Source organism: Megalopta genalis, unplaced genomic scaffold (genome assembly GCF_051020955.1).
Source record: "Megalopta genalis isolate 19385.01 unplaced genomic scaffold, iyMegGena1_principal scaffold0048, whole genome shotgun sequence".
NCBI lineage: Eukaryota > Metazoa > Arthropoda > Insecta > Hymenoptera > Halictidae > Megalopta > Megalopta genalis.
The window spans coordinates 933,667-1,005,444 of record NW_027476117.1 but is presented as its reverse complement, the minus strand read 5'-3'; the positions used below and the strand labels follow the sequence as shown (position 1 = coordinate 1,005,444).

The 71,778-nt window shown below is 47.1% G+C and overlaps 1 protein-coding gene across 1 annotated transcript; it reads left to right on the top strand.

Annotated features, from left to right (window-relative positions):
• Positions 1 to 20,368: 20,368 nt before the first annotated feature.
• On the top strand, positions 20,369 to 22,026 carry LOC143261351 (uncharacterized). Its single transcript, XM_076527854.1, has 2 exons — positions 20,369 to 21,146; positions 21,257 to 22,026. The coding sequence occupies exons 1-2, from the start codon at positions 20,369 to 20,371 to the stop codon at positions 22,024 to 22,026; spliced, it is 1,548 nt and encodes a 515-aa protein (XP_076383969.1).
• The last annotated feature ends 49,752 nt before the right edge of the window (positions 22,027 to 71,778 follow it).

Genomic DNA, 71,778 nt, shown 5'->3' with positions numbered 1-71,778 from the left:
TGGAAAATTTTCCGTTCGTAATAACTCGTCGGTTGAACAATATTCTTCTATTGATACTTTTCTTACTCTTGACATTAACATCGACAGAGCAAAAAATCGATACATTTCGGTAACTGTTGTATTTTTCCATGCCAACAATCGTGAGTGCCTACTGCGTACAGTTTTCGTAGTATAATAAGCATTGCTTTCTTTTACAATATGTTCAACCATATTTTCGGAAAGCCAAATTTTGTGCGCTCCAAACAAATTGCCGCGGATCGATGTCTGGTAATTCCTCAATGTTCTCAGAATCAGATTCCGAACTACTTGGCAGTAGGCGCTTTTTATTATATGCATTTGGAATTCTACCTTTGTATCCAATTTCTCCAAACATTTCAGACAGGTCAGAATCCGATGAAAATTCCATATCATCGTAGCTCATATTCGTCGTCCATTTGTCCATGATTAGGGCAAAATTTGTGGATAATTATATTTGATTATGTAAAAAAAACCTTTGCACAAGAAGGGTATGCTGCTAGCACGTCAAAAACAAACGACTTAATGGACATTATTGGGCAGTTATTGATAACAAACGAACGGTGCCTTCGTTCGAAGAGAGCGGCTCCGGATGGGCACCATCTGGCGCTGTTCGTTCGCAGCGGGTAAATTTGCCTGAGCACCATCAGGCGCTGTTCGCTGAGAGTGAGCATCTATAGATGAGCGCCTAAAGGCGCTGTTCGCCGCGAAAGGGTTAAATCTGGGGCCGAAGTTGACGCCTAGGTATCTGACGGTCTTCTTCATTGCTATTGATCCATTCCCGATCTTGATCGTGGGAGGGCGTCTGATGTCAAGGAGTCCCTTGAGAAGGATCATTTCCGTTTTAGAGTCCGACAGATGCAGCTTGTGTTGCTTGCACCAGTCGGCTATGGTCTTCGTGGTAGCATTGCCTCTGACCTCGAGTTCCCTCCTGGAGTCGCCAGGGATCAGGACCAGGAGGCCGTCGGCATATGCTATGGTAATTATGTTGCAGCGAGCCAGAGTGTTTAGAAGACCGTCAAACACCAGGTTCCAAAACCTCGGACCCAGGACTGAGCCCTGCGGGCAACCCTTTGTCGTCCTTTTTTCTGCAATGTTATTATTGTTCTTGATCTGCACAGACCTCCCCGAGAGATAACTCTGGATAAGCCTGTACAGATTCGCCGGACAGTTGCGCTTCTTCAGGTTGTCCAGGGTTGAGGGCCACCAGACATTGTCGAATGCGCCAGCTATGTCGAGTAGTATTCCAATCACGTATCTCTCTCGGCTTTATGAAGTGATCCGCCTGACTCTCACAATTGCTTCCTCCGTGGATCTGGCTGGACGGAAGCCGAATTGCTGGTCAGAGGTATGTGGGTGATTCTCAAAGATGCCTTTTAGTCTTCCTGCTATTAGCCTCTCCAGAACCTTGCTAAGGACCGGGAGGAGGCATACAGACCTGTAGGATTTGGGGTTGGCGGGGTCCTTTTCTTCGTTCTTCAGAAGAACTTTGACGCCCCCCCCCCCGCTTCCACCTTACCGGAAATGTCGCCGATGAGAGACACGTGTTGTACATATCTGTGATTTTCGCGTGTAGTATGGGCAAGACACTTTGTACTACTTCCGGTTCCATTGCGTCAATGCCTGGGGCCTTCCCCCTTTTCAGTTTCCGGATGGCCGTGTCGATCTCTGAAATGGTGAATGGAGTGGTGTCAGTAGTGTTGGGCGATTCTAAAACGGTGGACCGAAGTCGCCTGTGCTGTTGCGACTCAGTGCTCGTTTCATCATCAGGTACGAGGCTGCTCAGAAGCAGTGCAGCAGTGTCCTGCCATGTCATTGTGTGTGTGCTGTTGTCTGTGAGGTTGTTGCAAGCTTTAGCGGCGTGGACTTTCCTGGTTTGTAGTCTATAGACTACTCCCCAGGGGTCTTTATTCCCCTCAGTTGTCACAACGGAGAGGAGACAGATCGGTCGGTAGGACTTCGGGGCCTTCACGTCTTTGCCCTCTCCCTTCAGGAGCACTCTTAGCACTCCTTCCTGGTGGGGGGAAAGACGCCCCAACGAAGGCACCCGTTGAATAGACGAACTAGCTGTCCTAACATTACTTTCGCGGCGGCCTTCAGCGCTCGGACCTCGATGAGGTCCGGTCCTGGTGCCTTGTCATTTCCGAATGTGCGGATCGCATCCACGACCTCGTCCGGTGAAAACGGAGAGGCGTCCGTGGTGTTTGGCGCGATTCGCACGTTCTCCCTAATCTCTCGCTGCGCGGGCGTGTCGTCTTCCGGCCGGTCGCCCGGGACGTGTGCTTCCAGAAGTTTGTTGGCTGTCTGTATCGCGCTCGTGGTATTGTCGTTGACTCGCCGGAGGGTGCTGAGCACCCTCTCGACACGGAGCTTGTTCGCTTGCAGCTTGTACACGAAGCCCCAAGGCTCCGTGTTCCCGTACGACGATACAAAGTTTCGCCCTCTTCACCTCTCTGCTGTAGTTCCGCAACGAAGTGCGGTACTCCAGCAGTTTTTGGAGGCGTGAGGACTCATCTCTTTCCTTCTGGAAGGCACGTCTCTGTCGGTAGACAGCCTTCTTCATGATCGTAAGCCCTTTCGTCCACCACGGATTGGACTTCCTGAACCTACGCTTTCTCGGCATTGACGCGGTGCAAGCATCTTTAATGATGTCTGTGAGCGTTATTGCCATTCCTATTGTTTCCTCCGCTGACTCCAGGCTCAGGACTTCGAGCCTCGATCGTGAAAGATCGGACAGGGTCTCGGAGAATCGTTCCCAGTCGGCCCGACGAGTGTCGGACCGAGAGTTCGCGACACCGCGAACGCTACGAATCTATTCTCAACTGAGGTTTCGAGTAACCTCAGGAGACCGTCGAACATAAGGTTCCAGCACGCGGAACCGAGGACGGAACCTTGCGGGCATCCTCTTGTCGCGCGCTTGGAGATCCTTTCTGTTCCTACCGTGAGACTGACCTTGCGGCCCTCGAAGTAATTGGAGATTACCTCGAAGACATTGCGCGGACAGTCTCGATCCCTAAGACTACCTAACACTAGGGGCCACCACACATTGTCGAAGGCTCCGGAAATGTCGAAGAGTAGTGCGATCACATGCCGATGTTCGGTGTCATCGACCATGCGGCGCAACTCGACAATTGCATCTCCAGTCGACTTTCCGCGCGTAAACCCGTACTGTCTGCTGGAGATGCGTCCCGTCGCCATCGCCGTCTGCTCTAGTCTGCTCTTAAGGAGCTTTTCAAATGTTTTCCCGATCACGGAGAGGAGGCATATCGGTCGGTAGGACTTTGGGTCCTTCTCGTCCTTTCCTTCGCCTTTCAGGAGGATTCTCAGAGAGCCCACCTTCCAGGCGGAGGGGAAGACGCCCCATCGAAGGCACCCGTTGAATAATCGCGTGAGTTCCCCGAGGATTGTTTTCGCGGAGGCCTTCAGGGCCTGTACCTCAATGAGGTCCGGTCCTGGCGCCTTTTTATTTCCGAAGGAACGAATCGCTCCGGCCACCTCCACCAAGGAAAAGGGCGAGACGTCGGCGGTATTCGGGGGGATTCGCGCCTCTTCCCGGAGAACCCTTTGTGTCGGCGAGTCGAGTTCAGGTCGGTCGTCAGGGACGTGGGCTTCCAGAAGCTCGCTGGCGGTTTCCAAAGCACCGGTTGTACTTTTATTGTTGCGCCGGAGTGTGCTTATTACTTTCTCTACACGGAGTTTATTTGCCTGGAGCTTGTATACGATGCCCCAGGGCTCCGTGTTCCCGTTCGACGTCACGAAGTTTTGCCAGCTTTCCCGTTTCGCCCTCTTCACCTCCCTGCTGTAGTTCCGCAACGAAGTACGGTACTACTGCAGTTTTTGGAGGCGGGAGGGTTCGTTTGTCGTCTTCTGGAAGGCACGCCTCTGCCTGTACACGGCCTTTTTGAGCTTCGTTAGCTCTTTTGTCCACCACGGGTTGAACTTTCTAAATTTTCTCTTTCTAGGCATTGACGCGGTGCAGGCGTCAGTGATGACGGCTGTGAGCGTCTCTTTTTTTTTTTTTTTTATCGTGGGGGAAATTGCTGGCCAGACAACCCCGCCCCGCCCGGGGGGGGGGGATCTGCTGGCCAGACACCCCCGCCCCGCCCGTAATGCTTGAAACTGATTTGTAATGCTACATAACCGTCGTGAACTTTACTATTTTTTTCCATTTCACTTTTGATAATGCTGTTCACTTCTTCTCTATTAAGTTGATTAACCCATTAACGCCCAAAATGAAACTGCAGTATATTTTTCTATTGTTTTTCTATTTATTAGTCCATAAGGGATAAACTATGCTATATAAGAAGATAAAATGAAAAAAATATATTTACATATCAAGTTTTAGGGGTGTACTCAGCCGTGTACAATGGGCGCTTTAGGAGTGAAATTGTTTGAAACAAGGTCGTTCAACACATAGCGTTTTCAAACATATTTCGCAACGCCAGCGAATTCTTTGGTGACAGATAACACATCGCAATGGGTTTTCCATCCGTTCAGGATTATGACCATTATTGTTCCGACCCCCTAGTGCCGCTGAGGATGACGGACGGCTCTTAGTTTTCGTTGGACGTAAATAAGTCCGTGCAATAATTCGTCTGAAAGATAACTGGTCCATGTAAGTTATCTCTTGTTTAGTTTTACTGAGCAAAACATGTAGTCGCCAAGCATTTGATATCGCCATATCTAACAAATAGGTAAATATAACCCACCACCACTTTTTTCCTTTTATTGAAATCCGATAAAGGCTGATAGACTGATCCATTTGGTCAACTCCACCCATTCCTTTATTATAGTTGACAAACATTTTAGGTATATTTACGTCAACCTTTTGCTTTCTGATGTTACACCATCGTTTGACTTTGCCCAGAGGCTCTATGTCATCAAAATTAGTTCCCATTGTAACGACATTATTGTCCTTCCAACGTACCATAGTTATCTCATTCTTTGTATCAAAACTATAATCATATTCCGCCCTAGGCTTCTTCTTCATATTTTTTACTGTGATCAGGGGACATTTCTTCGTCCGATTCTCTCGAACGGTTCCAGTACTTCTAAAACCTAGTCTACCCAAATCGAGCAACAATTGATGATTGGTAAAAAAATTATCGAAATATACGATATGCTCTTTAGGAACTACAGGCATTTTAGCCAATAAAGATTTCACGACTCTCGCACCAAGGGTATCATTAGAAGGTTCTGTGGATTTTCCACAATAAACATCAAACGCGTAGCAATAACCATCTGAACCTGTCGCAGCCCAATTGCGATAACCAAATCTTACAGGCTTTCCTTGTATAAATTGTTTTGATGGATGACGCCCAAAATATTTGATCATGGACTCGTCCACAGACAAGCTTTCATGAAATACACCCCACTGACTAGAGTTTCGCTGAATCAAATCGCATAATGATCTGAGTTTGATCATTTTATCTTTCGAACCATCTATTAGACCGTTATCCACAAAATGAAGATTTCTTTTTATGTCTACATTTTCAATTTCTAGATGATGAAGGATATTTATGTTTATATATGGACTTCCTTAGTAAGCAAAGAATCGACAAGTCTAATTGATACATAAGTCCAATCAATTGATGAGGTATACGTTGATAAGCATTACTCAATCCATCCCGTCTAGATCCATCTTGTAAATCATTAAGAAATTCCGAATCCTCATTGCTAGTATCATTTATATCAATGTGCCCACTTTTTGGTACCTTGGCGGACGCGGCGGCAGAGGAGCCCTCCTGGGGGCAGCCGGTGCCACCCGTTTGGCCGCCCTCCCGTTCGGAGCGGCCTTGGCAGCGTTGGGAGCTGACCTGATCGCCAGCTCCGCAACGCCCACCCGGCTGCTCAGTGCCGCCGCCCGCAGGGATCGGGCCGCGCTGGCCTTTAGCCCCATCGTCGCGGCAGAAATCCTCGCGACGTCGCCCAGGCTCTCCATCACCGCCGCCGCTACGTCTCGCGTCGGGCGGTTGCGGAAATCCGCAGCGACCTCCACTTCGTCTGGAAGCAGGTCGCCCGATCTCGCGGGCTTCGGCCCCGGAGCAACCGGGTCAAAGATGCCCGCGATGAGGCTTTTGTCGGCCTCAGCCTGCTTGAGTCGTTGCCCTGGTCGTTGGTGGCCGGTCTCGTTTCCTCGTAGAGGTGCCCGGGACGCTCTGCGTCGAGTGGTGGGAGAAGACAGAGAAGTCCGACTCCCCCACCCCCCCCCCCCCCATCGCAATCGCCAAGTCCCGCCGCAGACCTCTTTGTGCCGCGTGTTGTCGAATGCCTCCGCGACATCGGCACTATACATCTTTTGAGGCGCACGATAGGCCCGCGCACCCCCCCCCTCACGCTCGTTTCCCCCCTCCCCGGTTGTTTTTGTAAATGAATCCATAACTGATCCCACGAGTGTGGTCGGAAAGGAGGTCACCCCGAGTAGAGCCGCCATACCCGGGGAAGGCTAATACGCCCGGGGGGTCGCCAGGTACCCCGGGGTTGTCCGCTAACGATTGGTGCACCCACCAACCATAGCTGGCGCTTACTCCAGCTACGCCCTCTTCACCGCGCAACACTGCTTGGGGCTAGGGATTTTTTAGAAAGGTTGTCATCCTCGCGGTCCGGCCGGTTAAGGCAAGACCCCCGTTCCTGTAAAACATGACCACAGGTTTACGGTATGTGTCCGACTTTAGTTGGCCCCTCACCTCAAGCCACTCCGGCTAGGTAGAACCTGCCAGGGAATAAAATCCCCGCCGGCACAGCCTTGAGGATCATTAGGGCACGAAGCCCCCCCACCACGACAAGGTAGCGGTCAGGGGGGGGGGTGAGCATCTCTGCCATCCTACTTACATCTTCCATCGACCCCAAACTCAGGACTTCGAGCCGCGACCGTGAGTGGTCGGACAGGGCCTCCGAGAACCGCTCCCAATCCGCTCGACGAGTGTCGAACCGAGAGTTCGCTGCTCCCTGATTTCCCGTCGCGGCCCTAGGTGCCCGCAGCCGGATGTCGATGGCGTTATGATCGCTAGTCGCCCATTCGCTTCTTATTCTTCATTCTCTGATATATGGAGCCATGGAGAGGGATGCCAAGGTAACGTCGATGTATGACGATCCTTTTGGCGTCCAGAAGGTGGGTGGTTGACTAGCGTCGCTAGCTACAGTTAATCTAAACGCGGAGACTAATCTTTCTAACTGCGCTCCCCTCTCGTCTGTGCTGTGCGGGCTCCAGAGCGAGGATTGCGCGTTCGCGTCGACTGAAATTATTATTCTCTTCCCCCTCAATGCCAGGAGTACCGACTCCAAATGCTTGAGGTGCTTCTATATCTCATCTTGTTGTTGGAAATAATAAGACACCGCGTAGAAGGAGAAGCCGGGGGCCAGCACTTCCGCACATGCGCAGTGCGGATTACTGAGCTGCGAGATAAAAGTGACCTCAAAGTGAGGGTTGGGGATGGCGACAGCGGCCCATGGGGAGTTGGTTTTCACCGTCGCCACCCTCACTCCGGTCCCTAATCCGTTTACCCTATATTCTGCGCCTTGTTTGCTGACGTGTAGTTCCTGCAGGAGCAGGACGTCCAGCCGCTTTTGCGCTATAAGTTCCCTAACTTCGCCCGTTACTGCAGCTGAACGTCGCATGTTCAGCTGTAGGATCCTAACTCCTGTGGTTACATTCGCGAACGCGGAGCCGCGGTTTCGCGTTGGGGTTGGGGGGACGCGGGGGTTGGTTTTCCTAATATTCCCTATATTCGCAGCGTCGCACCTTACGAGGTGGACGCGGACGGCGCGAAGACCGATCCCGTCCAATTGTTTATCCGAATCTACTCCTGTTGCATTGCCTAGGTCGTTACCGATGTCCCTCCTAATCCTAGCGGTTAATTCCGCCACAGGGACCCCAGGGACGAGAGTCCCTGTGTCCGAGGCCCTAGCTTTGTATTTTGTGTCTGGCATTAATGGTTTTTTGAAAAATAACTTCCCGCCTTCGTCCTTTCTCGTTCGTTTTCCATTCTCATGTCCGTCTGAATAGCATTGGTCGTATGCGAATGTACGGCTTTCGGCTGGCGATTTTTTCTCGTTGTTTTGGGCTCCTTGTCAGACCCTTCCCGTTACTTTGCTCTTCCTCTTTTGTCTTTTGTCTTTCGCTCCTTGGGCTCTTCCGACCTCTCGAACCCTATGTTTTCTTCTGGGTGTTATTACCCAGTCGGGGCACTACTCCCCTTTTGTTTGGGCGTTACTTCCCTTTTTTTTCTTTTATGGGCTCCACCCTGCCTATGGGCTCCCTCAGGCCCGATATCACCTGGCCTAGGCCCTACAAACACTCTTGGCTCTGGAAGGTGAGGTTGCCGACCCTCAAGCGTAGACACACAGTCAGGCCCCAGTCCTTTCGCAGCGGCAGCATTGGTTTCCCCCGAAGTAGTAGCTAGAAGGTGGAATATTCCTTTTTTTTTGTTTGCTACGTCCTTCGGGGTACTCATAGCAGGAACCACGGGGAGGTCGCTGCTTGCTAGCCATGCACCTCTTTGTCTGGCTTCAACGTACTGGCCGTATGGGCGGTCCGCTTCCACGAGAAAAGGGATACATTAGCAACTCCCGCCAGTAGATAGGGACATCTAGTGTGAATCCGGTCACCGCGAGGGTGACGCAGATATGTTACCTCGCCCTTACGGGCATACACAGCTAAGTAGATAGGGACATCTAATGTCTACAATAATTGAGCAACAGGGCCGAGGCCGGCTCTGGCCGGGCGAAGCAGTGCTTGCTTATGCCGGTCGATGTTAAAGCAGCTGAAACCACTGCGAAGAGAGAGGTCCGCATCCGGAAACTGCGGACGTTGTGCTTGGAGAAACCCCCTCCTCACCGTTTACCGGTTCATCGGAAGGGAAGATCGTCCCGCGAGGGAAGTGACTCACTTAGCCACTCTCCCGGCGAGTCGGCCCCTGGGGGGGGGGGGCGAGCCACCGGGAGAATGTTTCCAGCGGGGGCTACGGGGAGGCGGAGTCACCAGCGTAGCGCTCGATCTCTTACAGGTTCTCCATTTGAGAGATTTGCGGCGGCCGTCGTCGCGACTCACTGGGGAGCGGCTCGCGAGGACATTCTCCGCGGGTTACCCCGGAACACCGTTGTCTAGGACAGTTGGTGCCTGCGATTCCGGCGGTAGCCTGGTGGGTGTTTGGGGGGGGGGCTAGTCTTGGGTGGGTGGCTGGGGCGGTCTAGCCCTTTTACCCGTGAGGTTTTTGCTCTGGTCCTCCACACATAACTCCTTCTGGCTCTTGAGGTTGTCTGCGCGGGGTCCGGGGGCGAGCAGCTTGATGGCTGCCTACCACTGCGGGTGCTGGGACCTGGGGGGGGGGTCGGGGGGGAGACGGGGGTTTGGCGTCGATAATGAGGTCATCTCGGAGCTTCATCACTTTGACCGCGAAACTGGCAAAGTGTGGAAAGTTACTTTTGCTGGCCAGCTCATAGAGATGACATGGCCAGGGGGTGTTGTTTGCTCGCAATTGGAGTGCGAGCTCCACCCTGTGGTCGTGGACGGAGGAGCATTCGAAGATAATGTGCCTGACAGTGTCGGTGGCACCGCAGGCACACGCGTCGTCTGACGATATCCTGAGGGAGTGTAGCTTCTTTTAAATGCGTCCATGCCCCGTGAGGAGCTGGATCACATAAAAGTTGAGCGGGATGGCTTTAAGGTGCACTCTTTCGTGCGTGCTGCTGAAGAAGTGCTGCCAAGTAGCCAGGGTTTGTTCTTTGATAGAACTGGCTATTTCTGAGATTATTGTGGGGGATGTATTCGGTTGGTGGGGGGTATGGTGTAGCTCGCCAATGGTGAAGGGTTGGTTATTCCTGAGATGGAAGAGGGCTTTGCGCTCCCTGAGAATTAGGTCTAGGGGGGGGGGGGCTCCGGCAACGATGGACAGGGCGTCGAGTGAGGTGGTGCGATAGGCGCGGGTGGTACGGATAAGGACGAATCTCTGTGATTGTCACAGCTTCCTGACATGCCATTTGTTGAGCTTATCGGCCCAACTGGCGGCTGCGTAAGATACGATGGGGACGTAGAGGCCTTTGTAGAGGGTCCTCATGCTATTCTGGTTAAGACCCCAGTGGGTCTTGGCTATGCGAGAGAGCTGGTTAAATATGGTCTTGCTTCTGTCCGCCACGTAGTTAACGTGCGGGGCGATGTTGAAGCGGGGGCCGAAATGTACACCCAGATACCGGATTGAAGCCGGCATCTTGAGTGAGCAGTAATCTATTCGAATGGTAGGGGGTCTCTCACTTGGCGGTAGGGGGCCGCTCACACTCCTTGGCGGGTGTCAAGGAAGCCTTTCGCGAGGAAGATTACGGACTTGGCTTTTGACAGCTCAAGTTTGTTCCGTCGATACCATGCGGATATGATGTCTGTGATAACGGCGGATCTGGACTCTATTTCTTTTCTACTGTTGCCGGAGACGGTGACTGCAAGGTCGTCGGCGTAGGCCGTTGCGTCGTAGCTGCAACGGTGGATGGCGGTGAGGAGGGCGTCGAAAACGACATTCCATAGATAGGGACCGAGGACTAAGCCTTGCGGGCAGCCCTTGGCGACCCTCTTGGAGACTACGGAGCTGTTTGAGGAGATAATGGCTGATCTGTTAGACAGGTAGTCTTGTATTAACCTGTAGAGGTTGCTAGGGCAGCTTCTCGCTTTGAGCTGCGGGAGGATGGCGGGCCACCAGACGTTGTCAAAAGCGCCGCTGATGTCGAATAGGAGGGCGACCGCGTATTTTTCGTTGCTGTTCTGGGTGGACTCGCGTAGTTGGAGGATGGCGTGCTCGGTGGAGAGCCCAGTTTTGAACCCGAACTGAGAGGTGGAAGCTAGGGGATGACTGTTGAAGAGGTTCGACAGTCTGTCGGCGATGAGCCTTTCAAGGGTTTTGCTAATGATAGGTAGGAGGCAGTTAGGCCCGTACGATTTTGGGTCAGTTCTGGGCTTCTCGGTGCTCTTTAGAAGGTCCTTTACGACTCCTGTCTTCCAGATGCTGGGGAATTTGCCATGGGCGAGACAGCTGTTGAACAAGAGAGTGATTTCCCGATGGAGGTGGCGCTAGGCACGCTTGAGGGTGACTGCCTCCATCGGGTCCTGGCCGGGGGCTTTATTATTTTTGATGCGTTTGATAGCGCTTGAGACCTCCTCCATCTCGAAGAAGGGGGCGTTGGGGGTGTCGGGGGTGGTGTTCGCGAGTTGGCGGACTTCCGCGTGGAAGGCGGAGTCCGTCTGAGGGGTGTCATCGGGCATCAGAGCGTGGAGGAGAGCCCTACTCGATTCCTCCCAGGAGGTGGTTTGGCCGTTTTCGGTGGAGATGGAGACCGGGAAGTCGTCGGCGCGGACTTTGCCCGTGACCGTTTTATACGGGATGCCCCAAGGGTTGGCATTGCCCTGTTCCGTTACGAAATCTCTCCAGCTTTGGAGTTTGGATTTGCGGATGGTGGTGGTGTACCTGTTCCTGAGTTGCCTGTACTGGGCCTTCAGGATTTCTTTACGAGCGGAGTTGGGATCTGTTTGGTAGATTCTTTTCGTGTGGCGGACCTCGGATCTGAGGGTTGTGAACTGGGGAGTCCACCACGGGACTGATCTCGGGAATCTGGTCTTCTTTGGGATCGCGGAATTGGAGGCTGAAGAGATTATTTGATGGACGTCCGCGCTAAGGATATCGGGGTCAACTGCATAGTGGTCGTCTGGGAGGGGTGGGGGGGGATATTCCGCTGTGAGAGCTGGGATAATTCTAGCGAATTCCTCCCAGTTGGCTCTCTTGGTGTTGTAGCGGGATTGGGAGGGGGGGTGGCAGTGGGCATGGGGGCACAGATCAGGAAAGTGATCAGATTGTGATCGCTTGTTGACCTGTCTGGGTGGACAGTCCACGAAGAGACGTGGCTGAAGAGGCTGTGTGTGGCGAGCGTGAGGTCGATATTGGATCGACTGTGGGCGTTATCGAAAGTGGGCGTGTTGGCGGGTTCGTTGACTATCCCTAGTCGGGATTGGGCAATGAAGTTCTCCATGATTTCGCCTCTCTCGTCAGAGGATGGGTTATGCCAGAGTGGCGATTTGGCGTTGCAGTCAGCGAGGATCAGGACGTTACGGTTTTGGATGGTATGTAGGATGGTTTCGAGGTGGTGAAGGAAGGGCTGGATGTCGTCACTGTACTGGAAGTACATGTTGACGACGATGAGTTTCAGATCGTGAAATGTGATTTCTGCGCATATGCAATGTGTGTTGCACAGCGCTTCTATTTTGAGAACGGTTAGGAAGGGGTTTCTGACTACAAGCGCCGCCTTGGGAAGGTCGGGAACCGAGAGGCTGGAGAACCTTTTGCGGTCGGTGATTATCCGGGAGTTCGGTCCGAAGCTACTGAGGGCGTTATTGAAGGAGTAGGGCTCCTGGATCGCGAGAATGTCGATTCCTTCCTCGAAGGCGCAGACTTTTAACTCCTCGAGAGCCAATCTGGAGTTCTGCGCGTTGACCTGGCCTATCCTAATTACGGGCTTAGATTGGGGGGGGGGGGGTGAGGTTTACAAACCATAATCCGTACGTGAGAGTACCTGATTTATGGCCGCAACGTAGGCTGGGCATTGCCTGTCGGTGACCGAGTGGGTGGAGGGTTTGCCGGTTTTGTGGCAATTGTGACAGCGGGCTGGTTTGGGCTTGTTGGGGCAGGTCTTAAATGAGTGGCCCTGCTCGGCGCAGTGGCCACAGATGTCTTTCTCGGCGCGACAGAATTTGGTGGTGTGACCGAAACTGTGGCACTTATAACACCGGGTAGCCGCGATGTAGTCGTTGACCCGGCAACAACTCCATCCGACATATACGCGTTCTTGTTTGATAAGGAAGTCGCGGGCCTGCTTGGATACCTCGAGTATCCAGTTGCTCTTATCTTTAGTCCTGTCTCCGGACTTGAACGCGAGCTTGATCTGCTGGGAGAGAGCTTTTTCCAGGACGTCTAAATTCTGGCTGACTATGGCTCGAAGGGTGGCCTCGTCACTTTCCAGCTTAGGGACGTCAAAAAGGATGATCCTGGGGTTACGTTTGAGGGGGGCGCCGACTATGAGGCCTGCAGCTTTGAGCTGGGCGTTGTTGCGGAGGGTGTTGAGGTCAGAGTCTTTGGGGGACTCGACCAGGATGCCGTTCCCCTGGATTTTTCTGATGCTCTTAATCTGGAGCTTACAATCCGCGGGGGAGACCAGCTTGAGGACCGTTTCTTTTGTCTTGTCGCTAGACTCAAAGGACTTAGGGTCCTGCGGGAGGATGGTGATGGCGCTGGGGGGGTTCTGCCTCAGGTTCGAGAGAGCGGCCGTCTTTGATCGGACCCCGACTCTCTCGGCGTAAGTAGTGGGCCGAGAGGGTTCTTTCGGGGCTTGACAGTTCTCTGTGACAGACTCGAGGGTTTTTCTCTGCTGTGTGTTCTCGGACCTGATGGCTTTTATTTGGCCTTCCAGGTTGCTGCAGCGGAGCAGGGACTCGCCGAGTATGCTCTGCAACTTAGCAACCTTGGAGGCAATGAACTGGGACGCGTCTGGGTATAGGCCGTTATCCTGGTCTATAAGTAACCGCATAAGGGCCATAGTGACCTTTTCGGACTTAAGCCGTGGATCGTTAGCGGTGGGGTCGGGTACGGGGGCGGCTTTGGTCGGGTTGTCGCTGCACGGGGCAGGATTTGGGGCGGGAAGACCGGGGGTGGGGAGGGAGCAACGGATCTTTTCGCGGCCTTGTTGGGTTTGCGGGGGAGGACTGCTGCGAGGGGGGTATCAGAGTCATTGTCCGACTGTATGCGGCGCTTACTTTTCCGGTTCCGGCTGATCACCTTCCGGTATCCCTCGGAGTCCGACGCCTCTGTGTCCATCATGCTGATGGACGATGGGGGGCGGGGGTGGGGCGGGGTGGCGGTTCCTGAGCTGGCCTCCGGCCTGGGGAGGCTAGTAGATAGGGACAGCTAGTGTCTATTAATGAGAGCATTCATGAGGCCGTAGCCTGCTCTGACGGTACGAAGTGTGATATCACTTATGACCGTCGATGGAAAATCAGCGGTGAACAGCTGCGAAGGAACCGGGACTTAGATCCATCGCGCCCTCGCTGATTAAGTTCATTGGACCGGGGAGTCAGAAGACCCGGTCTTAACTCTCTGTCGGCTGCAAGGAGTTGTATGTCTGCTTTAAGTATTTCGCCGGCGATAATAATATGAAAGTAGTGAATGGTCGATCTGCTAGGCGACCGCGGTGGCGGGTGCTCGGCACCACACGCCAACCGCTACAACGGCTTTCTTGCCGTGTTGCCACCCCCAAAGTGCCACACGACAGTAATAGTACAGCGTGCTAGGCCAGCGGGTGGCTATTTACGTATTTGCTTCTGTATAATTTATAGAGCTGACTGCTGAACCCAACACAGCCAGCTCGTGTCATAAAAGTAATTTGGCACCGCTCGACAAACCAAAGGGCTGCGGATGCATTCTACCCAGACAAATCTAACTAATATTTCCAGTATTTTGAATGTAGCAGGAGCTAATGCTGCAAAAGCTTTTAAAGGCTTATATGATCTTTGGTTTAATGAAGAAGGAGGTAAAACACAATATTTAAAAACGATAGAAAAGGAAGGGATACGTCTATCTAATATTTCCAGTATTTTACATGGAGCAAGAACTAAAGCTCCTGAAACTTTTACAAATTTATATGATCTTTGGTTTGATAAGGAAGGAAACAAAAGACTACATACAAAAACTTTAGAAAACGAGAAGATAAATCTGTCTAATATGTCCAGTATTTTGAATGGTGCAGGAGCTAACGCTGCAGAAGCTTTTAAAGATTTATATGACTCTTGGTTTGATGCAAGAGGAAATCAAACACAGCGTTTAAAACATTTTATTGAAGGCGAAGTTGAGGGAAGTAACTTTACGTTGCATAACTTGTCTAGCATATTAAGTAGAGCAGGAGGCAAGGCTAAAGGTGCTTTTCATGAGTTGCACAGCGTTTGTTTTAATAGCAAAGGACAAAGAACAGAGCTTTTAGAGGACTTCTACAACGCAGATTTTAGACCAAGTAACTTATCCTCTATACTATGTGGAACAGGAGCTCATGCTTCTTTTACTTTGAAACAACTGCATAATATTTCTTTTAATAAGAAAAGAAAGAAAACACAGCTTTTAAAGGATTTTTACAATGTGGGTTTTAGGCCGTGCGATTTATGTGGTATATTGAGTGCAGCAGCGAATAGTTTAAAAGAATTTCATGATTTTTGTTTTATAAACGAAAAAAAAAGTATTTATCTAAAATATTGCATGGAGCAGCAACTAAGATTTGTTCTCTGCTGGCCAGACACCCCGCCCCGCCCGGGGGAGCGGGACGGGGGTAGTGCGAGGTTTGACCCGCTAAAACCCCCACGGCGGCCTAGGGCGCTGGCGATTACTGGGGGAGCCACGGGAACTCTTAACGAACACAACCGCGGCTCCCCCTCGCCTGGCCGGCCACCAGGATGGAATGGCGGTGGCCGGCCGCGTCCCGGGGGGAGATTTATCCTCCCCCATGAATAGTCTTGGTTCGGCGGTGCGGGGAGCGGTCCCCCGCACCGCCTCGTCACGACGGCCGCTTTTCAATGAGGGTGCCCAGGGCCCCCGCCCTGGGCACGGCGGCCGTCGGGGGCGACGATGTTCGTCGCCCCACTCCCGGTATAGGGAGGACATCTTCGGTTGGCGGGCGGCGGGCAATTAAACCAGCATAATCTGGTACATCCGCCGCCCGCCTATTCACAGCTGCTCGGGGGGGGGGGGGCTCTAGGCGTGGGCGCACACGCCGCACCCCCCGCTCACGGCGACCCTGCTCGGCAGCCTCCTTCTGCAACATTACCTGTTCGCAGAAGGCGATGGCTGCCGCCCATTTTCTCGGGCTCTCCAGCATGGCCCCAACTAAGCTGGAGAGAGCGAGGTCGCGACCAACTTCCCTTCTTAGGACTCGGCGCAGCACTGAAAAGGCGGGGCATACCTCCAGTGTATGCTGCGCCGAGTCCTCTTCCGCGCCACAGTGGTGGCACACCGTCGTCGCTTCCCGACCGATGCGACACAGGTAGACACCGAAGCAGCCATGCCCGGTGAATACCTGCGTCGCACGGTAGGAGAGCCTGCCAAACCGCCTCTCCCGCCACGAGGTGAAGTGCGGCAGGAGAGCCCCAGGGACGCGCTCGCCGGCATGGGAACAAAGCTCCGCATGCCATCTGGCGAGCGCAAGTCCCCGGGCCTGGAGCTCGAAGCACTTGACCGCCTCCTGCTCCGGCGGGTCCTCCCGAGCCCGGCCAGCGATGCATATGCGCCTATAAATATAGGCGCGCATCGCCGCCTGCAGCTCGAAGGGAATTTCTCCCGCCAGAGCAAGCGCCGCCACGGTAGACGTGGTGCGGTAGCCTCTTATGAGGCGAAGGGCCATCTGCCTCTGAAGCCGGCGCAACAACAGTGTGTTGGGCCGGTTTGCCCTCACGGACGGCGCCCAAATCGGGGCGCCGTATAAGGTCATGGGCCGCACCACGCCCAGGTATAGGCGGCGCACCATATCGCCCGGCCCCCCGAGATTGGGCAACAGGCGGCCTAACGCAGCCGCCGCCCTCTCAACTCGGGGGACGAGGCGGCCGAAATGCGCTCCGAACCTCCAGTGGCTGTCGAGGATCAGTCCGAGATACTTGATCTCAGACTTCACCTCGACGCAGGCTTCTCCAACCCGGATCCACGATCCGGCCGGTGGCCGCGACCGAGGCCGTCCAAACCAGACGGCCTCGGCCTTCTCCGGGGCCATCTTCAGTCCCAGAACGTGGATCCTCGCGACGACGGCTGCCACCGCAACCTCCGCTCGTCGGATGGTCCTCTCGAAGGTGTCCCCGACGGTGACCACCAACGTGTCGTCTGCATAGCAGACAAGGGTGGCACCGTCGGGCAGGGAGGCCTTCTCCAGGACCGCGTTATACCCCAGGTCCCACAGGAGTGGTCCTAGCACGGACCCCTGCGGGACCCCGCAGTCCACCTCCCTCCGAATCATCCCGTACCGGCCCGGGTATTCTACCCATCTGTCCCGCAGGTAGGCCCCGATCACCCGCCTCAGATAGGGAGGCACCTGATGCTCGACCAGGGCCTCCCTAATGGCGGACCAGGGCAGGGTGTTAAACGCATTGACGATGTCATCCGACACCGCCAAGCACACCCCGCCCCGTGCCACGGCATTGTCCGAGAGGGACATAAGACGATCGATTGCGTCGATCGTCGACCGCCCCTCCCGGAAGCCGAACTGGCAGTCCGCCAGATCGGAGCCATCGCTGGACAGGTGCCTGGCGAGGCGGGCGGCAGTGATCTTCTCAAAGATCTTGCCCACCTCGTCCATGAGACAAATGGGCCGGTACGCGGAGGGAGAATCCGCAGGCCTCCCATCCTTCCTTAAGAGGACCATCCGACTTCTCCTCCAGAGGTCCGGGAACACCCCGGACCTCAGAAGCCCGGAGTAGAGGCTTCTTAGCCTCTCGCCCAGGACGCACATGGCAAGCAACCAGACCTGGCCGGGGATACCGTCCGGCCCCGGGGCAGTATTCTTGCCCCGGAGCCATTTGACTACCCCGGCCATTTCCTCCGGCGCGACCTCCAGATCCGGGGACCACTCACGTCCCTCTAGCTGAGGGACGGACCGGGACGCCTCCCCGCTGACGGGGAATAGCGCGTCCACGACCCGTCCGAGCATCCCCGCATCCAGGCTCTCCGTCACAGGGGGCGCCCAGGGACGTAATCGTCCCATCGTCATTTTGTATGGGCGCCCCCGTGGGTCTCGGTTTAAGGTACCGAGAAGGTCGCGCCAGGCCTGGCTCTTCGCCTGCGTGATGGCCAGCTGCAGGGCTACCACCTTCTCCCTGTATCGCCCATACAGCTGGATAGCCAGCTCCACGTCGGAACGTCGTCGTCGACGGGCGCGGGCGTACTGGCGTCGCGCGCGGACGCACTCTGTGCGCAAATCCGCTATCGCGCGCGACCACCAGTACACCGCCTTCCTCGGGAAGACCCTGGCCCGGGGCATGGCGATGTCGCAAATCGACGTCATTGCGCCCCGGAACCAATTGGCCTCCCTTGTCCCGTCGACTGGCCCGGCCGGTGTTGCCGGCCAGGCCACGACGTGGGCTGCCGCAATCAGAGAGTCCTGGTCGAGGCGCTTCAGCGCCCACCGCGGCTCATGTTTGGGTAATGCTGTAGAAGAAGAATATGAAAACTTTGTGAATATATTCCACACATTGAATTTACTGCAGAAGACATTGGAAATATGGGTTCCGGTTCAGAAATAAAAAATCTAAAGTTGAAAAATGTTCTATGCGGAAGTCCTGAAATTGAAGGAGAAATGGTGGTAATATTATTTATATGATGAATTACAGGAATCACATTTTGTACCACTTCTTAGTAATATTGAAAAAGATATAAAGAGAAGCATGAAAGTTTCTAGAGAGGAAGCTAGTGTTAATGTGATAGATTCAAACTCGAACAATATTTCCAAATCTTACATTTCTATGCAACTACGAGATATTAAAAATAACTCGCACAAACAAAGTGGTCATTCAAGGAGTACAAGTAAGGAAAATCGTGAAATTGGTGCAAGCTCTAGAAAACGTAAACATACTGTTACGGACAAAGATAGTAAGGTACCAAAAAGTGGGCACATTGATATAAATGATACTAGCAATGAGGATTCGGAATTTCTTAATGATTTACAAGATGGATCTAGACGGGATGGATTGAGTAATGCTTATCAACGTATTCCTCATCAATTGATTGGACTTATGTATCAATTAGACTTGTCGATTCTTTGCTTACTAAGGAAGTCCATATATAAACATAAATATCCTTCATTATCGTTAGCGTTTGAAAAGTCTGATATTGATAAGTTTAGTAACATTGTTCTTTGCTACGAGAAGAAGTCTATACAGATAATAATATTAGTTATGCTAGATTATTTACTAAAGAAAATCGAAGTTTCTCTATGAATAATTACCTTAATAGTTTTGTTAAACATCTAATCTCTAAGCTTGAATCTTGCGAAAGGAAACAGAAAAAAGGTGACGATTTAAAAACTTTTATCCGTTTAAATTTGATAGCATGGAAGAACGTGATATCATATTAAGAGACTCTTTCTTTACAAATGATAATATACAAGGGCGTGGTTTTTATCAATTTGCGCGAGATAAAATAATAAGTGATGAACTTTTAAAGAGATTAGAATTTTCGTCCGCTATGCAGACAGTAATAAAAGATAGGAAATATTCCCGGAAAGAAATAAAAGAAGCATTTTTGGATAAATTAGTATTTGCAGTTAATCAACCTAATAGAGAAGAATTGAACAGCATTATCAAAAGCGAAATGGGAAAAAATAGTAAAGTTCATTTGTTCATTTGTTCATTCCTTCATTTGTCTATTCGCTCATCTGATCATTTGTTCATTTGTTCAATCGTTTATTTGTCTATTCGCTCATTTAAAAAATAGTAAAGTTCACTCGTTCATTAGTTCATTTGTTCATTTGTTTATTTGTTCATCTGTTCATTTCTTCATTTGTTCATTTGTCAATTCTTCATTTCTTCATTTGATCACTTGTCCATTTGTTCATTTGTTTATTTGTTGATTTGTTCTTTTGTTCATTTGTTCTTTTGATCATTTGTTCATTTGTGCCACTCCGACCGCCTGCGCATGGCGCAGGCGCGGCGGCTCTCTGCCGCCATCACGAGGAGCACATTTTCCTCCTCGTGGCTCTCCACCTCTGAACCTCGAAGTGTGCACACGTATAGTAGGGAACTTGGAGTATTTAATTTCACACTGGACCCTACATTGGTGACCCCGACGTTCGATTAAGAACCCGCTTTTCCGTGTGCATCGACGTGAACAAGGTAGAAGCCTACTGCCGCCGGCCAATTGTGCAACTGGAAGGGACTGCGTGAAGCCATCGTCACCAGCGCCTTATCATCGATTTCCAGCCGGAAAACCACCTGTGGCTTCGACCACGTGGAAGACGACGCTGGCTCCGGAGGTTCCCGGCACAATTCCGTGACGGCCTGCTCCCTGCTGAGGTAAAGCGCGAAGCCACCGTCACCGGCGCCTTCTCGACACGGTCCGCCCGTAATCATACCGTCCGGGGACCGCAGAATTTCCTGTAGCCCGGAAGCCCGGGTGATACGCAGTTGCGGATGGAATCTGCGCCACCGGTGCATATTCGGCGTGGTATCGCCAGTAATTTTACCGTCCGAAGCTCTCGGAACTCACCGAGACCCCGGAAATGCGCGTGTCGAATATAGTGCCGTGATTCAGCACTTTTGCGCGGTGCGGCGGCCATCTTGGTGTGTGCGTGCGAGAGGGATAGCATGGCAGCCGACGAGGGCGCGGGCGCCGCGGCATTGGACAAAATCGAGAGCTACCGCTCTCCCAAAATCCCCGCGTTTTATCGTGAGGACCCGACCTTGTGGTTCGCGATGGTCGAGTCCACATTCCGTACGTCGCATATTACTGCGGAATCTACCATGGCGGACTCTATCGCGAGGGAGCTCGACTACGAAATCGCGGCCACGGTGAGAGACTTATGCTTGAAGGTGCCGTGTCTACCTAATGTATATACGCTCATTAAGGAACGTATAATAGCGATGTATGGCCAGTTCTCTGAGGCTAACCTATGCCGCTTGCTGAAGGGTCAAGTGCTTACGGACGGTAGACCCTCACTTACCCTTGCGAGACTAAAGAACTTAAATAACGGTGCGTGTGACGACGGCGTACTAATGAGCCTATTTATGGAACTTATCCAACCGGCTCACCGTCCGATCCTAGCTTCCACGGTGATCTCCGACCCCGATAAGCTCGCGTCGGTTGCCGATCGCTTGTACGAGTACGCCGGCCCTGAGGGCCCTTCCATTTCAGTAGCCCGTGCGCCGGCGCTTGGAGGAACTCCCGTTGCAGCAGCCCTTACACCAGCGCTTGGGGGCCACTCTACCGCCGCGGAACCTGCGCCAAGACCAACGGCGATGGAGGAAAAGCTGGACCGCCTGATCATCCTTGTGGGCAAAAAGGTGGCCAAGAGCGGGGTTTCACAAAGGCGTCGGTCGAGGTCGTCGGGATCACGCGGCCATCCCCCACATAAGAGTCCGGCGCGTAAATTATGTCATGCGCATGCGAAATTTCCCCACTCCTGCAAACCGTGGTGCGCTAAGTACAACGAGTTCACCACGGGAAAGTAAATAAACCTTCCATTGCTGGGACAGGCTTGGAAGGGAGGCGCAAGACGTCCAGATTACATGTACGCGACCGCGTTACGGGCCAGCAGTTCCTTATCGATACGGGTGCCGAACTGTCCGTGGTCCCTGCCAATTTTCGAATCCATGGCAAGCCAACCGGTTTCCGTCTATATGCGGCCAACGGTACGACTATAGACACCTTTGGTGAATCGTTTCGGACCCTCGATTTAGGATTGCGCCGCGCTATAACCTGGAACTTTTGCATCGCGGCAGTGCCCTACGCGATTACTGGAGCGGATCTCCTCAAACACTACGGTTTGTTGGTGGATCTTCGTAGAGGCCGACTGGTCGACTCGATGACCAGCCTCTATGCCGTGACGACGGCGAAATCAGTAGTATATAGCACTGTAAGCTCCATTGTTCCGGATCCGCGCGTGAAGCATATACTCGCGGATTTCCCGGAGGTGTTTGGCATCGCTATGATGCCGCCCTCCAAGTCAGTGGATGTGTTGCACCACATCCTGACGACCAGTCCTCCTGTATCAGAGAGGGCTCGACGACTCAATCCGGACAAACTCCGCGCGGCGAAGAAGGAGTTTGAAGCGTTAGTCGCGGCCGGAATTTGCTGCCCTTCCTCAAGCCCATGGGCTAGTCCCATCCATATGGCCTTGAAGAAGGACGGCACTTGGCGCGTGTGCGGAGATTACGGGGGACTGAACAAGCAGACGATTCCGGACAAGTATCCGACTCCCCATCTACACGATTTCTCGACTAATTTAAGCGGGAAGACGGAATAACACCCTTTGGGCTTTTTGAGTTCCTCTTCATGGCATTCGGTCTGAAGAACGCTAGCCAGACTTTCCAACGCTTCCTTAATAGGATCCTGGGCGATCTGGATTTCGTATTCGTGTATATCGATGATATTTTAATTGCGTCGGAGTCGGAACAGGAACACATGCGTCACATAAATATTGTTTTGAGACGCCTGCAGGAACACCATTTAAGGGTGAACCTCACGAAATGTGTTTTCGCGGTTAAGGAAATAGAATTCCTAGGTTATCTTGTCAGTCCGCAGGGCATTCGTCTCCTGGAATCAGCCGTCAAAGCCATATCGCAGTTCCAGCGGCCCAAGAGGGTCATTGACCTCCGCCGTTTCTTGGGCATGGTAAATTTCTACCGGCGGAACATACCTCATGCGGCACGTTTGCAAGCGCCGCTTTACGAGTTCATCCGCGACTCGAAAAAGCACGATGCAGGCGAGATCAAGTGGACCAAAGAGGCTATTGATGCCTCCGTCAGAACCAAAGAAGCGCTGGTCAAAGCGGCTCTCCTGGCTCACCCTCGTTCGGGTGCGGACTTATGCTTTGTCACTGACGCGTCCGATGTCGAAATGGGGGTGGTCCTTGAACAGCGGGGTTTAAAATCACTGTGGGAACCCCTGGCATTCTTCTCGCGCAAGTTTTCACTCGCACAGGTAAAATACAGCGCGTATGATCGCGATCTGACGGCGGTATTCGAGGCTATTAACCCCTTCTCGTGCCATTTAGCTTGACGAAACTCGGGCCCGAGCGATCCGCATCAACGCGCGCTAAACAGATCAGACTGATGTTTGTAAATAGTCGCAATACGATCCGAAATGTAGATGCCCGCAATACCTGTGATATATAAATTTATTATAAATTTATTATATTTTGTATATAATAATGTAGTATATAATAGCTGTTTATATGTTATTGTAGAAAATGTATAGCAGTTTTCGAATGTAGTTTGGTGCTCTCAAATATAATACACACTGCGCCTAAAAGGAAATAGCATATTATTAAAAAAAATTTAATCAGAAAACTAAATATCTAAAAAAAATACATACAGCTCTACAAATCCTCCACGGTATGATATATCTTAAAACATTCCGGCAGATGTAAAGCCACTTGGCATTTCGAGCATTCCCACTTCGTTGCGCTTCGTATTTTACGTTTATAACAGACTTTGCACATTCTTGTTGGATGCTTATTTCGAGGTGTCGGATCTATACTTTTGGGGAAATGAGCCCAATATTGGGCTTGGAGTCGAAGGGGCGTTTCAGCTGATGGTTTTCCACGCATTTTGTAGTCCGGTAATTTAACAATTTGCAAAATTGCCTCTGCTATATCTACACGGTAATTAACATAAGTCTGCCGATTTCGACTGTAAATTGTTTTCTGCATAATATAGGTATTGAACAGAGCCATATCTGATATGTAAAAGAAAAGTTTTCTATATCCTTTCATGATTTTTCTCATTATTGGGAAACAGGCTAACATTTGATCTTGATGGTCAACTGCACCCATACCCTTATTATATTCTATGATACATTTCGGGTTCATTACTTTCTGTAACTGTTTGTTTGATTGCTCGACCATCTCTACTGTTTTGTGTTTTGTGGAGAGCATATAAACGTCGCGCTTGTCCTTCCACCGCAAAGCTATCAAATTATTGCAACATCTCCACACGAATTCTCCTTTCTTCAAAATATGTTTTTGCATGTCTTGTGGCATATTTTTTCTGTTCTTTCGTACCGTCCCGATAACGTTTGTCTTTTGACGGTGTAATTTTAGAAACAGGTTGGGCGAAGAGTACCAGTTATCCAGGAATAAAGTGTACCCTTTATTTATTATAGATTTTGACAACTCGATAACAACATTCTCCGACGCACTCTCGTGTCGATTAGTTCTGTCCTGGCCGGTATATATTTTAAATTCATGGCAGAAACCGGTAGTTGCCTCGCACAATTTGTTAATTTTTATTCCAAACCGAGCTCTTTTTGACGGATTGAATTGTTTGTACCCTAAACGCCCTTTATATTTCATCAAGGATTCATCTATGCTAACATATTCATTGGGTGTGTAAATTTCTTTAAATTTTTGATTCCAAAAATCAATGACCGGTCTTATCTTGCGAAGTCGGTCTTTACTATCACCAGTTTCATTATCGGAGAAGTGTAAAATTCTCGAAATTTGACGAAATCTCTTAAATGGCATCGTTACTCTAAATATTGGCGTTCCTAATACAGCTCTTTTAGTCCAGTAAAGTTGAATACTTGATTTTTTTACTTGACCCATCAAAATACATAGTGCAAAATAGGCCTTGATTTCGTCTAAAGTGACAGGATACCAAGTGTCGTCTACACATCGTTTTTTTCGCTCGTCGTGTATTGTTTGATCTGCGAAGCGATTTGTTTCCGTAACCAGGCTTTCCCAAAACTTCTTATCAAATGTAATAAAGAATAGGTCTAGTATTATTGGATTGTCGCTTAAATTATTTAAGACAGACGCCTTTATTCCACGATGTTCAGAATACTTCCAAACTATTGGTGTGTTTTCTACTTTTCGCCAAATCCATGGTTGTTCTGTCGTACCTTCCTCTTCACTACTATCATCTATAATCATATGCCTTATTCGCTTTGCAACTGGCATCAATACGTCACTATCAGAAGATTCGTTATCACGGCCTTCACTAAACACTTTTGTACCTTGCATTTTGAAGGGGTTTCTTAACTTTTAATAATTGAACTGCTTCGTAACAGCAACGATAAGAATCGTGACTAACTGTTCTGAGGTACTGAGAGGAACTAACATTCATTCACGAGCGTAACGGGCAAAAAATCAGTCCGCGAGCTCGGCTTGTTATGTTTACGTTTGACCCAAGTATCTGTTCGCGACTCAGACTCGCGATATTTATGTTTGGCCCAAGTATCTGTTCGCGAGTCTGACTCGCGATATTCATGTTTGGGCAAAAATCTTCATCGCGAGTCTGACTCGCTAAAGCACGGGAAGGGGTTAAGTACTTCCGGCATTATGTGGAAGGCCAGGAATTCTCAATCCTGACCTACCACAAGCCGCTTATTTGCGCGTTTCGACAGAAGCTCGAGAAGGCTTCTCCGCGCCAAATCCGCCAGCTCTCGTTCATCGCGCAGTTCACTACGAACATTTACTACATTCCGGGGGCGGACAACGTCGTAGCCGACGGATTGCCACGTGTCGACGCACTCCGCCTGCCCATTGAACTCAATTTGAAAGAAATCTCCGAGCATCAGAAAACGGACGAGCAACTAAAGCAATTATGCCAAACCGCCGATGTCTCGATCAAATTAAAGAAACTACTGTTCGGTTCGGACAATATACCAATATTTTATGAAATATCTGGTGAGACGATCCGCCCATATATTCCCGCGACGTTGCGAAGGACAGTTTTTGATACTGTACATAATCTGGCCCATCCGAGTGCCAGGGTTTCCGACAGATTAATTAGACAGCGGTACATTTGGCCCAACATTCACCGGGATGTTGCTCGGTGGTGCAAGCAGTGCATTAAATGTCAGCGAGCTAAAGTCTCGCGGCATACTAGCCACTTGCCCGAGCACTTTGTTGCCCCGGATGGTCGATTCGACCACGTCCATTTGAACATTGTTGGCCCGCTGCCCGTGTCGGACGGGTACAGTTACTGTTTAACGGTCATTGACCGATTCTCCCGTTGGGTAGAGGCTGCTCCTTTGCGGGACACTTCGGCGCAGTCGGTGGCAAGAGCGTTCTTCGAAACGTGAGTGTCGCGCTACGGGGCTCCCAAGGTCATTACTACGGACCAAGGAACCCAGTTCGAGTCGCGACTGTTCTCGACCCTGCTGTCGCTGATCGGGTGTGACCGAGTCCGGACCTCTCCCTACCATCCGGCATCCAATGGACTAATAGAACGGTGGCATCGAGCTCTGAAAGCATCGATAATGTGCCACGCGACTAAGGATTGGACACGTGTACTACCATCGGTTCTGTTAGGACTGCGTTCGCATGTCCGAGCTAATATTGGAACCTCTCTGGCCGAATTCTTTTTCGGGACCACTCTACGGCTTCCCGGGAAATTCTTCCTCTCGGGCGATACCACGACCGATCCGAATGTCTTCCTCGAGGAATTTAAGAAATACATGCGACGAGTGCGCCCCATTCCCGTCGTTCACAAAAATCTTAAACGGTCACTTGTATTCAAAGAACTAAGTTCGTGCTCGCACGTTTTTCTGCGGCACATGACCAAAAGGGCGGTGGAACCGCCCTATTCGGGACCGCATAAAGTGGTCAAACGCAACTCCGAGAGAGTTTACCAAATCGACGTGAATGGGACGGTGCGCACCGTTTCCACCGAACATCTCAAACCGGCGTTCCTCCTTGAGGAAGACATCTAGTGTGAATCCGGTCACCGCGAGGGTGACGCGGATATGTTACCTCGCCCTTACGGGCATACACAGCACTTGAGGAAGACATCTAGTGTGAATCCGGTCGCCGCGAAGGTGACACGGATATGTTTCATCGCCCTTACGGGCATACACAGCCAAATTACCATCTACCCCCAGTCCAACCACTGTCATGGAGACAGGCCAAGGAAAAATCCGCACGTGCCATTGAGACGTTTGCAATGGACGAGTTCTTTAGCCGCTAGCGAAATTATGGTTTTACCCCCTTTCGCTAGCGCCCACGGGGAACCACGGGGAGGCGAACTCGTGACGCGACGCCTCGCGTCCACTAAGCGAAGACCTAGGAGAAAGGATGGGAGTTGGGAGGGATGGGTAGGGGTTTGGGGTAATTAATTGGTGGGGACGTGAATCGTCCCCTTCTGGGTCCTGGGAGGTGCAGGTGTGTGGAGGTACCTATGTGAAGCCCTTTAGCCAAAGGGCTTCCCTACAGAAGTCGGAGAAAACCTGGAATGCCTCTGGAGACGACACGAAGTGTTGTGCCGCTTCCGGCCATTTCCAGACTCCGGTTGGAACTACATCGCGGAGGGCTTCTCTCTGCGGTTCGAAATTGGGGCAGTCGAGGAGGAAGTGATCGACCGTGTCCGATCCGTGACCACACACGCACTCCTCACCGTCGGAAACTCCGTACGCGTGTAGGCGCGATCGGAAGTGTCCGTGGCCGGTGAGGACTTGCGTGGTGTAGTGGTTCGGTTTCGTCCACTTGGCCGCCACTCTCTCCTCTATGCTTTTGAAGAAGGCGTAGGTGGTGCGGCCCTTGTGGGAGGAATTCCACATGGATTGCCACACCTTGTACGCCTCGACCGCTAGCCTATGTTTTGCATCGTCGGCCCCCGCCGGAACGACGATGCTACCTAATCTGGCGTCTTTACCTTTACGCGTCTTGTACAAGGCTTTGGTTTGCCTGAGCTTAACGTCAATGGGTACAGCACCGGCCACCACGCACACGCTGTCCCACGATGACCGGCGATATGCGCCGGTCATCGCGATGAGAGCGCGGCGCTGTGCGGCTCTCAGCACTTTGAGCTCCCCCTCCGTGCACCGGTCGGCCCACCCGGCAGCAGCGTACGTTGCCACCGGGATAAAAACCCCGCGGTACACGGCGGAGAGCGCTCCGAAGCGGAGCCCCCATTCACGCCTCGCCAGTCTACCCAGCTTCGCGAAGAGCGAGCCGACCTTGTCACTTATGTAGTTGCAGTGGGTTCGAACACCCATGCCCCTATCAAAGTAAACGCCGAGGTACTTGACGAAGGGTTTGAAACTTAAGGGCTTACTTCCGATCCGAATGGTCGGTGGCCTTTTAACTAGGTCTAATTTTGAAGCGCGGACTGCCGTGCGTTTACGGTCTGGGCGCGATCCTCCCCGTCGGCCTATTTTGTCTCTCTGAATATATCCGCTGCGTAGGACAATTGCCTCGGATTTCTTCTCGGAGATCTCTAATTTTGCTGATCTGCACCAACTTAGGATCAGGTCAACAACTCGTTGACCTTCGATCTCTAGGTCTCTACGGCAGTTTCCGCCCACGAGGACGATGAGGTCGTCCGCGTAGGCGACGAATCTATTCTCAACTGAGGCCTCGAGAGACCTCAGGGGATCGTCGAACATCAGGTTCCAACACGCCGGACCGAGGACGGAGCCTTGTGGGCACCCCCTCGTCGCACGCTTGGAGACTCTTTCTGTTCCGACGGTGAGGCTGACTTTGCGGTCCTCGAAGTAGTTGGAGACCACTTCGAAGACGTTGCGCGGGCAGTCTCGGTCCCTAAGACTCTTCAAAACTAAGGGCCACCAGACGTTGTCGAAGGCTCCGGAAATGTCGAATAGCAGCGCTATCACATGCCGGTGCTCCAAGGCATCAACCATGCGGCGCAGCTCGACAATTGCGTTGCCATCGCCGTCTGTTCGAGTCGGCTCTTAGGGAGCTTCTCGAAGGTTTTTCCTACGACGGAGAGGAGACAGATCGGTCGGTAGGACTTCGGGTCCTTCACGTCCTTACCCTCTCCCTTCAGGAGCACTCTGAGGGAGCCCTCCTTCCAGGTGGGGGGAAAGACGCCCCAACGAAGGCACCCGTTGAAAAGGCGAACTAACTGTCCTAATATTGCTTTCGCGGCGGCCTTCAGCGCTCGGGCCTCGATAAGGTCCGGCCCTGGTGCCTTGTCGTTTTCGAACGTGCGAATCGCATTCACGACCTCGTCCGGTGAAAACGGAGAGGCGTCCGCGGTGTTTGGCGCTATCCGCACGTTCTCCCTAATCTCTAGCTGCGCGGGCGTGTCATCTTCCGGCCGGTCGTCCGGGACGTGTGCTTCCAGAAGTGTGTTGGCTGTCTCTACCGCGCTCATGTTACTATTGTTAACTCGCCGGAGGGTGCTGAGCACCCTCTCGACACGGAGCTTGTTCGCTTGCAGCTTGTAGACGATGCCCCAAGGCTCCGTGTTCCCGTGCGACGACACAAAGTTTCGCCAACTCTGGAGTTTCGCCCTCTTCACCTCTCTGCTGTAGTTCCGCAACGAAGTACGGTACTCCAGCAGTTTTATGAGGCGCGAGGACTCATTTCTTTCCTTCTGGAAGGCACGCCTATGTCGGTAGACAACCTTCTTCATGACTGTCAGTTCTTTAGTCCACCACGGATTGGACTTCCTAAATCTACGCTTTCTCGGCATTGACGCGGTGCAGGCATCTTGTATGATATCTGTGAGCGTTTCTGCCATTCCTATCGTATCCTCCGCTGACTCCAGGCTCAGGACTTCGAGCCTCGATCGTGAGAGATCGGACAGGGTCTCGGAGAATCGCTCCCAGTCGGCTCGACGAGTGTCGAACCGAGAGTTCGCGGCTCCGCGATTCCCCGTCGCGGCTCTGGGTGCCCGCAGCCTGATGTCAACGGCGTTGTGGTCGCTGGTCGTCCACGCACACCTTACGTTCCAGCTCCTGATGAACGGAGACATGGAAGGCGACGCCAGGGTTACGTCGATGTATGACGACCCCGTTGGCGTCCAGAAGGTAGGTGGCTGAGCTGCGTCGTTCACAACGTCCATGCTAAACGCCGCAATCAGAGTCTCGAATTGAGCTCCTTTCTCGTCTGTGCCCCGGGGGCTCCAGAGCGAGGATTGCGCGTTAGCGTCTGTAGAAACTATGAGTCTCTCCCCCCTCAGTGCGCAGAACACCTTCTCAAGGTGGCTGAGGTGCTTTTCTATTTCGTCGCGGTGCTGGAAATAGCACGACACCGCGTAGAAGGAAAAGCCGGGTGCTAGCACTTCCGCACAGACGCAGTGGGAGTTGCTGAGCTGCGAGACGAAGATCATGTCGAAGTTGGGGTTGCAGACGGCAACAGCCGCCCACGGGGGTTGTGGTTCGGCTGCCGCCACCCTCACTCCGGACCCTAGTCCACTAATCTTATGTCGCGTGCCCAGCTGGCTGACGTATGCCTCCTGCAATAGCAGGACGTCTAGCCGCTTCTGGGCAATAAGCTCGCGTACTTCTCCGGTAACTGCAGCCGAACGTCTCATGTTCAGCTGCAGTATCCTAATGTCGGGGATATTATTGGGTGGGGGCCTAACAACCATAATCAGTTCGAGAGAGCGACTGATTAATGGCAGCTATGTACGCGGGGCAGTCCTTGCTTGTCACGAGGTGGGAGGCGGGTTTCTTACCCCTGACACAGTTGACGCAGGTGGCCGGTTTCTCCTTTTTCGGGCACGTCTTGATTCCGTGCCCCGTCTCCGCGCAGTGGCCGCAGGTCTCTTTTTCCGCTTTGCAGAACTTCGCGGGGTGGCCGAATCCCTGGCACTTGTAGCACCTGGTCACGCTGATGTGGTCCCGGACCCTGCAGCAGCTCCAGCCCACATACAGCCTCTCCTTAGCCACTAGGAGGTCCCGAGCACGTTTGGAAACCTCAAAGATGAGGTTGCAGCGGTCTCTATTCTTGTCGCCGCTCCTGTATACGAGGTTTAACTCCTTGGAGAGGCTGGCCGCTTCCTCCTTGGTGAGATTTTGCTGCAGGATCGCTGTCGTTGTCTCCTTGGGATCCTCCTGGACCCGCGGGACATCGAAAACGATGATTCGCGGGTTCCGTTTGGCCGGAGCACCTACGGTGAAACCAGCTGCTTTTAGCTTTTGATTCGCCATTAAAGATGTCACGTCGGTGTTTTTCGACGTGACCAGCGCGATACCCGAGCCCTGAACCCTGCGGACGCCCCTGATCTGCAGGCCGTCCGCTCTTGGCGAGACCAGCTCGAAGACCGCCTCCTTTGTCTTCGAGCTGTCCTCGTATTTTGTGGTGTCCATCGGCGTGATGATCACCACTTTCGGGGGGTCCTGCTTCTGCGTGGACCTGGCTGCCGCGGCGGACCTGACGCCGACGCGTTCGGCGTACGTGGTCGGCTTCTTGGCGGTGACGGCAGCGGCGGCGGCGGCGCCGGCGACGGCTTTGTCTTGGAGTACCTGGCAGGAGCGCTTGCACTCCTTCGATTCAGCCTGGACGGCCTCAAGACGTCCCTCGAGTCTGCTGCTGTAAACGAGTGCTTTAATTAGTATGTCGTTCAGCTTAGCAGCCTGTGAGCACAGGGCGTGCACCACAGTGGACGGGATGTCGTTTCCTGGCAGCGTTATCTCGTTTGCCAGCTGCTTATACGCCTTGGCGGCGCTGGCTCTGAGGGCTGCCACGGTCGTGTCCTCGTCTTCTGGGCTCGCATTTCTCGGCTCCTCGGGTGTCTCCTGCGTCGTCTGTGTCGTCTGTTGCGCCTGTATTTGTCTTTCCTTCTTCTTCTTCTTCATCTTTTTCGGCACCTCCGCCGGCTTTCGGAAAGAGAGGGGCACGTCCGAATTTGCTGCCTCCGTCTCCGAGTCCGTCGTTAGGAGCCTCTTATGGCGACGGCGGGAGTCAGTCCCTGAGGAGGCGACCTCCATCGTGGGACTGCTCTGTAGTCACCGTTGGCTGAAACTAAAATTTAAGTTAGCCAGAAAAAAAAAAAAAAAAAAAATTGTTTATGAAAAAGTCCTCAAAAAGTGTAAATAATTGTTTAAAATTGTTTAAACAAATTGTTTAAACAATTATTTAAACAATTATTTAGCGTCTCTGTGTTTTTGTCCGAACACTGTTTGAATTTCCCGCACTGCACTTGTCCTAGTCTGTGGCGGGAACTCGAGCTTCGTTTTTGGCCCCCGGAGGTAATTGCTGCCAACCCTCGAAAAATTTTTGAGGTTAGCAGCAGTGGTCCCTTTTTTCGGTAGAGAGTTTACTCTCTACCCTGCGGCAGCCAATCAGCGCGCGCGACGCCGCTAGCGCAGCGCTACCCACGCCGACGGTGGCGTCTCGAAGCTCGAGGTGGGTTTTCGATGTATTGGGCGATTTTATAACTTCCACAGTTTTTGCACGATTGTCACCATTTATGTCACAAATTAAACGGCTCCTCAAATAAATAGTTTCCACGTAAACGGATTGTTCGTCAGATCGATATTCCCGGAGGAATCCGGTCTCAAAGTTCGGCGTGCCGAAGCACGTGGCGTGTGTTTTCCGGCACTGTTTTCTCGCACAATTTTCACCAAAGTCACACAATTTATGTATCCAGCGGTTCGTCTTCGCGTGCTCTTCACCCTGGGCACCTTCTCGCAATTTTTCCTGATGTTCTGCTGCTGGAATCACGGATGAACGGCGGAGCGATCTGACAGCTCAACTTCTCCCTGCGACACCTGGCGGCAGAACCACTTGAGGAAGACACAGCGCCGAATTCCACCACCTCTCATGGGTGTGTGGGAGACCCTGGTCCAGCGACCAGGACTTTCTCACGCAGAGTGAGATTCGCGCCGACCACCAAAATGTAAATTTCAATGTATATAGTAGTCCATAAGTTAATTATAAGCGTTCGGGACATTGTCCCGGTAGAATTAGTACTCCATAAGATGTAAAAATTTTTATATTTTTGATTAATAAAATGAGTACGTTCACACTCGGGGGGGGGGGGGGGGAGTCTGTGGGGATGTGGTTCCACCACTCCGACCGCCTGCGCATGGCGCAGGCGCGGCGGCTCTCTGCCGCCATCACGAGGAGCACATTTTCCTCCTCGTGGCTCTCCACCTCTGAACCTCGAAGTGTGCACATGTATAGTAGGGAACCTGGAGTATTTAATTTCACACTGAACCCTACACTATCCTAGCGGGCCCTTGCCTTAGACGTGGCGGTAGGAAAGACGAAGTCTCTGTATATATAGGAATCGAGGCGGATAGGTTACTAGCGGGAAGAGGAGCCATTTGCTGGCAGGTCTGGAGGTAGCCGCCACAACGTGTAACGTTCTAGTGTCATAAACAGATACTGAAAATACTTATTATGTGATTTAGAACAATGGAAAGTGCGTGTATAAAACGAAACATTAATGTGTTCGATCGTGAACGATACAGTGTCTGGAAATTCCGTGTACATGCTGTGCTGACAGAACTAACCATTATACACGTAATCGACGATGAACCACCACTGAATAAGACGGAGAAGTGGGATAAAGCAGAACGAACTGTTAAAGGCACAATTATAGAGTATCTGGCAGACTCGTTACTATGTTTCATGAAACCAGAAAACAGTGCGAGAGAAATCTTCAAGAACTTGGACAATTTGTACGAGCGAAAAAGTCTCGCCACTCAACTGGCTCTGCAAAAGAAATTACTGAGTATAAAATTGCAAAGTGATACCCCATTGATGAGACACTTCACGACATTTGATGGCCTAATCACTGAATTGAGAGCAGCATCAGGAAAGTGGGAAGAGATAAAGAAGAAATTGTTAAATGAGAATGCCGATTCAAGTATAAAGATTCTCCAGGCAATTAAACAAAATAATAATAAAAGGAGATTCACTAATCAAGACTTTCCTATAAAAACAAAAAAACGTGGAAATATTAAAATACGAAATAAAACGTCTACGAACACATGAAGACAAAAGCAACACATGTGACAAAATGTTACCAGTGTGGAAGAAAAGGACATATAAAGAAGGATTGTCACTACCACAAGAGAACCATGGACTATAAAAATAGCGAAAATAGGTGACACAGGAGTCGCAGGAGAATTGAAGGACGCCGTATATTCGCCGGAAGTACCATATAATTTGCTCTCTGTATCGAAGATGCGAAGTATGGGTAATACGATTGTATTTGATAAACAAGGTGTACAGATTTTTAAATCCGGTAAGGTGATCATCAGGGGTAAGTTCTCGAACAATCTTGTTACAATAGATTTTAAAATAAAGCATGAACAAGTAAACTCAGTCCAAATGAACAGTATTATCAAAGGTAATTTTGAACTATGGCATGAACGCTTGGGACATATTGGAAAAAGTAAATTCTTTGAGTTAAGAAATAAAGGAATGAGTAGCAATGTCAAATTGGTAAATAAAATAATACCAAATAATAACTTATGCGAAGCTTGCACTAATGGAAAACAAGCACGATTGCCATTTAAAAAGGAAAAAGATAAAGATCATGTAAAAAGACCTTTGTTTATAGTACATTCGGACGTGTGCGGTCCAATCACTCCTTCCACAAATAAAATATTTAAGAATATTTGGTTCTACAGTATATGTGCATGATAAAACTAGTAAAACCAAATTTAACGAAAAGTCATGGAAAGGAATACTAGCAGGCTATGAAACAAACGGGTATAGAGTGTGGGACGTGAAAAGGAAAAGTATTTCGTTGTCAGGGATACAATATTTGACGAAGTTAATTTCCTAAAGTCAAGGCCGGTAGCGAATGTTAAAGAGATTAGTTGTGAAAAATCTCAAAATAAAATTGAAATTTCTGACGTAATGTCAAACTCAATAAAGGAATTAAAGAAATCTGATAATGGCAAACCAGATAGTTTAAGTTCGGAAAATATCGGAAATAAAACTGATGTTTCTGACGTAAAGTCAAAATCAGTGGGTGAACCTAGTAAGTCTGTTGATGGAAAAACAGATAAACTAGAGAGTATAAATCCAAACAGAATCAATGAAAAATTCCATAATGATAATATTGAAATAACAGTAGATAGGTCTTCTTCTCAGAACAGTACAAATACAGAAAATACAAATAGCAGTAAAAGAATGTTATCAGAACCAAGAAGGAGTGATAGGATTAGAAGGAAACCGCACATTTCATATGATGAGGACATGCCGATTGATTATATGATGTGTGCACAATCGGTAGTTTATGAAACTCCTGCATCATATCAGGAAATAAATAACAGAAATAATAGGGAACAATGGGAACAAGCTGTTAGAGAAGAAATTAATTCTCTTATGGTGAATAAAACTTGGACATTAGTACCAAGGCCTAGCAATAGAAATATAATAAATTGTAAATGGGTATTTACGATAAAAGATGATGAATTTGTAAACCCATTAAGATATAAAGCTCGGCTGGTTGCAAAAGGGTTTAGCCAAAAGTATTTAGTAGATTATAATGAAACCTTTGCTCCGGTTGCAAGGATTTCAAGTTTCAGATTTATAATTGCTTATGCTAATCAATTTAATTTATTAATCCATCATATGGATGTAGAAACCGCATTTTTAAACGGTATATTAAAAGAGGACATTTATATGAGAGTACCTGAGGGAATTGAAAACAAACAGAATCAAGTTTGTAAATTAAATAAAGCTTTGTATGGATTAAAACAAGCAGCAAGATGCTGGTTTGAAGAATTCGAAAAGGCTCTTAAAGAAAAAGATTTTCAAAATTTCCCAGTTGACCGTTGTACTTATATTTTAGATAAAGGAGATATTTCTAAAAATATCTATGTAGTTTTGTATGTCGATCATTTGGTAGTTGCGACAGCTAATATCGTAACGATGAATAATTTCAAAGACTACTTAATGAACAGGTAATGAACAGTTTCATTAGAATTGAAAGGACTGGAGAAAATATAACTCTAGACCAAAGTACTTATATTAGAAAAGTATTGAAGAAATTTAATATGGATAATTGTAAACCCATAAATACTCCACTTGAAAGTAAGCTTAATTATGAAGCCCTGAATTCAGACGAACAATATGAGGCACCTTGTCGAAATGTTATTGGTTGTTTGATGTATATTATGATCTGTACGCGACCTGATCTATGTGTAGCTGTGAGCATTTTGAGCAGATTCGCAAATAAAAGAAATAAGGAATTATGGATTTGTCTTAAAAGAGTTTTAAGATATTTGAAAGGCACGAAAGATATCAAACTAACGTACACAAGAGGTACATATGATAACATCTTGATAGACAGCAGGGTATGCTGATTCAGATTGGGATGGAAACGATATGTACGATAGAAAAAGCACAACAGGTTATATATTTAAATTGCTCGAAAAATATACAATTAGTTGGAATACGAAAAAGCAATCATCAGTCGCGGCCTCTTCGACTGAGGCTGAATACATGGCTTTATTTGAAGCAGTTAAAGAAGCATTATGGTTAAAATCTTTAGCAACCAGTATCAACGTAAATATATCAGAATCCATTGTAATCTATGAAGACAATAAAGGTGGTATTAGTATTGCAAACAACCCAACTCTAGTCACAAAATATCAAAACATATCGATATTAAATATCACTTTACCAGAGAGCAGGTAGAGAATAAAGTGGTAATATTAAAATATATTCCAACAGGTCATCAATTGGCAGATATGCTAACCAAGCCTTCCAGGACAGAAGTTCATCCAAATGAAAATTGGAATAGGCGTACAATAATAGAATTTTTTTTCTCATTTTTCAATGATTATAAGAAGTAAATGGTCTGGTCAGGTTTTTCTGGGTTTCCCTTGACCCTTAGCAACAAATGTTGGACCATATTGTATTTCCCAAAAGAGAGAACATATTTAGTTGATAAATATACATATTTTTATTGGTTGCATGTTAATCTTGTATTTTTCTTTTGTTTAATTTTTGAGGGGGCGTATTGAAAAAAAACTTTAGCCTCGGACAAAAATTAATCTATAGTTTACTTAGGACTGAGATTCGAAAATATCAGATTACGTTTCCGCTGGTTCCGTCAGCGCGCACCGACGGTGATGTAAACTGTACATCAAAGATATCGCCATATACCATCGCCGGTGTTGTAAGAACACATCGTGCTCTGACCGTTAGTGATCCCAGTACCGCGTATACAATGTACGACGCGATGAATGACCGTCTCTGATTGGTGGAGAAGACCACGCCAAAAAAGGTATATAAGCAGGCGATTTTCAGTTGCCGGTCTCTCAGTTGATTTTGGTCGCTCAGTCAGTTCGTACATATACCTTCTCTCAAATAAAAGTAAAAATGAAGCTTTTTAAGAAAAAGAATTAATATCATATTTATTTGAGAAATAATCCAAGCCTTAATCCCAATACCGATATTTGAACTGATGTTTGGTATCGTGTAATAAGTTTGCAAATCGAGCAGGCCCAGTTCGTAATCGGCATTGTTGAGATCTATAGGCGGGAAGTACTTGGACGATAACACGCTACTTCTTCCCGATAACGTGAACGTGTCTGACATCCTTGCGACGGACTATATTAGAGTTCCTCGCAGAAATTTCACACACAATTGTCCGCACACGCTTTCGTTGTATCTTTGATAAATCTTGTGATTGTACGTGATGGTCGGAAATAACGAATCAATTCGATCGGTGGTCGAAGATCTCCAAAACTATCGAAGTAACTGACTCGCGAATCATGCTTTATATACGCCACCCAGTGCGTTCCTGAACCATGACCGCTGTCCAGATTCACTATTCCTCGTTCGTTTACCCATATTTGTTTCGGCAATTCATCGCGCATGAAAACTCCGCGAAAATGCGATAATCTTTTACAGGCGATTTTCAATTCAACGTCCGTCGTCGAGTTATCTTTTTTCCTTTCTTTTGACTTTTTTTTTTCTTCTTCATTCCTTTTCCACGTTTGTACGGCGCGAGATACACTCCGCGACCCTCCATAGCGCGATTGTGTCGTCGCGCTTCCTCCAATTGTTTCTTCGCAGCATTCGCATCGTTTATTGTTTTGATCATCCCAGCGCAGCGCCATCTGTCAACGCTTCCGAAGCTCCCAAAGCGGGTAATAACAGCGGTAGAAAACCGCCTCGTTTGATGATAGGTAGAATTCATTCGATACTGTTTCTACCTTCTTTCTTTTTCCTTTGACCGTTCGTCGGTCTTCCTCCTTCTTCTTCTTCTTCTTCTTCAAACCCATACCTAATCTTATCAGAGCTGTTTTTACCAATCTGTAACGGTATACAGAGCTGTTGTTACCAGTGTGTAACGGTATACAGAGCTGTTTTTACCAGTCTGTAAATGGTATATGGAGCTGTTATGTCAAGGTTTGTTTTATTTTTCTGTTGATTATGAAAAAAGAAAAAATGTACGTACGTCAGTTTACATGGAGATGCGCTCTATCATTGGAATACGGGGAGACTGATATCTACAGTTTCGTACGACAGTCCTTGAATGTCCGGGTTCCGACCTGCCGCACGTTCGACGATCACAATGTGATAATTCGGAAACACGGATCATTGCTACCGAGTAGTATACGGTGCGTGATAAGCGGCCCGTGAGGATGTGGTAAAACGAACGTTATGATTAGTCTGTTGGAGAGTCCGAATTGGCTGCGATTCGCAAACGTGTCCGTGTATTCGAAATCGCTGCGTCAACCAAAGTATCAATACTTGAGCAACTTGCTCTCGTCCGTGGGGGAAGTAGGTTATTGGCGTGCGGGGCAGTCGTGAGCGGCGCGGCAGTTGCAGCAAGATCGCTCGTCGAATACTGTAAATATCTGAACAATAATAAAAAAATGGTCCTTTCTACATCCGAAGCCCCCCAGCTTAGACTTTTCTGAATCGATATATCCAACTCTCGAACTGCTTACTCGAATATAGGCACGTCCATCTTGCTTGAAACGAACAGTTGTCACGAAGATATTCTGCCGCGCGCTAGGTTACTTGACCAGGGGAAGGTGGCGTGCGGGGCAGTCGTGAGCGGCGCGGCAGTTGCAGCAAGAACGCTCGTCGAGTAATCGGGTAGGTGATGTAGGAATTTTAATATATAATAATATATATTAAAATAATAATAGACTTTTTTATAATAATAATAATTTAATAAGACATGTATTTATAATTTTTATAGAATGATTCATTATACTATAATAAACTAAGAATAATAAAAACGTAAGGATGAATAATTATAGGAAATCAGAAAAAAAGTTTGATTTTGTCGGACAGTGCTAGTGGGATAGGATGTGATATGTAGATAATGCGAAGTAAACAAATAATTTAAATGTAGTTCGTTTATTTAAAAAACTGATGGTGATGGAGCAATTCGTAAATAAAATGAACAACAGACATGATAAAACGATCCTTTTATTAATTAATAAAAATTCAAAACGTATTTACAACTCCCCCCTCCTCCCCCTCCTCGTCCTCCTCTTCCTCCTCTTCCTCCTCTTCCTCCTCTCCCTCCTCTTCCTCCTCTTCCTCCTTTTCCTTTTCGTTCTTTGCCCCTTTTTTGAGGGCCATAAATAGTTGTTTTGAACAGTTTTTTGAGCTCTCTCTGCAACGTATAAGTATATATTATTATTATAATTTGTTACTATACATATTACTATAATATATTATATATAAAAGTATTTTTCATTTACTTACATTGGCCGCCACCAGGTTTGCCAGGTTAGGCCTGGCTACCCCTCTGGCCAATTGGCCCAATATGTTCCTCCACTGGGACTGTAACATAACAGCAGAATTAGAAATATATATATTATAAACATACATTCTGTTGTGCACACTTATATTGCATATACTTACAGCCCTCCCGGACTCGTACGCGGCAGCGATTTCTCGCTGCCGCGCTAGTATTGAGTCCAGCGACTCGTTCGCGGCGGAGGTGTCCGTCGCTGCTGAGGTCGCCGTTGATGCTGCGGCGGTGTTCGCCGCTGCTGAGGTCGCCGTTGATGCTGCGGCGGTGTTCGCCGCTGCTGAGGTCACCGTTGATGCTGCGGCGGTGTTCGCCGCTGCTGATCCGGCGGATGCGTTTTCTTCTTCTAGCTGCATTTCCTGCATTTTTTGTTCGACTTCTCGTTCCATATTTCTGAAAAAAAAATATTATTAAAATAAATTGCTACACAATTACTAGAACAAATTTCCATAATACTAAATTTTATCGCGTTATAAATTCGAAATAAAATCAATTGAATCGTTTGCATACCAGATGGTTCTAAAAAAACAGGATCGAAAAACGCCAAAGAGCGCGATCGCGCTCCTTCGATTACATAACTAATATTTTAACTTATATTTAACGAAAAATATACTACATGTATATGCCCTGGCTTTTCTCAACCCATAATCTGAAGAGCGCGAAAGTGGCTCGTGGTACGCAAACGTTTCAAAACTTTGAAATTCTAATGCCACATACATAGTTTATATATTAGTATGTACTTACTTGCAATTTCTTCGTGGTTTCTTACTCCTCCAAGAGTTGAATGAAACTGCGACCCTTCGCAGCTCGAAGTTAGGCCCAGTGTCGGTCTCGGAGCCGTGTTTGTGGTGGGGGGAATTTCAAAATGGGACTACATGATGCGCCAATGGTTCAAATAGTATGATTGGTTGTCTGCCAATGGTTCAAATAGTATCATTGGTTGTCTGCCAATGGTTCAAATAATATCATTGGTTGTCTGCCAATGGTTGAAATAGTATCATTGGTTGTCTGCCAATGGTTCAAAAAATATCATTGGTTGTCTGCCAATGGCAATGTCCAATGGTAGCATCGCAAGCATACCCTGGTCCAAATCATGATCCCACACAACGGTTGCTTTCCCTATTTCGAATTTCCCGCTACCGCTGTTTGCAGTTCGAAAATGATTTGTTTACACTTTCGTAGGCGATAAAGCTACATGTATTAGTAGTATCGTAACGTGACTCGCATTCAGCTGTTCTCTGCGTTTTTACGTCGCGTTCAGTCGTGATTTGTTCTCCAAGTGATACGGTCTAGGAGTGCAAAGCGCGCGATGTTTATTTCTTATAATTTTAGATTTTTTCTATTTCATTCTATTTCATTCTACTTCATTCTATTTTATTTTATTCAATTCTATTATTTTTGATTCTACTTTTATATTCTACTCTATTCGGCATTATTCTACTACATTTCATTGTAAACAATAGAAACAGATAAATTTAACAATTTCAAAAGTGTAGCGAAACGATGCCAAAGGTTGTGAATTCAATGAATTGGGAGGATGTGGTTTCTTCCCAATTGTTTAGACGTATGAAGGGGGGTGCATCGAAAAAACTGACCTTGACCACACCAAGATACAGCAAAAGAAAAATTATGAAGGAGAGGTAAGTGAGCATTTTGTTTCGTTACTATGATTTCGGTAATATGTTTCGATATAATTTAAATGGTAAGAGCAAAAGTTCTCATTAATGCTGGAAATACATTTTTTCGCTTTCTCGCTTTTGTACTTCCATTTCTTGGATTTTTATGATATTGACATATGCTGTAGTCCATATTCAATCATTAGAATGAAGTTGCAAAACAAAATCGACGGGTCGAAGTGGCTGATTAGTGGCATTTATACGTCATTTATATTTCACGTAAATTTCTGTATCATCGAAAACACTGACATCGAGATATCCCTTCCTTTTTTTGGGATCTTCGTCACGTACAAATGCTTTCCCGGTTGTATGGACGGATGTTCGTATTGTTTGACGAACAGATGGGGTCGAAAGAAAATTTTAGGATTATTGTCGTAAAGAAAGCTGATTGCCTTCGTGTGTCCCTAAAGAAAGAAATTAGAAGGCCGAGGATCTGGAACTCGTTGCTTTTACGAGCGGTCCTTGAGACCCGGCCGCGTACGGCACGCAGATGGGAAGGTTACAATTTCCGCGTCCGACAATTCATTCCCTCCCACGGTGAGGGCCCACTGCAGATATCATTTCAATATGTATTCTGCATTTGTTTGCAACAAACGTTTTCTCTTCAATCTTCTGCAAAGAGCGTAGCCGATTCAAGATGGCCAAAATTGTCCTTACAGGTTTTTCAAATGAGTACTATACCGTTCGATCTAAATAAATTGATATTATTAATTAAATAATGTGAGCCAGTCACTGTGCCGTTGCAACCATTTCGAATCATAACCTGCAGTAAGCCGTTCAATCTTTCCATTTTAATTGAACACTTGCAAATGATAACGATGACAATACAAGTAGCAACGATTTGTTGCATAGCAATACGGCCCACCGGTCATCAAAAACCTAGCTGCGCAAAATTTCAACCCCGTTGCAAGCTGTGGTTATCTCTGACTATCACGAAGTAAAATAATACAAAATTTATTGTATACGTATCTATTATTTAAAAAATATAATATTATATATTAGAGTTTAGACTTATTTAAGATGAATTTTATATTGATTACTAATGTGGGATTAATTTATAATAGAGTTGAATTTAATTTTTATTTTGATTTCGGTTCGAGAGATATGAAATTATCTAATTGAATAATTGAATTTGATTTCTAATATACAGTTACGGGGTAATTTTCGTAGAAATAAATAATTGAGTTATAGCTAATTAGTACTATGATTGTAATAATATCATTTATTTTATTTAGGTTCATTTGATTGAATTATATTGAACTGTTAATTATGAATTAATTTGCTTTGTTGGAGTGAGAATATATATATATATATATATATATATATATATATATATATATATATATATATATTATTTTAACTGCGGCTAAAAAATTGGCTATAGAATATTTTTCATACATACAATTTATGAATTCATCTAAAAATTTAAATAGTTTTCATACGAGTGAAAAGTAGAGATTAATTTTTAATATTACATGAAAGTTTGAATAAGAAATTTAAATTAAATAATGATAAATTTAGTGCGCCAGCACCAACAGCTAAACTGCTGTTATTCGTTAATTTTAAGAATTTTTAGGGGCTTCAGTTATCTCGATAGTAAATTTTAATAATTATCTAGGTTGAATAAATTTATGTGAACCGTACAAATTGCCCGCCAATTTCATTATAAATGGAATAAATCGTAACGTTGTAAAAGTATGGGAAAATGTTTTCATTAAAATTTTAGTTTAACAATAAGTGTTTCATTTACATTGAAAGGATTCTGAATGAGGAAAATTTTATTATTTGCACAAATTATAAATATTATTGATTTCTTAATTTAATATATTTGAAAAAAGGAATTACATGATTATAAGTTATAGTATTTATTTACGAATAAATTTAATGATTTTAAAATGTGTGTGCGTGTGTTGTAGAAGAAGAAAGTAATATTAGTATAAGTAAAAGTGATTTTTTCGTACTTTTTGTATCAGGGTTAATTAAAATAAAGTTAGTGTTTTTAATTATCTCGAAAGTAAAAGAGTTAATTTAATATTTCTGTTATGTATCATAATAATTATTAATACTGAATTGATGAGTTTATGTTGGAAGAAAATCCTAACTTTGGCATTGTTAGTTGTTACATTTTTTATTGGAATTTTTTTTTCTTTTCTTTTTTACGGACATTATTATTTCATACTTTTAAATATATTTATTCATTTATTCTACATCAAATTGAATTGGTTAGTTTAGGGTATTCAATAATAAATGAAATAAATAATGGTTCATTGTCATATAAAGTATTAAAGTCGTGTAAAGAATTAAGTTTAGATTTATGATAATTGAAGATTTAAAGTTTTATTAAAATTAATCAGTAAAATTAAATGATTTGTATTTCATAACAATTTTATTACTTTGTTGTAATATAATTTAACTTAACTGGATAAATTTATTTTAAAACTAATTTAAAATTGGACTTTTAAAATTAGAATATTTAAATTTTCAGTAGTTTCAATCAATAAAATTAAATATTTTGTATTATGATAATTAGACCGCATTTCCAATATTTTCACGTGGCCCGCGGGTGGTCTGGTCTGCCGTTAGGACCCACAGCGGACAGTCGCATGAATTGGGGAAAAAACATAATTCGTTTTCTATGGCCATAAATCCGGTCGACGGGCTAACGATGCATACTGTCAATGTCGTACTAAGAGAAAGAAACAGTTGTGCGTTTGTAGTAAATTATGTTGAGTGCGAGCGGCGATTGCGTCGCGCCTTCGACTGACGAAATACACACGACCAGGCACTCGAGGCCCCAATAGTGTTTGGTTTCCTGGATCGCAGACAAAATATATATATTCCGGGTAAGTGGCCGAGGACTGACGCGTGGTTTCCCACAGATCAGTTTGTTTTTCCTTTAGAGAATCGCGAGCCCCGGGGCAGACAAGATAACTGTTATTCGTTGAATTTTTATGGGCTGCAGTTATCTGGTCTGCCCCGAGCGGAGAAGAGCAGAGCAGAGAAGAGCTGAGCAGAGCAGAGAAGAGCGGAGAAGAGCAGAGCAGAGAAGAGCTGAGCAGAGCAGAGCAGAGCAGAGCAGAGCAAATCAGAGCAGAGCAGAGCAGCGCAGAGAAGAGCAGAGCAGAGCAGGGCAGAGAAGAGCAGAGCAGAGAAGATCAGAGAAGAGCAGAGCAGAGAACTGCAGAGCAGAGCAGAGCAGAGCAGAGAACAGCATACCAGATCAGACCAGAGGTCAGCAGACCAGAGAAGAGCAGAGCAGACCAGAGCAGAGCAGAGCAGATCAGAGCAGAGAAGAGCAGAGCAGAGAAGTGCAGAGAAGAGCAGAGCAGAGAAGAGCAGAGAAGAGCTGAGAAGAGCAGAGAAGAGCAGATGAGAGCAGAGAAGAACAGAGAAGAGCAGAGCAGAGAAGAGCGGAGAAGAGCAGAGCAGAGCAGAGAAGAGCAGAGAAGGGCAGAGCAGAGCAGAGCAGAGCAGAGAAGAGAAGAGCAGAGAAGACCAGAGGAGTGCAGAGAAGAGCAGGGAAGAGCAGGGAAGAGCTGAGAAGAGCGGAGAAGAGCATACAAGAGCAGAGAAGAGCAGAGAAGAGCAGAGCAGAGAAGAGCAGAGCAGAGCAGAGAAGAGCAGAGAAGAGCAGAGCAGAGAAGAGCAGAGCAGAGGAGTGCAGAGCAGAGAATAGCGAAGAAGAGCAGAGCAGAGAATAGCGAAGAAGAGCAGAGCAGAGCAGAGCAGAGCAGAGCAGAGCAGAGCAGAGAGGAGTAGAGAAGTGCAGAGAAGTGCAGAGCAGAGCAGAGCAGAGCAGAGAAGTGCAGAGCAGAGCAGAGAAGAGAAGAGACAGAGAAGAGCAGAGGAGTGCAGAGAAGAGCAGGGAAGAGCTGAGAAGAGCGGAGAAGAGCATACAAGAGCAGAGAAGAGCAGAGAAGAGCAGAGCAGAGAAGAGCAGAGCAGAGCAGAGCAGAGAAGAGCAGTGAAGAGCAGAGCAGAGCAGAGCAGTGCAAAGCAGAGAAGAGCAGAGCAGATCAGAGCAGAGCAGAGCAGAGCAGAGCAGAGCAGAGAGGAGCAGAGAAGTGCAGAGAAGTGCAGAGCAGAGCAGAGAAGAGAAGAGACAGAGAAGAGCAGAGGAGTGCAGAGAAGAGCAGGGAAGAGCTGAGAAGAGCGGAGAAGAGCATACAAGAGCAGAGAAGAGCAGAGAAGAGCAGAGCAGAGAAGAGCAGAGCAGAGCAGAGCAGAGAAGAGCAGTGAAGAGCAGAGCAGAGCAGAGCAGTGCAAAGCAGAGAAGAGCAGAGCAGATCAGAGCAGAGCAGAGTAGAGGGGAGCAGATCAGAGAAGGGCAGACCAGAGAACAGCAGAGAAGAGCAGAGAAGAGCAGAGATGAGCAGAGAAGAGCAGAGCAGAGCAGAGAAGAACAGAGCAGTGCACAGAAGAGTAGAGCAGAGCTGAAAAGAGCAGTGAAGAGCAGAGCTGAGAAGAGCAGTGAAGAGCAGAGCTGAGAAGAGCAGTGAAGAGCAGAGGAGAGCAGACAGATCAGAGCAGAGTAGAGGAGAACAGAGAAGAGCAGACCAGAGCAGAGCACAGAAGAGCAGATCAGAGAAGAGCAGAGAAGAGCAGTGCAGAGCAGAGCAGAGAAGAGCAGAGAAGAGCAGAGAAGAGAAGAGCAGAGGAGAGCAGAGCAGAGAAGAGCAGAGAAGAGCACAGCAGGGCACAGAAGAGCAGAGCACAGCAGGGCAGAGAAGAGCAGAGCACAGCAGAGCAGAGCAGAGAAGAGCAGATCAGAGCAGATCAGAGCAGATTAGAGCAGACCAGAGCAGAGAAGAGCAGAGAAGTGAAGAGCAGAGCAGAGCAGAGAAGAGCGGTCAAGAGCAGAGGAAAGCAGAGGAGAGCAGAGACGAACAGAGAAGAGCAGACAGATCAGAGCAGAGCAGAACAGAGCAGAGCAGAACAGCGCAGAGAAGAGCAGAGCAGAGCAGAGCAGAGAAGTGCAGAGCAGAGAAGAGCAGAGCAGAACAGTGCATGGAAGAGCAGAGCAGAGCAGAGAAGAGCTGAGAAGAGCAGTGCAGAGCAGAGAAGTGCAGAGTACAACAGAACAGAGCAGAGCAGAGAAGAGCAGACCAGAGCAGAGCAGAGGACTTTAGAGCAGTGCAGAGAATAGCAGTGCAGAGAATAGCAGAGCAGAGCAGAGAAGAGCAGAGCAGGTCAGAGCAGAGCAGAGAAGGGCCGAGCAGAGCAGAGAAGAGCAGAGCAGAAAAGGGCAGAGAAGTGCAGAGCAGAGAAGAGCAGAGAAGGGCAGAGTAGAGCAGAGCAGAGCAGAGCAGGGAAGAGCAGAGCAGGGAAGAGCACAGCAGAGCAGAGCAGTGCAGAGCAGAGCAGAGAAGAGCAGAGCAGATCACAGCAGAGAAGGGCCCAGCACATCAGAGAAGAGCAGAGCAGAAAAGGGCAGAGCAGAGGAGAGCAGAGCAGAACAGAGCAGAGCAGGGCAGAGAAGAGCACAGCATAGCAGTGGAGAGCAAAGCAGAGCAGACCAGAGCAGAGAAGAGCAGACAGATCAGAGCAGAGCAGAGTAGAGCAGAACAGAGCAGAGCAGAGAAGAGCAGTCCAGAGCAGAGCAAAGGAGAACAGAGCAGAGAAGAGCAGAGCAGAGCAGTGCAGTGCAGAGCAGAGCAGAGCAGAGAAGAGCAGAGCAGAGCAGAGCAAAGAAGAACAGAGCAGAGAAGAGCAGTGAAGAGAAGAGCAGAGCAGAACAGTGCAGAGCAGAGAAGAGCAGAGAAGAGCAGAGCAGAGAACAGAAGAGAAGAGCAGAGCAGAGCAGAGCAAAGAAGAACAGAGCAGAGCAGTGTAGAGGGGAGCAGATCAGAGAAGGGCAGACCAGAGAGCAGCAGAGAAGATTAGAGAAGAGCAGAGATGAGCAGAGAATAGCAGAGCAGAGCAGAGAAGAACAGAGCAGAGCACAGAAGAGTAGAGCAGGGCTGAGAAGAGCAGAGCACAGCAGGGCAGAGAAGAGCAGAGCACAGCAGAGCAGAGCAGAGAAGAGCAGATGAAAGCAGTGAAGAGCAGATTAGAGCAGACCAGAGCAGAGAAGTTCAGAGAAGTGAAGAGCAGAGCAGAGCAGTGCAGAGCAGAGAAGAGCAGAGAAGATCAGAGCAGAGCAGAGAAGAGCAGAGAAGGGCAGAGCAGAGCAGAGAAGAGAAGAGCAGAGAAGACCAGAGGAGTGCAGAGAAGAGCAGGGAAGAGCAGGGAAGAGCTGAGAAGAGCGGAGAAGAGCATACAAGAGCAGAGAAGAGCAGAGAAGAGCAGAGCAGAGCAGAGCATAGAAGAGCAGAGAAGAGCAGAGCAGAGAAGAGCAGAGCAGAGGAGTGCAGAGCAGAGAATAGCGAAGAAGAGCAGAGCAGAGAATAGCGATGAAGAGCAGAGCAGAGCAGAGCAGAGCAGAGAGGAGCAGAGAAGTGCAGAGAAGTGCAGAGCAGAGCAGAGAAGTGCAGAGCAGAGCAGAGAAGAGAAGAGCAGAGAAGAGCAGAGCAGAGAAGAGCACAGCAGGGCAGAGAAGAGCAGTGCAGAGCAGAGGAGAGCAGAGCAGAGAAGAGCAGAGCAGAGAAGAGCAGAGCAGAGCAGAGAAGAGCAGAGCAGATCAGAGCAAAGCAGAGCAGAGAAAGGCCGAGCAGAGCAGAGAAGAGAAGAGCAGAGAAGAGCAGAGAAGAGCAGAGAAGAGCAGAGAAGAGCAGAGAAGAGCAGAGCAGGGAAGAGCAGAGAAGAGCAGAGCAGAGGAGACCAGAGAAGAGCAGAGCAGAGTGGTGCAGAGAAGTGTAGAGCAGGGCAGAGAAGTGCAGTGCTGAGAAGAGCAGTGCAGAGAACAGCAGAGCAGAGAAGATCTGAGAAGTGCAGAGCAGAGAAGAGCAGAGAAGTGCAGAGAAGTGCAGACCAGAGGAGAGCAGAGAAGATCAGAGCAGAGCAGAGAAGAGCAGAGCAGAGCAGAGAAGAGCGGAGAAGAGCAGAGAAGAGCAGACCAGAGAACAGCGGAGCAGAGCAGTGCAGAGAAGAGCAGCGAAGAGCAGAGCAGAGAAGAGCAGAGCAGAGCAGAGAAGAGCAGAGAAGTGCAGACCAGAGGAGAGCAGAGAAGATCAGAGCAGAGCAGAGAAGAGCAGAGCAGAGCAGAGAAGAGCAGAGAAGAGCAGAGAAGAGCAGAGAAGTGCAGAGCAGAGCAAAGAAGAACAGAGCAGAGCAGATAAGAGCAGAGAAGAGATGAGCAGAGAAAAGCAGAGCAGAGAAGAGCAGAGAAGGGCACAGCAGGGCAGAGAAGAGCAGAGCAGAGCAGAGCAGAGCAGAGAAGTGCAGAGCTGAGCAGAGAAGAGCAGAGCAGAGAAGAGCAGAGCATAGCAGAGCAGAGCAGAGAAGAGCAGATCAGAGCAGATCAGAGCAGATTAGAGCAGACCAGAGCAGAGAAGAGCAGAGAAGTGAAGAGCAGAGCAGAGCAGAGAAGAGCGGACAAGAGCAGAGGAAAGCAGAGGAGAGCAGAGACGAACAGAGAAGAGCAGACAGATCAGAGCAGAGCAGAACAGAGCAGAGCAGAACAGCGCAGAGAAGAGCAGAGCAGAGCAGAGCAGAGAAGTGCAGAGCAGAGAAGAGCAGAGAAGAGCTGAGCAGAGAACAGAAGAGAAGAGCAGAGCAGAGCAGAGCAAAGAAGAACAGAGCAGAGCAGTGTAGAGGGGAGCAGATCAGAGAAGGGCAGACCAGAGAGCAGCAGAGAAGATTAGAGAAGAGCAGAGATGAGCAGAGAATAGCAGAGCAGAGCAGAGAAGAACAGAGCAGAGCACAGAAGAGTAGAGCAGTGCTGAGAAGAGCAGAGCACAGCAGGGCAGAGAAGAGCAGAGCACAGCAGAGCAGAGCAGAGAAGAGCAGATGAAAGCAGTGAAGAGCAGATTAGAGCAGACCAGAGCAGAGAAGTTCAGAGAAGTGAAGAGCAGAGCAGAGCAGTGCAGAGCAGAGAAGAGCAGAGAAGATCAGAGCAGAGCAGAGAAGAGCAGAGAAGGGCAGAGCAGAGCAGAGAAGAGAAGAGCAGAGAAGACCAGAGGAGTGCAGAGAAGAGCAGGGAAGAGCAGGGAAGTGCTGAGAAGAGCGGAGAAGAGCATACAAGAGCAGAGAAGAGCAGAGAAGAGCAGAGCAGAGCAGAGCATAGAAGAGCAGAGAAGAGCAGAGCAGAGAAGAGCAGAGCAGAGGAGTGCAGAGCAGAGAATAGCGAAGAAGAGCAGAGCAGAGAATAGCGAAGAAGAGCAGAGCAGAGCAGAGCAGAGCAGAGCAGAGAGGAGCAGAGAAGTGCAGAGAAGTGCAGAGCAGAGCAGAGAAGTGCAGAGCAGAGCAGAGAAGAGAAGAGCAGAGAAGAGCAGAGCAGAGAAGAGCACAGCAGGGCAGAGAAGAGCAGTGCAGAGCAGAGGAGAGCAGAGCAGAGAAGAGCAGAGCAGAGAAGAGCAGAGCAGAGCAGAGAAGAGCAGAGCAGATCAGAGCAAAGCAGAGCAGAGAAAGGCCGAGCAGAGCAGAGAAGAGAAGAGCAGAGAAGAGCAGAGAAGAGCAGAGAAGAGCAGAGAAGAGCAGAGAAGAGCAGAGCAGGGAAGAGCAGAGAAGAGCAGAGCAGAGGAGACCAGAGAAGAGCAGAGCAGAGTGGTGCAGAGAAGTGTAGAGCAGGGCAGAGAATTGCAGTGCTGAGAAGAGCAGTGCAGAGAACAGCAGAGCAGAGAAGATCTGAGAAGTGCAGAGCAGAGAAGAGCAGAGAAGTGCAGAGCAGAGGAGAGCAGAGAAGATCAGAGCAGAGCAGAGAAGAGCAGAGCAGTGCAGAGAAGAGCGGAGAAGAGCAGAGAAGAGCAGACCAGAGAACAGCGGAGCAGAGCAGTGCAGAGAAGAGCAGCGAAGAGCAGAGCAGAGAAGAGCAGAGCAGAGCAGAGAAGAGCAGAGAAGTGCAGACCAGAGGAGAGCAGAGAAGATCAGAGCAGAGCAGAGAAGAGCAGAGCAGAGCAGAGAAGAGCAGAGAAGAGCAGAGAAGAGCAGAGAAGTGCAGAGCAGAGCAAAGAAGAACAGAGCAGAGCAGATAAGAGCAGAGAAGAGATGAGCAGAGAAGAGCAGAGCAGAGAAGAGCAGAGAAGGGCACAGCAGGGCAGAGAAGAGCAGAGCAGAGCAGAGCAGAGCAGAGAAGTGCAGAGCTGAGCAGAGAAGAGCAGAGCAGAGAAGAGCAGAGCTGAGCAGAGCAGAGCTGAGAAGAGCAGTGCAGAGAACAGCAGAGCAGAGAAGATCTGAGAAGAGCAGAGCAGAGAAGAGCAGAGAAGATCAGAGCAGAGCAGAGAAGAGCAGAGCAGATCAGAGCAGGGCAGAGAAGAGCAGTGCAGAGAAGAGCAGAGCAGGGAAGAGCAGAGTAGAGCACAGAAGAGCAGAGATGATCAGAGCTGAAAAGCGCAGAGCAGAGCCGAGCAGAGGAGAGCAGAGCAGATCAGAGCAGAGCAGAGGAGAGCAGAGCAGGGCAGATAAGAGCAGAGAAGAGCACAGCAGAGCAGAGAAGAGCAGAGCAGAGGAGAGCAGAGCAGAGGAGAGCAGAGCAGAGCAGAGAAGAGCAGACCAGAGAACAGCAGAGCAGAGCAGAGCAGAGAACAGCAGCGAAGAGCAGAGCAGAGAAGAGCAGAGAAAAGCAGAGCAGAGAAGAGCAGAGATGAGCAGGGAGCAGCAGAGAAGAGCAAAGAAGATCAGAGAAGTGTAGAGAAGAGCACAGAGGAGCAGAGAAGAGCAGAGAAGAGCAGAGAAGAGCACAGAAGAGCAGAGAATAGCAGAGAAGTGCAGAGAAGAGCAGAGAAGTGCAGAGCAGAGAAGAGCACAGCAGGGCAGAGAAGAGCAGTGCAGAGCAGAGGAGAGCAGAGCAGAGAAGAGCAGAGCAGAGAAGAGCAGAGCAGAGAAGAGCAGAGCAGAGCAGAGAAGAGCAGAGCAGATCAGAGCAAAGCAGAGCAGAGAAAGGCCGAGCAGAGCAGAGAAGAGAAGAGCAGAGAAGAGCAGAGAAGAGCAGAGAAGAACAGAGCAGGGAAGAGCAGAGAAGAGCAGAGCAGAGAAGACCAGAGAAGAGCAGAGCAGAGTGGTGCAGAGAAGAGTAGAGCAGGGCAGAGAAGAGCAGTGCTGAGTAGAGCAGTGCAGAGAACAGCAGAGCAGAGAAGATCTGAGAAGAGCAGAGCAGAGAAGAGCAGAGAAGTGCAGAGCAGAGGAGAGCAGAGAAGATCAGAGCAGAGCAGAGAAGAGCAGAGCAGAGAAGAGCGGAGAAGAGCAGAGAAGAGCAGACCAGAGAACAGCAGAGCAGAGCAGAGCAGAGAAGAGCAGCGAAGAGCAGAGCAGAGAAGAGCAGAGAAGAGCAGAGCAGAGAAGAGCAGAGAAGTGCAGACCAGAGGAGAGCAGAGAAGATCAGAGCAGAGCAGAGAAGAGCAGAGCAGAGCAGAGCAGAGGAGAGCAGAGAAGAGCAGAGAAGAGCAGAGCAGAGCAGAGCAAAGATGAACAGAGCAGAGCAGATAAGAGCAGAGAAGAGATGAGCAGAGAAGAGCAGAGAAGGGCACAGCAGGGCAGAGAAGAGCAGAGCAGAGCAGAGCAGAGCAGAGCAAAGAAGAACAGAGCAGAGCAGATAAGAGCAGAGAAGAGATGAGCAGAGAAGAGCAGAGAAGGGCACAGCAGAGGAGAGCAGAGCAGAGCAGAGAAGAGCAGGGCAGATCAGAGCAGGGCAGAGAAGAGCAGTGCAGAGAAGAGCAGAGCAGGGAAGAGCAGAGTAGAGCACAGAAGAGCAGATAAGATCAGAGCTGAAAAGCGCAGTGCAGAGCCGAGCAGAGGAGAGCAGAGCAGATCAGAGCAGAGCAGAGGAGAGCAGAGCAGGGCAGATAAGAGCAGAGAAGAGCACAGCAGAGGAGAGCAGAGCAGAGGAGAGCAGAGCAGAGCAGAGAAGAGCAGACCAGAGAACAGCAGAGCAGAGCAGAGCAGAGAAGAGCAGCGAAGAGCAGAGCAGAGAAGAGCAGAGAAAAGCAGAGCAGAGAAGAGCAGAGATGAGCATTGAGCAGCAGAGAAGAGCAGAGAAGAGCAGAGAAGATCAGAGAAGAGTGGAGAAGAGCACAGAGGAGCAGAGAAGAGCAGAGAAGAGCAGAGCAGGGAAGAGCAGAGAAGAGCAGAGCAGAGGAGACCAGAGAAGAGCAGAGCAGAGTGGTGCAGAGAAGTGTAGAGCAGGGCAGAGAAGTGCAGTGCTGAGAAGAGCAGTGCAGAGAACAGCAGAGCAGAGAAGATCTGAGAAGTGCAGAGCAGAGAAGAGCAGAGAAGTGCAGAGCAGAGGAGAGCAGAGAAGATCAGAGCAGAGCAGAGAAGAGCAGAGCAGTGCAGAGAAGAGCGGAGAAGAGCAGAGAAGAGCAGACCAGAGAACAGCGGAGCAGAGCAGTGCAGAGAAGAGCAGCGAAGAGCAGAGCAGAGAAGAGCAGAGCAGAGCAGAGCAGAGAAGAGCAGAGAAGTGCAGACCAGAGGAGAGCAGAGAAGAGCAGAGCAGAGCAGAGAAGAGCAGAGAAGAGCAGAGAAGAGCAGAGAAGTGCAGAGCAGAGCAAAGAAGAACAGAGCAGAGCAGATAAGAGCAGAGAAGAGATGAGCAGAGAAGAGCAGAGCAGAGAAGAGCAGAGAAGGGCACAGCAGGGCAGAGAAGAGCAGAGCAGAGCAGAGCAGAGCAGAGAAGTGCAGAGCTGAGCAGAGAAGAGCAGAGCAGAGAAGAGCAGAGCTGTGCAGAGCAGAGCTGAGAAGAGCAGTGCAGAGAACAGCAGAGCAGAGAAGATCTGAGAAGAGCAGAGCAGAGAAGAGCAGAGAAGATCAGAGCAGAGCAGAGAAGAGCAGAGCAGATCAGAGCAGGGCAGAGAAGAGCAGTGCAGAGAAGAGCAGAGCAGGGAAGAGCAGAGTAGAGCACATAAGAGCAGAGATGATCAGAGCTGAAAAGCGCAGAGCAGAGCCGAGCAGAGGAGAGCAGAGCAGATCAGAGCAGAGCAGAGGAGAGCAGAGCAGGGCAGATAAGAGCAGAGAAGAGCACAGCAGAGCAGAGAAGAGCAGAGCAGAGGAGAGCAGAGCAGAGGAGAGCAGACCAGAGGAGAGCAGAGCAGAGCAGAGAAGAGCAGACCAGAGAACAGCAGAGCAGAGCAGAGCAGAGAAGAGCAGCGAAGAGCAGAGCAGAGAAGAGCAGAGAAAAGCAGAGCAGAGAAGAGCAGAGATGAGCAGAGAGCAGCAGAGAAGAGCAGAGAAGATCAGAGAAGTGTAGAGAAGAGCACAGAGGAGCAGAGAAGAGCAGAGAAGAGCAGAGAAGAGCACAGAAGAGCAGAGAATAGCAGAGAAGAGCAGAGAAGAGCAGAGAAGAGCAGAGCAGAGAAGAGCACAGCAGGGCAGAGAAGAGCAGTGCAGAGCAGAGGCGAGCAGAGCAGAGAAGAGCAGAGCAGAGAAGAGCAGAGCAGAGAAGAGCAGAGCAGAGCAGAGAAGAGCAGAGCAGATCAGAGCAAAGCAGAGCAGAGAAAGGCCGAGCAGAGCAGATAAGAGAAGAGCAGAGGAGAGCAGAGAAGAGCAGAGAAGAACAGAGCAGGGAAGAGCAGAGAAGAGCAGAGCAGAGAAGACCAGAGAAGAGCAGAGCAGAGTGGTGCAGAGAAGAGTAGAGCAGGGCAGAGAAGAGCAGTGCTGAGAAGAGCAGTGCAGAGAACAGCAGAGCAGAGAAGATCTGAGAAGAGCAGAGCAGAGAAGAGCAGAGAAGTGCAGAGCAGAGGAGAGCAGAGAAGATCAGAGCAGAGCAGAGAAGAGCAGAGCAGAGAAGAGCGGAGAAGAGCAGAGAAGAGCAGACCAGAGAACAGCAGAGCAGAGCAGAGCAGAGAAGAGCAGCGAAGAGCAGAGCAGAGAAGAGCAGAGAAGAGCAGAGCAGAGAAGAGCAGAGGAGAGCAGAGAAGATCAGAGCAGAGCAGAGAAGAGCAGAGCAGAGCAGAGCAGAGGAGAGCAGAGAAGAGCAGAGAAGAGCAGAGCAGAGCAGAGCAAAGAAGAACAGAGCAGAGCAGATAAGAGCAGAGAAGAGATGAGCAGAGAAGAGCAGAGCAGAGAAGAGCAGAGAAGGGCACAGCAGGGCAGAGAAGAGCAGAGCAGAGCAGAGCAGAGCAGAGAAGTGCAGAGCTGAGCAGAGAAGAGCAGAGCAGAGAAGAGCAGAGCTGTGCAGAGCAGAGCTGAGAAGAGCAGTGCAGAGAACAGCAGAGCAGAGAAGATCTGAGAAGAGCAGAGCAGAGAAGAGCAGAGAAGATCAGAGCAGAGCAGAGAAGAGCAGAGCAGATCAGAGCAGGGCAGAGAAGAGCAGTGCAGAGAAGAGCAGAGCAGGGAAGAGCAGAGTAGAGCACAGAAGAGCAGAGATGATCAGAGCTGAAAAGCGCAGAGCAGAGCCGAGCAGAGGAGAGCAGAGCAGATCAGAGCAGAGCAGAGGAGAGCAGAGCAGGGCAGATAAGAGCAGAGAAGACCACAGCAGAGCAGAGAAGAGCAGAGCAGAGGAGAGCAGAGCAGAGGAGAGCAGACCAGAGGAGAGCAGAGCAGAGCAGAGAAGAGCAGACCAGAGAACAGCAGAGCAGAGCAGAGCAGAGAAGAGCAGCGAAGAGCAGAGCAGAGAAGAGCAGAGAAAAGCAGAGCAGAGAAGAGCAGAGATGAGCAGAGAGCAGCAGAGAAGAGCAGAGAAGATCAGAGAAGTGTAGAGAAGAGCACAGAGGAGCAGAGAAGAGCAGAGAAGAGCAGAGAAGAGCACAGAAGAGCAGAGAATAGCAGAGAAGAGCAGAGAAGAGCAGAGAAGAGCAGAGCAGAGAAGAGCACAGCAGGGCAGAGAAGAGCAGTGCAGAGCAGAGGCGAGCAGAGCAGAGAAGAGCAGAGCAGAGAAGAGCAGAGCAGAGAAGAGCAGAGCAGAGCAGAGAAGAGCAGAGCAGATCAGAGCAAAGCAGAGCAGAGAAAGGCCGAGCAGAGCAGAGAAGAGAAGAGCAGAGAAGAGCAGAGAAGAGCAGAGAAGAACAGAGCAGGGAAGAGCAGAGAAGAGCAGAGCAGAGAAGACCAGAGAAGAGCAGAGCAGAGTGGTGCAGAGAAGAGTAGAGCAGGGCAGAGAAGAGCAGTGCTGAGAAGAGCAGTGCAGAGAACAGCAGAGCAGAGAAGATCTGAGAAGAGCAGAGCAGAGAAGAGCAGAGAAGTGCAGAGCAGAGGAGAGCAGAGAAGATCAGAGCAGAGCAGAGAAGAGCAGAGCAGAGAAGAGCGGAGAAGAGCAGAGAAGAGCAGACCAGAGAACAGCAGAGCAGAGCAGAGCAGAGAAGAGCAGCGAAGAGCAGAGCAGAGAAGAGCAGAGAAGAGCAGAGCAGAGAAGAGCAGAGAAGTGCAGACCAGAGGAGAGCAGAGAAGATCAGAGCAGAGCAGAGAAGAGCAGAGCAGAGCAGAGCAGAGGAGAGCAGAGAAGAGCAGAGAAGAGCAGAGCAGAGCAGAGCAAAGAAGAACAGAGCAGAGCAGATAAGAGCAGAGAAGAGATGAGCAGAGAAGAGCAGAGCAGAGAAGAGCAGAGAAGGGCACAGCAGGGCAGAGAAGAGCAGAGCAGAGCAGAGCAGAGCAGAGCAAAGAAGAACAGAGCAGAGCAGATAAGAGCAGAGAAGAGATGAGCAGAGAAGAGCAGAGAAGGGCACAGCAGGGCAGAGAAGAGCAGAGCAGAGCAGAGCAGAGCAGAGAAGTGCAGAGCTGAGCAGAGAAGAGCAGAGCAGAGAAGAGCAGAGAAGATCAGAGCAGAGCAGAGAAGAGCAGGGCAGATCAGAGCAGGGCAGAGAAGAGCAGTGCAGAGAAGAGCAGAGCAGGGAAGAGCAGAGTAGAGCACAGAAGAGCAGATAAGATCAGAGCTGAAAAGCGCAGTGCAGAGCCGAGCAGAGGAGAGCAGAGCAGATCAGAGCAGAGCAGAGGAGAGCAGAGCAGGGCAGATAAGAGCAGAGAAGAGCACAGCAGAGGAGAGCAGAGCAGAGGAGAGCAGAGCAGAGCAGAGAAGAGCAGACCAGAGAACAGCAGAGCAGAGGAGAGCAGAGAAGAGCAGCGAAGAGCAGAGCAGAGAAGAGCAGAGAAAAGCAGAGCAGAGAAGAGCAGAGATGAGCATTGAGCAGCAGAGAAGAGCAGAGAAGAGCAGAGAAGATCAGAGAAGAGTAGAGAAGAGCACAGAGGAGCAGAGAAGAGCAGAGAAGAGCAGAGAAGAGCACAGAAGAGCAGAGAATAGCAGAGAAGAGCAGAGAAGAGCAGAGAAGAGCAGGGAAGTGCTGAGACTTAGGCTAAATCTGCTGTAGCTGCTAAATTTGACGCTTTGTCTTATGTATCGACTGAAATTGAAACTAAATCGTACGCTTAGTCTAAAATTGCAGCTAACTCATTTGTTTCGGCTGAGCTGGTAGCTATATTATGAGTATCGGCTGAATCTAGAGCTAAATCAGCTGTATCTTCTAAATTTGAAGCTTAATCTTATGTTTAGGCTCAATCTGAAGACAAATCGCACGTATAGTATGAATTAGAAGCTAAATCGTATGTTTCTTCTGAATTTGAAGCTCTATCATAAGTATCGGCTGAATCTGAATCTAAATCAGCAGCATGTGCTAAATTTGAATCTTAATTGTATGTCTCGGCAGAATTTGAGGACAAATCTTTCGTTTAGTCTCAAATTAAAGCTAACTCATATGTATCGGTCGACTTTGAAGCAATATCATGAGTATCGGCTGAATCTGAAGCTAAAACAACTATATCTGCAAAATTCGAAACATAACCGTATGTTTCGGCAGAATGTGAGGACTACTCGTAAGTTTAGTCTTAAATTGAAGCTAACTCATGTGTGTCGGATGATCTTCAAGCTATATCATGAGTTTCAGCTGAGACTGAGGCTAAATCAAATGTATCTTCTAAATTTGAAGCTTAATCGTATGTTTCGGCAGAATTTGAAGACAAATCGTACGTATAGTCTTAATCTGAAGCTAAAACTGTTTTAAACAAAAACCCGGAACAAAGCAACCAACGTAATGCATCTTAAAACATCGTAAATCATCATTGCGACCCAAAAAACACACAACGTAATGTGATCGTAATGTAAAACAATATTAAAAACGTAAAAACAATGTATAATAACGTAAAACAACATAATACTGTTATAAACAACAACGCGAAACGAAGCAACCAAAGTAATGCAACGTAAAACAACGTAAATCTTCAATGCGAAGCAAAGAAATCAACGTAACACAACGTAAAGCAATATAAAACAATATAAAACAACGTAAAAACAATGTATAACAACGTAAAACATCGTAATACTTTTTTAAGCAACAACGCGGAACAAAGCGAAGAACATTGTTGCGCACGGCACAAAAATAACCGCCAGAAGTCGTGAGGAGACGACAACGATTTATTTGTTGGACTCCACAGTCCTCGTTTACAATGTTTGGAGCACGGCTCCGTTCAGAGGTTAAATTTGAAGCACGGCTTCGAACTTAGTATGAAATGAAGCACGACTTCGCACAGACTATAAAAATGAAGCTCGGCTTCGTACGGGCGCAAGGGCGCTGAATAAAACTTGTAATGGTATCTGCACTGAAATTGTTGACAATTCCATCCGTTATCGAATTTGCGGTAGTATATATAGACACCTGGCCGATGTTCAAGGAGAAGCATCGTCAGGTGTCGAAGGCCGGGTCATTGCCTCCTAAGGCAAAACGCCGCGTGTTTACAACGGCCGAGGCGAGCGTTTGACGGTCGGGCCAACGCACGTCGATCGGGTTATTGTCTTGCCGCCTCGCCGTTTATTCGACAAAAACGGCGAGACGGCGTACATCGAATGTCGAACGTGCGTTGACCCGCGGTCCGCGATTCGGCCGGAACAAACATAAAGCATCGTAAAGCAACGTTTGTCCAATCAGTGCCCTTTTAAATTTTAGCAACTCCCCGAGAGCGACTGGTCTCGGAGAGGACGTGATTGTTTTATGACACGGTCGAAGGGTTTCCGCCGCCTTCCACGACACAACGGAAATTCCTCCAGGTCAACTCACGGTAGCCTCGAGTACCGTGTTACGCACTCGGCTCGAGATGACCCTTCGGAAATCCTAGGTTTACGACACATTATGGTTGGTGGAATAGCCGAAAATTAGTTTTGGAGGCCGGATGGTCGCTAGACGTAAAAAAGGTCTTTATTCTATTGTCGAATCCGTGTCGTAAACTTGGTCGACGAAAACTCGACGGAATTTGTTCTTCCGTGCCGGAGCAAATGTGCGGCGCAGATGTGCTGTGGAGTGTCTGATTGCTTGTTTTATGGGTTGAAAAATGCGGATAGTTGTATTGGCATGAAACGTTCTACGAGAACGGAACAACTGATTTGTAATGCTACATAACCGTCGTGAACTTTACTATTTTTTTCCATTTCACATTTGATAATGCTGTTCACTTCTTCTCTATCAGGTTGATTAACTGCAAATACTAATGTATCCAAAAATGCTTCTTTTATTTCTTTCTGGGAATATTTTCTATCTTTTATTACTGTCTGCATAGCAGACGAAAATTCTAATCGCTTTAAGGGTGTCATTTCCTCGGACGGCCGAATGACGAACAACAAGGGCCCACAGTCAAGGCCTGAATTTTTCGGCAGTGAAACGTGGACTTCCGAACGAACGCGTCGAATAAACGATTATACGCGAACGAGTCTCAGTGATCTTTCTTAATATCCACAAGTGATTTGGATTATTAGTGATTAATTAACTGATCAATGTTTGATAACCATACCAGAGGTTCCTCCGACAATATCCCTCGAATATTGCGGCCACCGACCTGGGATCAGCTGTTAGTTGTACGAGGTCAGTACATACGAGTCAGCAAATGCATTCTCAACTAAATGGGTGAGTTTCTTACTGATAATATTTTTCATATTTCTCTAATAAACTAATCCTTTACGTCCCTTAACGCGGTTATTTATTATTAAATCAGCTTTGCAAATCATTCGTTAATCTTCACTGTACATCTTGCATACAAATTTCATATGGTACACACGAGGTGTCATGCACACCAGAAAATTAAAACGGCTGTCACGGTTAAACTACGCATAATTTCGAGTCTGAAAAATTAGTAAATATTCTTGAGACGTTCTAAAGTAGAGATGAACAGCGTTTTTCTTAAAAATATCACTTTTACGTAATAAAAAAAATCCGGGAAGTTCACGCTTCGTGACTTGTTCAATACTTCGAACGCGGCTCGAGTCCGTCCCGACCTTCTGTCAAAGCCTCGTGCTGCGGACTCTCTCTCTCTTTCGCACCGTCACCTCTCATTGGCCAGTGTTTTTCGTTAATAACTCGTAAACAAAGCCGCAGATTGCATTTTCGCAAAGGAAAAAGTTACTTCAAATGACCTCAGCTACCCCTCTTTTTCGGCTGTTAAAATAATTGTAGAACACCCTGTAGATAACAAGGTATTCTATATCATTTGATAAATCATCTGTCTTAGAGATTATATGTTTAACAAAACTATTAAGGTAATTATTCTTGGAAAAACTTCGATTTTCTTTAGTAAATAATCTAGCATAACTAATATTATTATCTGTATAATATTTGTGATTAATAGACCGTCAATTTGTAGATTAATAGACCTCTTCTCGTAGCAAAGAACAATGTTACTAAACTTATCAATATCAGACTTTTCAAACGCTAACGATAATGAAGGATATTTATGTTTATATATGGACTTCCTTAGTAAGCAGAGAATCGACAAGTCTAATTGATACATAAGTCCAATCAATTGATGGGGAATACGTTGATAAGCATTACTCATTCCATCCCGTCTAGATCCATCTTGTAAATCATTAAGAAATTCCGAATCCTCATTGCTAGTATCATTTATATCAATGTGCCCACTTTTTGGTACCTTACTATCTTTGTCTGTAACAGTATGTTTACGTTTTCTAGAGCTTGCACCAATTTCACGATTTTCCTTACTTGTACTCCTTGAATGACCACTTTGTATGTGTGAGTTATTTTTAATATCTCGTAGTTGCGTAAGATTTGGAAATATTGTTCGAGTTTGAATCTATATCACATTACCACGAGCTTCCTCTCTAGAAACTTTCATGTTTCTCTTTATATCTTTTTCAATATTACTAAGAAGTGGTACAAAATGGTTCCTGTAATTCATCATATAAATAATATTATCACCTGGATCCACCTTACCTAATTTTTGCGCCATACTTTTCATATATCAATTTTCCTTCAATTTCAGGACTTCCGCATAGAACATTTTTCAACTTTAGATTTCTTATTTCTGAACCGGAACCCATATTTTCAATGTCTTCTGCAGTAAATTCAATGTGTGGAATATATTCACAAAGCTTTCATATTCTCCTTTTAAAGCATTACCCAAACATGAGCCTTCCTTTGACTGATTAACTTGTTGCGCATATTGCTTGCAACTTTCCTGTAAAGACTTTATACTGAATCCTCTACTACCTGTAATCAGGTCCTCAAAAAAAAAAATAATAATCTACTTTACCCACGGCAGCTAATACGTAGGCTATAGATTCTGCAATCTCGGTCTTGCAAGCTCCTCTTCTGTCCAACCTTTTGTCCCAACACAAATCATCATATTTGGAAATCTTTTTGATTAATTTCTTAAGCTAATCATGCAAAAACTTCATTGTTACAGCAATCAGGTTTGTTTCGTTCTTCTCTTTGAGCATTTGGTAGACTTTCAGTTGCAAACCTACTTCAAAGAGGTTAAAAAGAATTTCAAAGAAATTTCTCAGTGCTCTTTCTCTCTCGCCGTTGGATCTTTATCATCTCCTTTAGTATGTAGTTCTGCTTCAGATAATATTTGTCTGGCAAGCTCCTCTAATCATCGAAAGAGAGAGCAACAGAGGCAGAACAATACAAATAGTTAAAACCTTTCTAAATCTTGATCTAGAAACAGTTCTCACGGTAGTTGTTTTGATTTAAACAAAAGTAACCATATATTCTTAATTTAATGATAAAATATATGAAAGTATATACTAATTAAAGTGATATTATCCGACATAAAATAATGTCTTTAATTATAATGTTTAACCATTTTTTCGCAACGGTTTCCGTCGCACACGATGAATGCATCGCATTTGTAACGAGTTTGGAGACGATTTCTATGCAGTCTTCTTGTCTTATTGAATTTAATATCATGTGGCGTTATTTTATCGCGCTTGCATTTTTACATTGTAGGAAATGTTTTAGAGTGAGAGAGCGAGAGAGGGAGGGGTAGATTAGAGAGGGAGCGCTTGCATTTTTACGACGTTGTGGAGAGTGAAGTGCGTGTGCGTGCATGTTAATAAATAGATGAAGCATAACGCGGAGCAAATTAAATCGTTGTCGTACAGTGGAAAGGTGCGTGTTGCTATAGACATATATTTTGCAAAAAGTAAGTTTACGTTTAAGATGCCCGCAATAGATTTTATTGTCGATATGGACGGTTTCTTCGTAGCCAACAAATTTAATTGTAAAGAATTAGCCATCGTAAATGCTCATACCGCTGAATATGAATTATTTGAATTCGAATTGCGCGTTCGCTACATGGGTTTATCCAGAAGCGATCAGAAGTCTGCATGGCATGTCTCGAATTTCGTGCACGGGATTCTATTAAAAAATTTATAGGGGAAAAAGAATTATCAACAAGAGGACATTGGCACTATTATAAAAAATTTCGTTCGAGACTACAAGGATCCCGTCGTCGCGTACAAATATTTAAAAAATATTTTAAATAAAATAGGAGTTCGCAGTTTCAATTTGGAATATCTCGGCTGTCCGAAATTCAATTCATTGATCGCGGAACCGATGTATCAAGAATACCACATACCATGCAGGCTCCATTGCTGGACGCGAACTTCGAAAGAGAAGATTCACTATCATTGTTGTTTGAGCGAAGTTCATGTATTTTGGATGTGGCTAATGAAATCGGAAGGTAACACATTTTTTTTCTTTTCTTTTTAGTTACAATTAATTTTTATTTCTATCGCGCCTTTTTGTAGAGAGAGAGAGAGAGAGAGAGAGAGAGAGAGAGAGAGAGAGAGAGGGAGAGAGAGAACGTAGGAACGTATGGATTATCGGTGCGAAGAGGACAGGCTTCGCAGCTTTGAAAATTAGCCGATCCCGTTTATTAAGCCGGAGGAGCTCGCGATCGCTGGATTTTATTATCTGAGGGAGGATGATTTCGTAGGAAGCCGTCTACTGGTGGGAAGCCGGGAACAAACCCATGTTGGAGCATCGCTTTTGCTCCAGGAATTGTCCGTACGATCTTCGAACGACGTTACGTTATCCTCGAACCGCCAAGAAGCGTGGACGAGTGAGGCATCCTTTACCATACGACGGAGGAGAAGACAGAGGCGTGTGCAATAATTGTGAGTTTGAAAATTAATGAAATTAAAAATTTATTTTAAAAAACGCTTGATTATAATATATGTTTAGCGCGCAATGTCCGTTTTGTCCATCAACGATGACGACGACAACGAGGGTGGTGGCGTCAACGATGAATAAAAAAAATGTAATACAAAGTTTAAAATATTTTTTAATTTGTAAATTTGCTGTGTAAAAGCATACGCATCAATCGAAAATAGGGATACATTTCCGAGTTCGAGTAAAGTCGAATATTGGATAATAAGCACGAATCGAATTGGGTAGAGTTTTTCTTTAAATCGTTTTTCCTTTCGATTTGTAACGCGAATGTCACGTACCGCGGTTTTTGTGCTTCGTGGTTGTTTGCAGCATCGGATATTTGTACAGTTACCACCAATGGAAACTCGTGCTGATCGATCTTTCGCTCTCAAGAATACGCAGCATCGACAACTTGTGTATTTCATCCAAAGCGACGTGCGGCATTCTCCATTGAATTTTATGCAAATCCAGGACAGGTTTCGCATTGTCAGACCAGCTTCGTAACACGTTAGCGTCGTTGCGCGCGCGAATCAAAATCAATCCGTGCCGAGCATTTATTACAACGCGTTTGTAATCTTCGCAGAAGTCTAGCAATGTGTTCATAGGCACGCAAAAGTTGAAATTTAGCAAATTCGTAGGCGTTGCGGTGAGAGTTTCTGTATATCCAGCCCGCGTTGGACAGCGCGTTGCTCTTCGTAATGTTTAGACTGATGTATTCTTCAAGGTCGTCGTTGTACCGGCATTTCTGGACCGATCGATTTCCACTCCGATCAGTTCGTAATGTATCTCGTCGAAAATAAACGCTACCGCATTGTTCTCTAGAGCCACCGTGACGTTGTTCGATCCTCCCGGTAGGCTGAGTCTTCCCTCCACGTATAGAAATGGGTATTCTTATCTCATCGCTGTTTCCAAACGTTGTGTTGGCGTACGGATTGTAGGTGTGCAGGTCGATCGTAGTTATTCGATTGTCGAAGATTGGTGCCTCAGAGATGTTCAAAATGTCGTCGGACATGGCGGTGAAGCGAGTTCGATTACTTGGTAACGATGAGTCCCAAAGATCGCAGATATTCCACCTTTCTGTTAGTTTCCTCGTCTTCTTCTTCTCCTTATTGTTGTTGTTATTTCAAAACGGCGCGCCGTTTTTTATGTTTGACGTATTCGATATCGTATTATTATTATTATGAATTAACATAACGGCTATATCAAGGTTATGAGACGGTGCGACGAACGTGCAGCCGTACCGTGATTTCTTCGTTTCGAAAATCAATCAAACGTCCAGACTGGTCCACGATGCAAATCGTTAAATCGTCCATTGATCGTGTAACGATCGGAAGGTAAATGACTCGTGCCGGTGTTTCCGATATTTTATACCCCGGCGACATGTTAGGCGTGAATTCATGTATCGTGTGAATCAGTTTACCGTTATCGTACGAACCGGTGGTTACGTTGCATTCTATTCGAATAATATTCGTGTTAATGATATTCACGGAAGTGTGCGATACATGCCACGTGTTCGGTGATAGAATGCGTTTCCTAGAGAATCCTAGGATTGGACCAACGGTGTAAGGTTTCGTAAAATCTATCTTACATGCGCTTTTAATTTCGCTTTTCATAGTGTTGTTGATCGCTCGTAGGATCAGCGGATATTCTACATTGTTGTTATCTTTGGCTGGAGAAGGATACCGCGCGCTCATCTCACGCCTCAAGTAAGCGTTGATCGCCTCCAGTTCGTACGAGCCGTCCGGGATGATTATCTCCTTACCCTCGTCGCCGAAATAGAATTTATTGTTTCCGATTGTTTAAAAAGAAACTTTAGCCTCGGACAAAAATTAATCTATAGTTTACTTAGGACTGAGATTCGAAAATATCAGATTACGTTTCCGCCGGTTCCGTCAACACGCACCGACGGTGATGTAAACTGTATATCAAAGATACCGCCATATACCATCGCCGGTGTCGTTAGAACACACCGTGCTCTGACCGTTAGTGATCCCAGTACCGCGTATACAATGTAAAACGCGATGAATGACCGTCTCTGATTGGTGGAGAAGACCATATCAAAAAAGGTATATAAGCAGGCGATTTTCAGTTGTCGGTCTCTCAGTTGATTTTGTTCGCTCAGTCAGTTCGTACATATACCTTCTCTCAAATAAAAGTAAAAATAAAGCTTTTTAAGGAAAAGAATTAATATCAGATTTATTTGAAAAATAATCCAAGCCATAATCCCAATACCGATATTTAAACTGATGTTTGGTATCGTGTAATAAGGTTGCAAATCGAGCAGGCCCAGTTCGTAATCGGCATTGTTGAGATCTATAGGCGGGAAGTACTTGGATGATAACACGCTACTTCTTCCCGATAACGTGAACGTGTATGACATTCTTGCGACGGACTATATTAGAGTTCCTCGCAGAAATTTCTCACACAACTGCCCGCACACGCTTTCGTTGTAACTTTGATAAATCTTGTGATTGTACGTGATGGTCGGAAATAACGAATTAATTCGATCGGTGGTCGAAGATCTCCAAAACTATCGAAGTAACTGACTTGCGAATCATGCTTTATATACGCGACCCAGTGCGTTCCTGAACCATGACCGCTATCCAGATTCACTATTCCTCGTTCATTTACCCACATTTGTTTCGGCATTTCATCGCGCATGAAAACTCCGCGATAATGCGGTAATTTTTTACAGGCGATTTTCAATTCAACGTCCGTCGTCGAGTTATCTTCTTTACTTTCTTTTGACTTTTTTTTTCTTCTTCATTCCTTTTCCACGTTTGTACGGCGCGAGATACACTCCGCGACCCTCTATAGCGCGATTGTGTCGTCGCGCTTCTTGCATTTGTTTCTTCGCAGTTTTCGCATCGTTTATTGTTTTGATCACCCCAGCAGCGCCATCTGTCAACGCTTCCAAATCTCCCAAAGCGGGTAACAACAGCGGTAGAAAACCGCCTCGTTTGGCGATCGGTAGAATTCTTTCGATACTGTTTCTACCTTCTTTCTCTTTCCTTTGACCGTTCGTCGGTCCTCCTCCTTCTTCCTGTTTTTCTTCAGACCCATACCTAATCTCATCAGAGCTGTTTTTACCAGTCTGTAACGGTATAGAGAGCTGTTTTTACCAGTGTGTAACGGTATACAGAGTTGTTTTTACCAGTCTGTAAATGGTATATGGAGCTGTTATGCCAAGGTTTGTTTTATTTTTCTGTTGATTATGAAAAAAGAAAAAAATGTACGCACGTCAATTTACATGGAGATGCGATCTATCATTGGAATACGGGGAGACTGATATCTACAGTTTCGTACGACAGTCCTTGAATATCCAGGTTCCGATCTGCCGCACGTTCGACGACCACGATGAGGTAATTCGGAAACACGAATCATTGCTACATAGTACTGTAAGGTGCGTAATAAGCGACCCGTGAGGATGTGGTAAAACGAATGTTATGATTAGTCTGTTGGAAAGTCCGAATTGGCTGCGATTCGCAAACGTGTACGTGTATTCGAAATCGCTGCGTTAACCACAGTATCAATACTTGAGCAACTTGCTCTCGTCCGTGGGAGAAGTAGGTTATTTTGCCTACTCGGACAACGCGATGTCATGAGAGAATATTTCGCGATAGGCAGACATTCGCACGTCGATTGTTTCTATCTGTCGCAGTCGTACGCGAGAATATCCAAACATTTGATTCGCAACAATGCGAATCTAGTGGTTCTATTCAATCAAGATGTCACGAATCTGCGACACGTTCATCAGGATCATGTGAATACAGATATGTCGTTCGAAACTTTCAACGCACTTTGTACGAGGTGTTAGCGAAACAAGTATGGATTCCTTGTAATCGACAACGACAGTCCTGCGAATCGTGGTCGTCACTGGCGCGGATTTAACGAATTCGTCGTGCTGTGATCGGGGGCTCATTTGGACAGCAAGAGTCGTCGGAGTCGCATTGTACCGCTCGATATGCGTCGGTCTAAGGAAAACCGGCGAGCCGCGATAACCAAAGAAATAGCCAACACCAGTGACGTCATACGTAAAAAGAGTTTAGCCCTGAAGGTTGGGAAAATGGATACGGAGTTGAACATTGAGATGAATTTATGTCCGATCGTGGAGCCGTTGAAACAGCTGGTTCAAAATACAGTTACGGAAGCGAACGATAATACGCCGATTGTGGATCGGCCGTCGGATCCACAAACGCAGTCGCTGCTCTCTACCAAGAAGGTGGAAAGAGAATGGAAGAAGAGGAAGCATGACGAAGCAGCTTTAACGCCAAGGATGCATTTGAAGAAGAAAAAGAAAATATATTCCTCTGTTCCTACCAACGATGACATCGACTATGTGTTGTACGACGACGACGGTGACGACGACGACGGCGACAACGACAGTGGCAACAGTGACGATAACGACGCGGGTGGCAATAAGGCGCTCGAACCGATACCTACGATACTTTCGGCGCAACAGGAGAAAGCTTTCGAATCGTCTCCAATGGCCACAGCATCGTTGGAATTATCGGTGCGAAACATTTTGAAAAGTCCTGAAACGCACCGCGACGAATACGAACATTTGTTCAACAATCTTGGACCTTTAGCAAGCAAATACTTGCGCAATTTCTTTAGTGGACCACCGAAAAATTTGGACAACGTATACGGAGTGTATTTTCACAATGACAAACTGATACTTGGAAACACCACGTTTGATGTTGAAAGCAACGACGATATCGTTATCAATAAAATTAGGTACGAGGGAACTCCAGGTCTCTACGAATTGATATTTAAAAGAATACCCGACGAAAACCTGTACATCGAGGTCGATAAGAATATTTACAGTAACATTCTCATCGCTATGCTCGCGCATCAGCGACGTAACCAGATAATGGGGAATAAGGGTTAATAGTACAAAACTATCATAGGACCAATGTTTTCGACGTTGCGCGGAAAGGGTATACAAATTCCAACGATGATGCGTGTAACCAACAATCCGATCGATTACGTGCATTGGGACGATCCGAACAAGCTGGTGGATCGTTTGAAATTGCTGATGGCATCGAATAATGCCGGGCCCACTGGTCACGACAACGAAATAATATCTGCAATCGAAGAACTTCGAAAAAGTCGGATTGATTATAAATTAAATCGTTCGATACTCGTTACTGCAGTAATGAATGAAATGCCTGTTGATAAATTTAACAGGTGGTTCGATAGAACGAGTATTCGTTGGAATTGCTGCGAAACCAATCAAGCGATATCTGTGGACGAAAATTGCAGCGATAGATTTTCATATATTGAGTTGAAACATAGATGAAGAAGATAATGATTGAACCGAGAAACCTCGGTAGCATAAAGTAAAACGAAGAATTCGTTCATCTTTCGTTTTGAAGCGACCGCGAACCCGATAAAGCAAGAGAGAGAGAGAGAGAGGTGTCAGTGGTAATCATGAGCGATGATAAAGTAAAGTTGGTGAACGAAATGCATGCTCCGGCGAGGCGTTTCTTCCTGCGCAGGCGAGTGATCGTGCGAGGACTCGACGATCTTGTAAGGGCCTTAATACATTCTCATGTTACACACAGACACTACGTCATCCGGAAGATAACCCACCCAAGATCCTGCACATGGCCCCGTCGCCGAATGTTCTGGAAGCACCAACCTCTGACAAAGACCGATATAAATACCAGTCTCCAACGCCCCAAACCTCAGCCTTGACGAATCCTCCACCAGCTACGGAACTATTGTACTCGGTATAAACTATTGTAAATCGTATAAAACTTGTATTATTTGTAATAAAAAGTTAGAGAGTTGGGCAACGGCTCAACTCCTTCTTTTTTTATACTTCTTGGTATTGCTTTACGTAACAATCTCTGGCAAGCCGACATCGTCGAGGTTCAACGATATGCTAGAGACAATAGAGGACATCGATACATTCTCACGATAATCGATAATAAATCGATCTAATAAACAAATCCTTTACGTCTCTTAATGCGATTATTTATTATTAAATCAGCTTTGCAAATCATTCGTTGAGTTCTGTTCGGACACGGAATTATTTAAATTAAAATATCATTTACGAACTTTGTTAATCTTCACTGTACACCTTGCATAAAAATTTCATATGGTACACATGAGGTGTCATGCACACTAGAAAATTAAAATGGTAAATATTATTCAGACGTTCTAAAATAAAGATGACCAGCTCTTTGTTTAAAAATATCACTTTCACATAGTAACAAAAAATCCGGAAAGTTCACGCTTCGTGACTTGTTCAGTACTTCGAACGCGGCTCGAGTCCGTCCGGACCTTCTGTCAAAGTCTCGTGCTACGGGCTCTCGAACTTCGCGCCGTCACCTCCCATTGGTCAGTGTTTTTCGTTAATAACTCGTAAACAAAGCTGCAGATTGCATTTTCGCGAAGGAAAAAGTTACTTAGAATGTTCTCAGTTACCCCACATTTCCGTATTGCGAGACATTTTTGGGACAACCTGTATAATAAATACATATTTAAATATATATTTACGTTTTATTATAATATATATTAATATCTATATTTTATTCAAATATTTTATTAATTAACTGTAATTAGAGAATTATATAATATATATTATAAATTTATAAAATATAAATCACAGGATTATTAAATTTATTAATATATATTTTTAATAGATCAACTATAAATTTAGAAATATTATCTGTCCTCATAGATATATTTAAATGGATCCATTAAACAAATAATTAATATTTAATAAATATCTTTATATATTCATAGATTAATTAACAATTCTACTTCAAAAGAAGTAATCTAAATTTATAAATCTTTACATCTTAACATTATTCTTAAATATAATTAACTTATGATATTTTATTAATTATTTAATAATATACAAATATTTAACCAATAAACAACTACTCGAGGTGTATCTTCAATTTTCTTGCAAAAGTTACGAGGCATACTACTCTATTCTATTCTATTCTATCATCTATTCTATTCATCCTATCCAATTTATCCAAATCCTATCCTGATTACTAGGTAGCCATCCGTGCTGAAAGAAGCATCGGCTGGTCCACGCAATCTCCCTTATAAAAAATCCCAATCGCATCGAACCTCTGACCACGCAAAGCTGCCTGGCCCTCGGCTCGTAACATAGCAAATGTTCCTGCGCGGTTGCATGCATTGCACTCCTATTATCTCTTTTTACAATTCGCACGTCCAATAATTACATTTCATTTACCCCCGTCCCTGACGCATCTCAAGCAACTTTAACCAACAAACTGCGGCAATTATAGCCCATACACACAGATCTTGTACACTCCCTCTGCTCAACAGAACACTCAACGTTGAAGTTCTTCACGTCATCTAGAGCAACAACCACTACAGGAGCTACAAGCTCAACAAAGTACAACAATCATAACAACGAACTCCTCTTTCCCTCCCTTCCACCCAACTCCAATAATCTTGAAACCTACCAATTCTTGAGCCTTAACACAAATAGTTAACTCCAACTCTCAGCACTTTTCCACGTACAATCCTAATTCAACTTGACTTGACCCCATCACACCCAAAGCAACAAATGGTAATACACCACTACTCACTCAATCCAACACCCCCACTTCCTCATCGCTGACTCACCCTACCCTCCTTTCCTCTCCACACCTATCCTCTACGTATCATATTGTTGCGAGTCTCTCCGTTTCTCTCGCGTCGCGGCATTTTATATACATTTACAATAAAGAATATAAACTATAATACAACTCAATACGATTATATTTCAGATCTTTCAATTTGAAATGTTGCTCGTTCGACGGTCCGACTTCGACTCTCCGATTGTCCGTTGGTAACACTCTTCCGTGGCAACACCTATCTTCTATTATTTTTTAAGGAGTTGTTCACAACAGGGCAGTTTCACATTACAGCGACTTGATTTGGACAAGTCACCGTAACAATATAATCATATTATTCACCATATTATTCAACGGCATCCTCTCAAGCCGGAGTTTTTTTGCAAATTTTTCTCCTTCAATCACTCATTAAAATGAATTTTTTACATCCTGCAGGTACCCACAATCACGTAATTCACTTGATAAGTCTGGATTACAGGCAGCAACGGATCCAACATCACAGCATAAACCAAAAAAAACCACTCGTCAGCGTTTCACCAGGAGCCTAGAAGCAAGGCGCTACTTGCAAAACCGGCTCCCGAAGGACACTGCCCCGCTATATAGATTTCATGGCGAGTTCACGAGTAACATGTAATATGTAATATACACTATATTTCTGAACATTTCGGGACTCAAAGTTTCGGGTTCTGACCCAAACTCAAAGAAAATTTTCGACCCGACTCTAACCTGAAATCTCAGATCCCTGCTTACCTCTAGTGTACAGTAAAGTGAACATTCTGACACCATATAGAGGGTGTCCCAAAATTATGTTACTTGCGGAAATGGAGGGTTCCTGAGGTCAATTCAAGTAACATTATTTTGAGAAACCCTGTATACCAGCGATAAAAATAGCATCTACAGAATACGATAGAATACAGAAGTAAAATTCGCCCCAGGTGTTCACCCGCATTGACTTATTTAATTATATCATCAAAAATAATTTGTTTATGATTATAGAGAAATAAGATTTTTGAATATTCTAACAATTTAATTGATGACGTTCGTCAAATTCTAAATTGTCAAGTTTACTGAAAAAGATATTGTCATTCCGAAACTAGTCTCGAACGCATCTCCGAAACTCGATCAAGCCCAAATTATGCAAATGACTTCATTTCACATAAAAACAATGTTAGCGAGAAGGATTTTTTGAAATTGGAATGTTACGACCCAAAATATTGCGAGAAATGTATTGCACTGTTATGTAAACAATAAATATTTACAATTTCTGTCTTTTTTAAAAACGTTTACAAAACCTCCAATAAGAATGAAAAATTACTTTCCTGACCGAGTCTTTTTTCCGTACTTCAACCTAAACCAATGCAGTGTCTCACAATGAGTGATAGTACCAAATTACAGGTTCGAAATACACAGCGTTCGTACTCGAGCACATAATATACAACGCGATTCCATTTCAGAAGAATAACTGCGATAAATACTGTCCGATATAAATCATAGTTCTGTTTAAACCAATAACACTACTATGAAAAACCTCAGAAATAAGTTTATTAATTGCATTAACTCTGCAATGCTATAAATGCTTGAGTTTGCTTGAAAAGATTCGACGCACCTACTTTTTAACTTTGCAGCTTACTTAATAGACAACAACAAGGTTTTGTCCTCGCAAAAGTTGCTACAACTAGACAATCTGCATTATCAATTTCATCGAATGAATGTTCCAACTTGAACATTTTAAACATGGATTTTTATAAATCTAGAGTATTTGATTTAATCGTGTCAGAATAGGAAGCAGACAGTAAATTGATCAACGAACTCGAGAAAGCAATATCTCTAGTGGCAGTAGGATTTGAATGTAGAAATCAATCCTCTGAAGCTGTATTGCT

Bases quoted from the DNA above. Each gene is read 5' to 3' on its own strand.
- LOC143261351 (XM_076527854.1), top strand. From the start codon at position 20,369: ATGGCAGCCGACGAGGGCGCGGGCGCCGCGGCATTGGACAAAATCGAG. The intron at 21,147-21,256 runs GTAAATTATGTC...TTGCTGGGACAG, and splicing joins CCCACATAAGAGTCCGGCGC to GCTTGGAAGGGAGGCGCAAG.